Source organism: Mastomys coucha, unplaced genomic scaffold (assembly GCF_008632895.1).
Source record: "Mastomys coucha isolate ucsf_1 unplaced genomic scaffold, UCSF_Mcou_1 pScaffold23, whole genome shotgun sequence".
Classification (NCBI taxonomy): domain Eukaryota; kingdom Metazoa; phylum Chordata; class Mammalia; order Rodentia; family Muridae; genus Mastomys; species Mastomys coucha.
The window spans coordinates 9460928-9531624 of NW_022196906.1; the positions used below are offsets into that span (position 1 = coordinate 9460928).

The 70697-nt window shown below is 46.4% G+C and overlaps 2 protein-coding genes across 11 annotated transcripts in view; one reads left to right on the forward strand and one right to left on the reverse strand.

Annotated features, from left to right (window-relative positions):
• Window positions 1-1470: 1470 nt before the first annotated feature.
• Smco4 (single-pass membrane protein with coiled-coil domains 4) lies at window positions 1471-54696 on the forward strand. Of its 7 annotated transcripts, none has more exons than XM_031343952.1 (4): window positions 1471-1680; window positions 9020-9080; window positions 33970-34046; window positions 53981-54696. In XM_031343952.1, exon 4 carries the CDS (start codon window positions 54061-54063, stop codon window positions 54238-54240), a length of 180 nt encoding a protein of 59 aa, XP_031199812.1. In that variant the 5' UTR covers window positions 1471-1680; window positions 9020-9080; window positions 33970-34046; window positions 53981-54060; the 3' UTR covers window positions 54241-54696. The 7 variants fall into 7 exon arrangements, with proteins under 7 accessions (XP_031199812.1, XP_031199811.1, XP_031199817.1 ...); XM_031343954.1 differs by lacking the exon at window positions 1471-1680 and adding an exon at window positions 1948-2180; XM_031343951.1 differs by lacking the exon at window positions 9020-9080.
• Window positions 54697-68291: 13595 nt separating this feature from the next.
• Window positions 68292-70697, reverse strand: part of Deup1 (deuterosome assembly protein 1) — a 69231-nt gene continuing 66825 nt past the window's right edge. For 3 of the 4 annotated variants that reach the window (XM_031344562.1, XM_031344564.1, XM_031344561.1), the window contains exons 14-15: window positions 68986-69128; window positions 68292-68630 (exon numbers count right to left, since the gene is read on the reverse strand). In XM_031344562.1, coding sequence (XP_031200422.1) covers window positions 68543-68630; window positions 68986-69128 — 231 coding nt within the window. In that variant the 3' untranslated portion in view covers window positions 68292-68542. Of the gene's footprint in view, window positions 69129-70697 lie in introns of all 4 variants that reach the window. The other variant, XM_031344563.1, reaches the window with a different exon arrangement.

A 70697-nucleotide genomic window follows, 5' to 3' on the forward strand; every position in this document is an offset into this window, starting at 1 on the left:
TTCCAACGTTGGCTTTGCTGGTTCGGTAATTTAAGACCTGTGGTCTTAAGGTTGTGCCCAACTGGGAAAAAAAAAGCCTTCTTAGGAGCTAGAGAGATAAGAGCACTACTCTCCCGGGGGATTTGAGTTTTACTCCCAGCACCCACAAGTGGCTCACAACTTCCTATAACTGTAATTCCAGGGGATCCAGTACCTCTTGTGGCCTCCTTTTGCACACATACATACATGTAAACAAAATAAACCTTAAAAAATAGCCTTTATGTTTTATGTGTGTATCCATAAGTGCCTGAAGATACATGTACATGTGGAGATCAACTATCTCTCCTCTATGGTTTGCTGTCTTGTTTTTTCTTTTTTTTTTTTTTTGAGACAGGGTTTCCCATGGAGCCTAGAGCTCAGCCTTCTGGCTAGGCTGGCTGGCCAGGGATGTGAATGTCTCCCCTAGGATTTCACACACACACACACACACTCTCTCTCTCTCTCTCTCTCTCTCTCTCTCTCTCTCTCTCTCTCTCGACGCTATGCCCGGCTTTTATGGGGGTGCAGGGATCTGAACTTAGGTCCTAACGCTTGAGTGGTAGGTACTTCACTGACTCACCTCATTAGATTCCCCCAAAGTAGTCTTCTTACATATGTGTATTTTCATCCTGCTCTAGACCAGCAGTAATACAAATAAGCTGCCGCTATGCTAAGCGCTGTATATGGTCCCTGTATATCTTCAAACCATAACACTGGCAAGTAGGTTTTACGATCATACCAGGAAGTAGGTTTTATGACTCTTATGGATGAGTTCATTTTTGGCAAAAGGAAATTAGCTTTCCTAAGACTTCTCAACTTTTAAGTGGTTGATTTAAAACCCAAATGTGTTTGTTTGGCTAAACACATTTAGTCCTTAATAACATTTAGCTTAGGGCCTTTTGGAGCTTTAATACTGATAAGGGGCAAGGAATCCCATTTTATTTATGTCAAGCTGAACACTTGTAATTTACAATAAACAAACCCAGGCCAGAACATCTCCTTAGGGCAGAAGGTCTGTGACTGTATTTTGCTTCCTCATAAACTCCAGGCACTGGTCACTGAACAAACTTACGCCAGTGGAACCAGCTCTCTAACCTGCACCAGATATGAATGTACTCAAGGGCTACCTGAACACAGTTCTTCAAGGGTGACCACGTGGGGAAGCCAGTGCCTCTCTGGTCACAGTCTGCTTGACCCGGGCAGGCTTAGCCCCACCATGTAGCACCTAATACCCATTCTCAAGAACGGGGACCCTAAACCTTCCCTTCTCCCCTCAACAATGTTGGAGGCGCATCTGAGTGTACCTGGCCTGTTGGCAGTTGTGCGTGCACTTCGCTTCTGCAACCCAGACCTCCACCTCCCATTTACTGGTTCATTGACACAGGGTGCTTCAGGCCTGGCTGCCTCCTGGGCGTGCCCGCAACGCGTGCGTCTCCTCTTCCGGCGGGCTAGGCGGCCCGGCCTGCCGGGCGTCCGCAGGGTGCAGGGTGCCTCGTGGCCCGGCCCCGCGTTAGGGTTAGGGAGCGGGATTCGGCTTCCCGGCGGCAGAGGGCGCCTGGCGCCGCGGTCCCGCGCCCCGGAGCCGCCCGCGAGGAGCGAGCAGAGGCGAGGCGGGCGAGCGGCGGCCCCTGCCACGTACCCGGCCGTGCGCGGCGGCGGCAGGTGGGCGCGGGGGCTGCGGGGACCGCGCGGCTCCGAGCGGGGCCTCCGCGTGCGGGTGCGGGAGGCCGGGACGCCGCGGGTGGTGCGCGCTGGCGGGCCGGACGGCTCTGCGCTCCCCGCCGCGCCTTCCGGGCCGGGCCGGGAAAAGTTGGGGCGGCGCGCTGGCCTCGGGGGCCGGGCGGGAAGTGCGGCGCGGGCGGCCGAGGCCCCGCGCGGGAAGGCGGACACGCGCGGCCCGCAGAGGGGCGCGCGTTTGCAGGTGGCGGCGGGTGGCGGGGAAGCCAGCGGGGCGGCGGGGACGGGTTGGCCTCTTCCCCGCTGCGGCCCAGGGGCCCAGCCGAGAGTTGGGGGCCCCTCGTGGCGTTCGGGGTCCCCGTGGGGAAGGAGCTGAGCGTGGTTTGCTGCGTCGCGGGCTCCAGGACCGCCCCTCCCGGTGCCTCATTCACCTCACACTGCGGTGCGTTTGTCCTGGGGAAGTTGAGCGGGCCGCAGAGTGGACGGTACGTGTAGGGTGTTCCGAAGAGAGTGGGAAGGGACCGCGTGAAGCACGCACACCCACCAAGCTCTCATTCCCGGCTCGGTGCGAAACTCCGGGCCCCCTAGCGTTTAAGAGATTCTCCGGGCTGGGCTAGGAGCTGCTCAAAGCTGCACAGCACATCTAGGCATAGTGTGTGGCTAGAAGATGTGGCCTCTGATTTTCTGTCTGTCTTTCTGTCTGTCGTTGGCCACTTCCCAAACAAGGTTTCAACAGATGCCCATGCGTTTTTAGGACAACCTATCTGGTGCCCTTTGATGAACTTGATGCCCGCTCCCCAAATAAGCTTAGTATTCAAGCCACCTCCATGCCACGTTGAGTGCAGTAGAGCACAGCTGTGGGCCCAGGCCATGGGCTTCTTGAGCCCTTGGGAGAATCTAGCTGTGTCACCAGGACATGACCTTGGGTGAGCCCTATGGACCTCAGTGTTCTTATCTGTGCAATAGGAGAAAAAAGCCAGATAATTTAAAGGTGGCAGAAGGAGTTTTCCAAGGGAGCCTGGTGTGTATTCTGATTTGCGGTCTCTCATGTGCACAAATGTTTCTACTTGCCCCCAGGAAGATAATAGGATAGCTTTAAAGAAAACAGGAGCTAAAAAGATCGAATACACAAAGCAGAAAGTCGTAATTGATACTGGGTGTTCATTGGAGTGCTGTACTCATGCAGGTAGTGGGTATTGTGGGCTGCCGGTTTGTCTTTGCTATAGTGTTGCTTCTAGAGCTAAGAACATCCTGAACATGCCACCCATGGGCACGAATTTTAGCCTTCAAGCCTGGGGTGGTCGCTCAGTTGGCTTGATGGGGCCCTTCCTGAGGGGCATGTCCAGATCTCAGTATCCTTCTGTGTAAATGCATCCTTGCCACCTCTTCTGGTCCAGCTTCCGAAGGAGTGGGCTGGCTTCCCATTGCTCGTGGTATATCTGAACTAGGCTGATTTCTTCCAAGTCCAAGTCGTAAGTCCGTACTCATGAGGTACACTTGCGTGCAGCCCACTACAAATAGTTTACATAGTAGTGTATGTTGTGTCTACTCCATCTTATTCCTCCATTTCTGCCGGGGCAGCCTCTCACCCAGACTTGGGAAACAGTTTTTGGGTCCTGAGGGCAATCACACTAATTAATGCTCATTAATGATCAAGCTTCAGTGTTGTAAGGTGAGGGGAGATTTTCTTTCTTTCTGATTGATTTATTTATTTCAATGTATATGAGCACACTGTAGCTGTCTTTAGACAGATCAGAAGAGGGCATCAGATCCCATTACAGATGGTTATGAGTCACCATGTAGTTGCTGGGAATTGAACTCAAGACCTCTGGAAGAGTAGTTAGTGCTCTTAACCACTGGGCCATCTCTCCAGTCCAAGGGGGATTTTTCTTGTTTTATTATAACTGAATGTTTTTCTCTTGTTCACTTCCATTTTCAGCTTTCAGAATCCATATCAGCTTTGATTTGACCATGCCATTCTTAGTAATCCTTAAAACAATTTTGTTAGTTTCTTGGAAATGGCAGTAGATGATTATCTCTTAAGTTTAAGATAGTGGTAAAATGATACCTTAAAAACACAGGGCTTCACTAATTACGTTCAGTCCTTGAAATATTCAAAGTGTGTACACGAATGACCACAACTATGCAGAGACTGCTAGATTAACAAAAACCGTGTTTTCAGGATAGGTTCCATTTGTGCCTCTGATGCTCTGTGGGCTCTGAAGTGGGGTGGGTTTCAGCTCACTGGTGAGGAAGCTAAGCCAAGAGGCACAGTTCTGTGTCACAGCAGTGTCTCTGCACCCACAGAACCATTTGCAGTGATGGTAAAGGAATTCTTATTAGTTTACAAGGTTGTGATCTCTCAGTGAGAACATGAGGAAACACAACACGCTCGCTGACTCAGGATGTTGGGCCTTAAGCACTAGAGGACACTGGAATCAGCACTAGAGGACACTGGAATCCACCTATGAAGTGATCCTAGAAATATAGTGGGCCTGGGTGTAAGCCCTGAGCCCTTGGCTTCACCTCTGGTCTGGGTATTGCTCCTATAAAGCCTGAGCCCTGCTGCTTTCCCTCACCTGTGAACCAAAGACTGCATGAAAGCTGGCCCCCTCCTCTCTCCTTGCTCAGGCACTCCAGATAATGGGATTGATTAAGTCTTCCAGTAGGAATTGTCCTCAGGGGAGAAAGGTTTTTTTTAAAGTACATTTTTGTCCTTATGAATAATTCCTCTGGCTTATGCCTCCCTACACCAATCCCAGCACGCACACAGAACATTCCAGGGCCTTGGGCTATGGATGGATCCAAGAAGGAACTGAACAAAACCAGAAGCCAGAAAGGGCAGGTTGGAAGTTGGATGTGGTTTTAGCTGGTTTTCTTTTGCTTTTTTTTTTTTTTTTTTTGTAGATTTCTCTCCATTTTTGCACAAGGGAGAGATAATGGAGTTTGGGGGGCTTCTGGATAAGGTGAGGAGGAAGGAGGCAGGGAGGGCACAGAGGAGGCGAGGCTGGCTGACCGTACAAGGGGACTGTAGTTAGATGTGGAACTAAGGTAGATACCGGGCCACTGTCCACCTAGTGCTGGAAGCCTCCCTGCTGGGCGTTCAAGTTTTGTGCTCTAGGCAGATTGTGACTTGCCTTAGTGGCAACATCAGTGAAATTCTGTAGTCAGTTGTGTGCAGAAAAGGAAATTAAATTCCAAGAGGGTGTTTGTTGTGACGGATGCCAGGATTTTTATTAGGATCTAGTCAGTCTATAAAAGTACCTCCTAGTTCCCCAAAGATATTTTAAAAGAAACAGTTTTTAAATCATGGAAATGTCTTCATTGTGAGTCTTTGAAATGTCACCCTCCTAAATTGTGGAAACAAATGAGGTTTAAAACATCCCAGGAATTTATATTTTGACCTGTTCTTTCACTGTTATCACATTATTTTAATAATGAGTTACTTTTAGTTTCCTTTACATTTTTTAAAAGATTTATTCATTTATTTTATGTCTATCAGTACACTGTAGCTGTACAGATGGTTGTGAGCTATCATATGGTTGCTGGGATTTGAACTCAGGACCTTTGGAAGAGCAGTCAGTGTTCTTAACCGCTGAGCCATCTCTCCAGCCCCTCCTTTACATTTTGATAGCCTAGTTTCTACACTTTAGAGTTTGCCTCTGCCTTCTGTTAGTTCTTACTGATTATGCAGAACTGTGAGGAGTTAAGGAGCACAGTGTACTGAAGCAGGCTGGGGACAGCCTTAAGATGGTCACTCTATGAGCTAAACTGTCATGACAAGATACGGTCCTGACAGCAGACCTGTCGGCAGATTATGATGGCACATAATCCATAAAGCATGGTGCTTGATGGCTCACAGATACATGTATCTTGTAGATATGAAAGACTGGTCATGTTATACTGACCAGCAAGTGGAAATTAGTGGAGAAGAGACCGTTAGATAATACAGTGGGCTCAAGACATAGCCTAGGCCAAAACCATGACACTATGGCCCTGTGCTGAACAGGGTGCACAGTGAATGGGAAGACCTTGGTGTCTCTGGATGGTGGAGTTTAGAGAGGACACATTTTCTGCTCCTCACTCTCACAGCCTCGAGCTGTGGTCCTGAAGATGCTGAGAGGGACCTGCAGCAGCATGCATTGCTTCTATTGGGCTCTTGCTAGAGACAGCTGTCTGCTTTGTTGCTACTCTCTCACCTTATGTCTAGGAGCTTCTCAGAATTGAGCCTGGGCTCTCAAGCCCCACTTGGGAATACTGTTTGAGCATTCAAATGGAACTTGCTAGAAGGATAAAGCCTAGTTTAGAAGTGGTTTACATTCCAGTGATTGCTGGTCCCCAAGCAGATGTGATAGGGTTAGTCCTCAGTTCTCTGTGTGTGCCTGTGTGAGGTTGCCAGGGAAAGCAGTAATGGGGTATGTACTGTGATTAGTGGCCAACTTTAAGGACTGGAGGTTATCTTCCTCCCAAGACTGCAGCCAGCGTTGGAGAGCTTGACTAGTCTGGAGCAGATTCTGAGCCCTGGGATGGAACATGCTGTTCACAGGCCTTATGCCCCTGGTCTATGCCAGAGATGGTAGTGAACCTGCTTACGGCTGTCCATTTTCTGGATTGCATTCCTGCTTGTTCTTGTTCTGGTCAGGCAGGAGATCAGTTGACTGGGTTCTGGCTTTATCTGGACTGTTCATTTGTGAGAGAGCAGTTGGGTAACCTGTTGACCTCACCACATGGCTTCTCAGCACGTGTCGCAGTCTCTGCTGGTGGACACTGTGTGCAGGCCCACCTCACTGCTTACATTTTCTCTGAATTGGTGACCTTGCATCCTTGTACTAAGGTGTCTCTTTTTGACACCCACAGTGGTGTACAAGGACAGACAGCATCCTTGACTGGGTGGTGAGGCCCGTGCCGGAGAAGAGCCATGTCTGGCCCATGCAGACAGTAGCTATCATGCCTACCTCCTGTTTATTATGTCTGCAGCAAAGCCTCCTTGCTGGTTTTTTTTTTTTTTTTTTTTTTTGAAGTGTGTGTGTGTGTGTGTGTATTGGGGTCTGTTTGTTTTAATTATTACCAAGAATCAGAAAAGATATTTGTCAAATGTTTAAATCTACAGCAGTGTTGTAGGTCTGGCAGGCGGGAAGAATAAATACACATTTAGCCAGAATACCACTGATTGATGTCTTCCTATGCTAACACTGCTCTGTTGCATGAGGCTTCTGATTTGGATACTGATACAGTTTGGGTTTCAGGAGTAAGGGGCTCTTCCTGGGCTGCTTGCCGGTGTGGAGGGACTCCGCTGAGCAGGCTCCTCTGCCAGTCTCAGCTCTCCCACTAATGCGGGCACTGGCACACAGCACCTCAGTTGGGAAGGTAGAGTTTGTCCAGACCCCTTTGTTGGCCTGCCTGAGGAATGCCTCCTCTCTGCTGCCTCAAGGGGATTCTCTTTTGACCTTGTGTGCATATGTGTGAAGAAAGGCCCAGAACTGGTGCCTTCAGGGATGGCAGATCGAGGGTAGGAAAGGCCACAGCTCTCCTTGCATCCCTCTTACCCTGTCAATCTCAACTTGACCTGTTGTCAAGTCTCAGCTATTAGGATCTCTTTAGTTCCTCCTAGAGTGCAACGTGGAAACATACACTGACTTGGGGTGCAGGTTTGCCAGCAGGGGAATCTGTTTGGATGGTGCTGTTTACAGTGAGGCCACTTGCTTTCTTAGATGACCCAGGTGGTATGTGTGAATCTGCTCCCACACCCCCACCTTCCTATGTAGAGTGTGGAAGAGATGAGCAGCCACGTTGACACTGGCAACCCTCTCCCAGATACCTCCTCCCTATTGAGTCCTCAGCAGTAACTGGTTTTAGCAGTTGGATGAGTATCTTGAAGCCATTTGTCAGCCTATTTAGACGCATGGGCATAAGAGTTTCTTTGTTTTACGAGCCTAGATCTGATTGTGTGTACCATTCTACTACCTTTCTTGTTTTTATATTGTGAAGTTGTTTGCATACATGTAGCTCGTCTCTGTTCTTTTGTCTACAGCATATGATATAGGTGTATCAGTTTATGAATTGGTTTCCTGTTGATGGGCAGATGAACTAGCTCATGAAGTTTTCCCTTACCCATGTACATGCATTAGTGTGCCTGCATTTCTCTATGACTGGAATGATTTGTCAGACATTTACATTAATTCAGCCCTTCACAGCAGCAGTACCCATGGTGATCTTAGATGTCCTGGCTTCTACTTCAGTTTACAAGTTTGCCCGTTTTCCTACTGGCTGACATTATGCTGATAGGAAGAAGTAGATTGTGTTTTATAAGCATCCTGTCGATTACCAGTTAAGTTGTGACACCCATTGCTTAGCCTTGGATCTTAGTGGTGAGATCTTAACTTGCAGAGTGAGCCGGCCTATAGAATCCCAGAAAGACTCCTTGACTCTGCTTAGGGTGGAATATGCACTGTGTCCCCAGGGGTGGCGGTGTGGCACCTGGGAGCCAGATCTGGTTTCACATTTGTTCCATTTCTGCCAGAGGTGACAGGACACTTGGAACTTGGTGTACAGTCCCTAGGTATGTCTTGAAGTGTTCCCCTGAGGAACTGGGTTTGTGTAAGTACCAAATGAGAGTGGTCTTTCTGGAGACTGTGCACCTGAAAGCCAGATGCTGTGGTGTTCATAAAGCCTGGTGGAGAGTCTGTGTGGGCAGATGTTCTTCCATCTGTGCGGCCATCATCCCTGTTCCTGGCTTGCTATGGAGTGTTGTGACAGTTTGCCGTGTCCTGGGGTCTTTGTGAGAAACTCTGGAATCTTGACAGGTAGCCAGCATACTGAGTTGACTCCTCTGGGCTGTTCCCACAGCCTGGGCCATGGACCTTAGAGCCTTTGACTTACTGGAACTTTTTAATCTTCTGCTGCTGAGGGAGGTGTGGAGTAGGAATGGTGGGAGCAGAGGGGTGGAAAAGGGACTTGAGAGCCCAGCTCCTGCTCAGTCCTCATCAGGGGGGAGCGCTAAGTCTGTTATATCCTGGTACTAGAGCAAAGTTAGTTCTCTTTCTAGCTTCAGTTTCCTCACTGAGGATCCAGGCTTACCTAGGTCATAAGTTACAGGGTCATTGTGAGGATTCTCTGTGTTCTTTCATAGAGTTTTGACATTTACCCAGCAGGTACTCAGTGACTGAAGCCATTTCTTCAGTGTGCAGATTCCTTTCTTAGCCATGGTTTTAAATTTTAATTGTGTGTGTATGTGCGCCTGCATGGATACCACAGTGCTTGTGTGGTGGTAAGAGTAAAACTGTGTGCAGTCGGTTTTCTCTTTTCATCTTTGTATTTGTTTCAGGAATCCAACTCAGGCTGTCAGGCTTGGGTGGCAAGCACCTTTACCTCCTGAGCCATCTCAGGTAAGTGCCCAGTGAATGCTTTTAAGTGAATGACTGTACATTTGGTTGGCTCCGTGTGAAAATGTAGATAGCCTGCTGGCATTGAAAGGGCTCGGTCTGGAGATCAATGTCTGCCGAGAGAGATGGGAGGAGAGAGGGGTGCAGGTGGAAGGTGTCCGCATCTCAGCTCAGCCAGTCGCTTACCAGTAAACAAGTCCTGTGGGCACTCAGCATCCCAGGTGCAAAGGCACTTGCATTTAGAGAGACTGGGTGCTGGAAGGCCTAGAGTGAGCTCTCTTGTTTGTTTTGAATTGACCGATAGAGCCTCTGAATGCTGACGTGTCTCACTTTATACTGGCCAGACTGAGAGTGAGTATGGACTTTCCCCATCTTCTGCACACATCCACGTTTCCTGTTTCCAGATGTGGACAGTATTGGCTGTGTCATTTATTGCCTGAGGCTGTAGTGCTTAGGGTCAACTTATGCCTTGAGGTTACTGAAGTCCCGAGAGGAACAGAAGGTTGTCTGTGGTGTTGGAATTGCAGCTCATGCCTGCCTGACTATCAAGCTCACACATCTATGCTCCTAACAGCAGTACCCAGGCTGATGTACATAGGATTTCACTCTTCCCCAGTCACCCGTGTTGGTAGTGTTTGCACCACTCTGTGTGTGTGCACACATGCTGACAAGTTCTTGCAAAACCCCTAGTTTGTTTGGTGATTTAATTTTTCCCCACCTGATATCTGAGGCCTGCAGGGTGAATGTGGAGAAGGCAATACCTAAGGCCTGCATTACACCATGTAGCTAGTATCTACATGGGAACATGACAGCCCTGCTGAAGACTGAGCTTAGTGTATGAGCATGTGGTCTGGGGCCTAGGAGATCCCAGTGCTCCCTGCAACAGATGCAGGAGTCCTCGGGAGTAGGCAGAGTTTCAGTCACTGAGACTGTGACATGAGTCTGGATGACGCGTGTGACAGTGCTACATAAGGAGTCAGGTGATGCACGCCTTTAAACCCAGCACTCTGGAGGTAGAGGTGGGCAGATCTCAGAGTTCAAGGTCAGCCTGGTCCTGGTTTACAGAGTGAGTTCCAGGACAGCAAGGGCTAAACAGAGAAATCTGTCCCCCTCCCCCACCCCAAAAGCCCTAAACCTGAATGGAATCAAAGTGGCCTGCAGCAGGAGAGAGACTTGAGAGCAATGTGCAGTAGCTACCGAAGGGATTGCCCTAAATAATAGCAGAATCAAGGCCTCATCTTGGGTCTGGCTTCTCAGAAGAGCACAAATTAAAATGAGCCATAGTTAACCTGTAGAGAGCAGATTCACTTGCTTTTATTACACGCTGCATTTGACAGATAAAGACCCCAGGGGCAAGGTGCCTGTTTAAGGTCACAGTATAATGGAGAAGAGAGCCAAGCTGGATCCTGCTCCCTGGCCCACTGCAGTCATTACTGTGGCAGCCCTCCTGGAGGAAGGACATGGCTACCTGTGGGAAGTTAGTGTAGTGAATTGGATGAATGAGTTCCCAGTCCAGTTCCTGACCTGTCTGTCTCTCTGAGAACTTAGCTTCTCCGCATGGGCCCGTCTAGGCTGAAGGTAGCACCCCTCCTCCTGTTAGATTGTTATTCACCCAGCAACTTTTTACTGAGGCCCTGGTCCTGCTGAGGGCTGGCTAGGGGGATCTTGCAAGTGTGCTGGCTTCCTAGGGCTGCTGTGACACAGCTCTGAGGCAGTGGCTTAAGCAACACAAGTTTATTCTGCCTCAGTTCTCAGGCTCAGGGTATCTGCTCCGCATTCCATCTTGACCTCTTCTGTCACCTGAGGTTCTCTTTACCTCTCCCTGTGTGAGGGTCTCCAGAGGCACAGAATGGGCAGTTAGTGCAGGGTTAGCCTTGTTGTAATTGGGCTCTTCCTTAGAGCTAGAGATAGTGTGTGTGTGTCTGTGTGTGTGCTCACTGGTGCATGTATGAATGCACTTAGGTATTTTGTCTATAGGTTTTAAAAGGAAGAAGTTAGATCTCTCTTCACTGTAGATATACCGCTCTTCCTGATTCTCTCACCTCCCCACCTCCCCTCACATATGCTACATGCGTGAGGATGAGGCTTGGGTGGCATGTGTGCATGGAAAGACCTTGCAAACTGTTGTACTGTGAGTTGCATGGCCTTCCCCTCCCTCATTCTACAGGCTCTATCTTATCCATTTTAGAGTGGCAGACACTGTTCAGGTGGTCATTGCCTCAGGCAGATGTTGGAAATGCTGAGCTCAGTGTGCAAATTCAGTTCAGCATCCAGATCTTTGTAAGCTGTAAAGTCAAGATGCAGCAAGATCCAGTCAGCTCCCTTGGTTAGTGGGTCATGTTTAGCCTTGAAAATTCAGGATATTGGTGGAGACCCATGGAGAGAGGGGAACGGTCCTGTATTCTTTGTTCGTGAACTCGGGACCTTTTTACTTTGTAACTCCCGACGTTTTTATAAAAACACCAAGTTTCTGTCATTAAAAAGAAGAGACTGAGGTGGAAGTTTGAGTTGGCCTGCTTGAGGCCTGTGGGATCAGTTTGTGTGTCTGCTGAGGACATAACTCAGAGCTGAAGCGCAGGCACCGTGTCTAACTCACAAGGAATTTCCTCTTGGAGCCTCGGAAGGAAAGGGCCTGGGACTGTGTGAGGAAGGCTCCTGAGAGGTGGGCCGTGGTGGGCCTGCTTCCTTCACCCTCAGAGGGGGCTCCCCATGTTTGGAGGTTATCTGCATGGTGCTTTCTGTCCAGGCTCCTGTGGAGAACATGGTTTTAGATGGTAATTATGCATAAGTGGGGATGGAAATAGAATTGCCTGTGTCAGGAGCAGCTGCCTTTGGGGAGATCCACACTCATTCCCCAACTCCCTCTGGAGCACAGCACTCTACAGTGTCAAAGTTGTCGACTACCCATGTGTGTTGCGAAAGGGTTATTTTGGGGTGTGTTCTCCTAGCATATCCAAAGGGCTTTCATAGAACTGCTTTTTAAAACACTTTCTTTCTCTGCTAGAGGCACTCAGGAAACTGGACTTGGCGTGTCCTGTAGATGCTACAGGGCCAGTGTTGTTTTCCGTGTTATATACACAGTAAGGACCCCTGTCTCACAACCAGATAAGGATTCATTTTACCTCCGAATCGGCTCCGGATGGCTCTTGTCTCTGTCCTGAGCACTTAGTAAATAAGTAACTTTTGTTGGCCAAGATAGTATTGAGTGTGGGCTCTGATATGTTTGTGGGGCTCCAGGCTTATTGTATGCTATGAGATCAGAGATCAGAGTCCCAGATTAGGCTGTAAGACTAAACTCTGTCCTCATTCTTGCTGCTGCTTTGGGGAAGTCACTTGCTACATTGGCTTGGAGACATTGTTGGGGGCTACTGGCCAGAGCATGGTTGACTCAAAAACAGCTGCATGATGGGGACGTCACCCTGCCATGAGTGACAGTACAGAATTCGCATCCTGGAGCTCGCTGCACAACTGGCAGGCAGCTTCACCAGAGAGCCTCTCCCAAGCTTACTGCTTTTATAGTTGTCTCACCTTTAACCTGCAGGACTATGAAGGGACTACAGTGGTCCTCTTTGTTCCTTGTGCTCCTCTCTCCTGATTGGGCAAGCCCTTGGCCTCCTCTCCTCCCCTAAGAGGGAACCCTTTGAAGTAGGGCTGTTCTATTCATTGGGCGCCTGACACATTCAGACTCCCCTAAAAGTCATGGGCAGCATCTCTACTCCTCTGCTGTCTCCTGCTGTCTAGCCTCCAGAGTCCTGTTTCCTAGACAGGGAGGGAGGCCAGCTTAGGAGGACTTGGCTGAACCTCCACTCTGCCTCTGGAGGCAGGTGGCTTCTTCAGTTGCTCAGCTAGTATCTGTGTTCTCCCACAATGCACACAACTTTCTGTACCTGCCTTCAGCAGAGGCCCTTTATTCCTGGGGATTGTTTTTGTAAAACAAGTAAGAAAAAAATGGGTCATGACTACAAGAAAGTCATTTCCCCAGTTATCTCTGTGTTTTGTCTTCTTGGAAATTTTCATCTTTATTTTCTTTTTGAGACAGGGCTCATGTATGTCAGGCTGGTCTCACACCTGCTGTGTAGCTGAAGATGACCTTGATCTTCTGGTCTTCCTGCCTCCTCCTGCCAAGTGCAGGCACTTCAGGAGTGTGCTGTCATGTCATGCATGCTAGGCAGCACTCTACTAACCGACATACATCTCAAGCCCAGATAGGGCTTCTTCTGTGTACTTGTAATAAATTACTACTTACTAGAGTTCGGTAGGTACCAGACATGCCTTATAATAGCTTATGGAGTCCTACTACCAACATTTTTTTAAAAAATAATAAACCTTAACTTATTTTTGTTACTGTGATAAAGTATAAATAGCATGAAACTCACCCATTTAAACTTTTTTTGTAAACAGTCCAGCTTGGCTTTGAACTTTTGATTCTCCTGCTATTGATGCCCCAGTACTATGATAGGTGTGTACCACTACCCCCTAGCCTTTTATTTACTTCTTTTTATCTATATGTGTGTACACAGCTGCCAGATTCCCTGGAGCTAGAGCTATAGGTGGTTGTCAGCTGCCTGACTTTAGTGCTGAGAACTAAATTCAAGTCCTCTGGAAGAGCAGGGAGTGCTCTTAGGCACTGAGCCATCTCTCCAGCTCCCTACTCCTGACTTTTCAAAATTTTCATGTATACAGTTCAGGGCCATTAAGTATCTCTGCTGTGAGTTCCTTCCCTGAACTTGTCATTTTATTCTTGAGAAAGCTCAGACTTGAGCAGGGTTATTGGTTCAGGTTAGAGGGAGTTCCAGAGGCCATACTTGAATGCAGCACTGATGACTACTTCCTGGGTCCTCCAGTCTGTGGCTGTGGAGTCCCCAAGGCCTATGCTTGCCCAGCACTGACTGTAGTACAAAGCCATTCACTTGTGTGTGTTTCTCTTGAGGCTTCCAGCATTGGGGTAGTGTGTTCAGGGCTGTGTTGGTCAGCCTGGCTTTGTGGTGTTGAAGTTGGTGATCACGGTGTTTCTGTTGCTGCTAATAAGGTAGAAATGTATAGGCTGACTACAGGATTCTGTTTGCAGAATGATGTAGCAGGTGGAGGGGCCTGAGGCATCAGGTGACTGCCATTTAGAGATTTGAACCTAGTAAGTCTGGGTGATTCAGAGAGCGAACATTGAACTTGGTATCTGTGCCTTAGTCCTCATGCTTGGTCTCATTTCTTCTCTCCCAACTTTATCTTTAGTTTTAGATAACTATCTCAAAATCTCCTTATAGCCCAGGGTGGTCAGGAGATGAGGAGGATGCTGAATGGGAAGGGTACTCTGCCCAGAGAGAGAGGCGGAGGATGTTAGATCAGAAGGATTGGGAAAGGTGCCCCAGCTTCGTTTGCTCTGCTTTGTCTCTGGCAGGCTCCTTCCACCCTTGCTTAGCTAGAGAGGTGTAGCGCGTTCCTCTGTGTACCCGCATTGTATACCTTGTGCTTAGTGCTCTGGGTTTTACTGCTGTTTACTTTGGTAAGTTACTCAGACCCACTCTGCAAGACTCACCTTCCTCTGTTGACTCAAATTGTCATTGAGATCCCCTTGCAGCCTTGTATGCTTGACAATACTAGTATATAGTATCTTACACTGGCTACTGTTTCTGTCTTGTTTCAAGCCCAATCTCCCTTGGTTCTCTAACCCCCTTTGAGGGAGTGTCTGGGAGCTGTGCTCTGTTGCTCTCTCTCTCTCTCTCTCTCTCTCTCTCTCTCTCTCTCTCTCTCTCTCTCTCTCTCTCTCTCTCTCTCCCTCCCTCTCTTTCTCCTCCCTCCTCCCTCCCCATGTGTCCATGTGTTCACCTTGGTAGACTCTCTGTGTGCAAGACACTGAAGAACAACCGGAGAGAAGACAGAATAGCTCTCATAGCAGCCCTTGTTTTGTGTGTGAAGTCCTAGTTAGGAGGGGAGAGCATCAGAGCAGGCACTGCAGAAGAATGATGACTCTTGGTCAACATCGATGAAATGTTTGCTGGAGGTCAAAGGGCAAAGAGGAATTGACAGCCTCTGCCCCTCTGCTTCTCAGCAGCTCCCCACTTCAGCAGTTTGTCGCTGGGTGCCTGTCTCAGCACCTCGAGTTGACTTTTGAGTCATCTCTGCTGTCTGCTTTATGTGACACAGGGGACAGCCTCTGCACGAGCTCTGCTGAAGTCACCTCATCTCACTGTCCACTGGTTTCTGTTTTGAGACTGCTTTGCTCCTGGAAGACTAAGTAGGTCATGGATACCTGTTTTGAGCTGAGTGTGGCTATGCTCCATGGATGTTTACTTTCCAGAGAAAATCCAGTTGTCTTCATTTGCCCAGGAGACTGGGCACTCTGGTTGGTTTCTGGGTATATTTATAGAGAGTGAAGATGCTGGAGTAGGAGACACTGTGACCCTCCAGGCCTTCTGGGGGAGCCACAGCGAGAAGCCTTGGAACCCTTCAGGAAGTGGGGTGGCGGGTGGGGTCTTTCTCCTCTACTTTCCTGAGTTTTCTGAGAATCGGTTATCCTCATGGATTTCCTCATGCACTAACTGTGTGAAATCTTCTCTGGAGAAATCAAGTTTATTTTTGTAGGGATTTACTTTGCCAAGTCAGTAGCTGTAAGCTGTTTATTGTTGATTTGCTATGTGCTGAGCTTGTCCTGTGTCCTCCCTCACAGAACCTTCCCAGCCACCTTGGAAGGCGAGGGTTTGCTTTCTCTTTTCCATGGAGGAACGACTGGGGATCAAAGTGGAGCAGTCATTTGCTTACATTCCTGTGTAGAAACAGTGGAGCCAAGAACACCCACACAGGCCTGGTAGTCAGAGCCTAGCCTTTTTTTTTTTTTCTTTTGCATAACAGTTTTGAGCTTGGAAGACTGGTATCCTGTGTGGGATGAGTACTCCGCTGAGGCTTTGCGGCCTGTTTTGACCTTCCTTGAAAGAAAGGTGGCTCTGAGTCCTGGGGACCTGCCGACAGGGCACAGGAGGTACTGCTAGTTGGAGTTAGTGTGAGGCTCTGACTCCCTGTCACGATTCATTGACTTTCCTCTCGCTCTGGTATTTTTCCTGGTACCCTTCTGTGAGGCTCCCGAGTGCAGCGGTGAGGGTTAGGACCCTGCACTGTTCGGATGGCAATGTCATTGCTTCCCACTAGCCCACTGTGTGCTCCAGCTATTACCAAAGCTGTCCCCCACTTCCGTCTCTCCTGCCTTCTTGCAGGTTTGAGGAGCAAATCTGAGTTTGGAGGTGGTCATAGGCTTAATCTTTTTCTCTAGCTTTGTCCCCAAAGCTGGTTGCAAAATCCTGAAAGGAACATGGCTGTTCCATGTTGATTGTGTTCTGGGTTGATGGGCTTATTAGAACCTGGAGGCAGTCTGCCCAGGTATTGGTTTGGCCAGCATTCCTCAGAGCCTCTACCATCTGTCCCCAGTTTACAGATGCATTTCTTGGTAACTCGGAATTTAAACAGCCTGCTTTCTTTATGCTGTGGTTTCTTCTCAAAGAATTTTTAGGTTCAGCACACAGCAAGTCAGCCATGAGCAGTTACTACTAACTTGAAACAGAAGCAAAGTAGCAGTTATTTAAAAAGGTTTCTCCTAAGTTTTTCCTAAAAAAAAAAAAAAAAAATCTGAAGAGATGTTTGTTTCAACCCGACTTGTGTTGTCTGTGAGAAGCTGCCTGGGATTTGTCGGTGCCAGCAAGAGTCTCCATCAGGAGCAGCACCTCTCCTGCCCTCCACAGCATTTCCTGGCTTTGTGAACAGGGGCTGGCTACATACCTTTACTGTATCCATATCCTATAAATTTCCAATAATAACGTGCATAAGAAGCAATGATTAGATACAAATGAGACTACGTGAATCATAGGACTCAGCAAATGGGTTGCTATTTGTCTGTAGTTTTCCACTAACTTAGAAAAGTCACTAATCTTTCTATACTAGCTGAGACCTGAGACCCTCTCCTTTCCCTAAGGTGAGTGGGAATAATCTACTGTAGACTATTACCAGGAGATGTCTTCAGAGAAACCTGATTTCAGGACCAGCCATAGGATGATAGGAAACTATGGGAGTCATATATATGGTTGAATGAAGGGACAAGGGAGAAATAGATGGATGATTTTTTATTTTAAACTTTTTATTTTATTTATATGGGTGTTTTGCCTGCATGTATCTGTGCATCATGTGTGCAGAAGCCAGGAAAGGGCTTCAGATCCCCTAGAACTGGGTTATAGACTAAGCCAACAAGTGTGTGTGTTAGGACTTAAACCCAGGGACTCCAGAAGTACAGCCATTGCTGAGCCATCTTACCGGCCTCAGTTTATTTATTCTTTGACACAGATTCTTACTTTGTAGCCCAGGTTGGCCTGGAACTCATGATGATCCTCCTGTCTCAGTCTCTCGAGTGCTAGGATTACAGACCCGATTACATGCCAGGCAAAACATCATTTTACAAATAGTCTTTTAAACATGCATGCTGGTTACCTGCACTTTGAACACTGCCATTTACTAAGTAATCATGAGATCACTTTAAAAGCTTTGACCTCCTTTCCAACTCCTCCCACACAGCTAGTAGATTTATTCTTACATTTCCTACCATCTAGTGAGAACTTCCCCCAGCCCACTCACCTTCCTTTCTTCTTTATTGTTCATAAATGTTAGTGTAGACAAGTACAGGGAGCCAAGAAACCAACCCACTGTGTTTAGTCTTCGAGGCTCCAGGACTGTATACATTTACCATGTGGTCTTGCAAGGTTACTCTTCTTAATTCAAGGAGCTTGCAATCCAGAGAGTGCAGAGACCTTAGGTTCTGATCATGCCCACAAGCCGAGAGTCATACTGGGATTCTTCAATCAGAGACTGGGCTTTGTTGGCATGGTGGTGGTGGCATTGGAGTCTTAATTCATTGTGAAGGAGACCATCTGCAAGCTTAGTCTTCTGTCAAGAGGATTGCAGTAGGATGAAGGACTATATGTCTCAGTATAAGACAGTCCCTCTTTTGACTCCTAAACTTCTGTTACCCACCTGTGCCTAACAGCTTCCCAGCATCTGGGAAAACTTTTTATAGCTGAAAGAACAGCCAGAGGAATGTGCAGGTCAGTCTACAGAATGGCGTTTCCACAAGGGACCAGAAAGAGAGTCTTGCCTTAGCTTTAAGAATAAAAAAAAAAAAAAATCAGAAAAATGGTGGGATCTGGAACTACCACCTCAAGTATGTGGATTTGGACTTCAGATAGGGCATAGCACATGTGAAGAGGTGGATTATCTGAACTCTCCTTGTATCCCCTAACCAGGGAAGATTGTACAGATGTCACAGAGGAGATTGGGGAGTCACACCATACTCACGTTGCCACAGGATACACCTGGTTTTGTGAGGGCCCATTCATCTTTCCCTCAAATCATTTCTTCTTTAGGTCATCTGCATTATCCCCCTGCACTCTGGTCCTTCCACATGATGCTCCATGTGGGAGAATCTGCCTACTGTGAGTTTATTTTATTGATCCATTTATTGATGCTTCAGAGGGCAGTCTGCTACAATGTTGAATGTGTGACTGTTAAAAGCTTGGGCTGTGTAGCTTGAGAAACTTGGGTATGAATTCTTATGTGACTTCAGATAACCCCTCCATCTTGAACTTGGGTCTGAAAGTGAGGCCTACCTCAGAGATACTGGAGATGAAATGAGATGGCTCAAGCCAAAAGCCTTTGGCACAGTGCCTATCATCCATACATACCACTTGCTGCCCTTGGTTTTGTATTTAGTATTAAGAAAAATAGTGTGAGGCAATTTGAATTTTAGAGTGCAGCTGCAGCCATGCCCCTGTAGGAGGCTCCTTCCAGAACTTTGGAACTGAACTTGAAGCTTAATCTGTGGTTTGATGGTGACCATGGAAGGGAAGGCTGTTGCAGTAGAGCAGGTGTGTGCTGAGGAAATGGCCTGGTTTTCAACTTTAGAGAACACAGAACATGAGGTGTAGATGGGGAGGTGGGGCTGTGCTGGAATTCAGCCCCATGAAGCTGCACGGGGCAGCTGCTGCCTTTTATTTTCTAAGACAGTGTTACAGATGCTGGGGAACCTGGGGGCTTTGTATCTAGCCCAATGATAGTTTTAGTGGACTGTCTGGGGGCTGGTAAAGACAGGGTTCTGAGATCATTCTCGGGGCCTTAACAGCCCTGCACTGCACCAGGGCCATGGCTGACCACTCACACATACTCCCACGAGCCTGTTGAAGGAGTATGTGCTGGGACTTTCCATTCAACCCTTGTTTTCAAGCCTGAATCTGCTTTCTTCTGTAGTTTAGGTGTGAGTGCCATGAACTCTTCCTCCCAAAGTTAAAGTGCTGTGTGTGTGTGTATGTGTGTGTGTGTGTGTGTGTGTGTGTGTGTGTGTGTGTGTACTTGAGGAGGTAACAATGGTACATGCTGAGAATTAGCCAATGATAGGCAGTTTCTCCCTTGAAGTTTAGTTGAAATAGTATGGTCATCTGCATTTCCCATGCTGGGAAGCAATATAGTGTCCCTACAGTGTAGCTTAGTGGTTAAGCTTGCAAACTTTCAGACAGTCTAAGACTCTGAACTCCGTTCCATGATTTGAGTGAGTACTTTATTGTCTTTTCCCATTTTTGTGTGAGTGTGTATGTGTGTGTGTGTGTGTGTGTGTGCGCGCGCACACGTGCATATGAGTTTTCATAAATATGGAAGCCTGAGATTGATGTTGGGAGTCAATCATTCCTGATCATCTTGAACCTTATTCATTGAGGCAGGTCCCTCTGATATGGCTGGTCTTGCTGGCTAGCTTGCATACTACCATACTCACCTGGCATTTACATGGGCTCTGGGGATCCTAACTCTGGTCCCATTTGGTGGCAAGAGATTTAACCACTGAGTCATCTCCCCAGTCCCCTGTCAGGTCTCCTGTCACTTCAGATTGTGGTGGTTAGATAAAAACCAGCATTCCTCTGGAACTTGTAAAGAGGGTTCCCCTCTACCAAAGGAACCATTTCCCTTTTCATTGTCAGAGGGGACAAATGTCTATCTGTAGAGGTGACCAAAAGTGTGTGGGCCGTAGGTTCACTTAGAAGCTGTGACATATTTCGAAGTCCTTGCTGACATCCTGGCTCTTCTCAGCTCTTCTAACTCCTCATTCCTAAACTTTTCTAGCTCATGTGCTTCCCTCCCAGCTCCTATTCTCCTTATGGCACTGCTAGTTTGGCAGTGTGCCCTCCTGGTCCTTTGTCTTCATCTGTGTCCCACCCCTCTCCTCTGCTCCTGCTTCTCTGCTGGCCAGGCCCAGGCTGCTGGCCACGTTCAGTCTTCTGCTCTCTCTCCCTGGGTTAGGGTTAGGGTTAGGGTTAGGGTTAGGGTTAGGGTTAGGGTTAGGGTTAGGGTTAGGGTTAGGGTTAGGCCCAGGCTGCTGGCCACGTTCAGTCTGCTGCTCTCTCTCCCTGCTCGGGACTCTTCCAGATGCCTCTGGCTGTTGTCTCCCTTGCATCTACAATAACCTTCCCCCCAACATGACATGGAGTGGTCATGTCTTCAATTTATACACTTTTTTTAGCACCGTTTCTATGAAACAAGGGTGTTGTCCATCGGCTGTGGGTACCTGCTTTTCACTGCCAGTGTCTTGCTTCCTTTGAGGTTGAGTGGCTTGGTGCTGGCTACAGCACTGTGGGGCCCCCTCGCTAGAAAGGACTTGTAGCTACTCTGCCACATGTTGGCCCTCATCACCCTTCCTTTTTCTTGCCTCAATTTAAATCCCCAGTGCTTTTCTCTTTTCCTGGCTTCTGGAGGGAGACACCTCTTGTGTCTCTTTTCGCTAGCATGTTCTGATGCTTGGCTTGCCTTATGTGTTTGTGTCAAGTCTCATCTTGGTGGAGTTTCACACCTAGTGGAGGTTACAAATGAAGGTGATCCCGTTGTCTTGCTGTTGGCTTTTACATCTTGCCTTTTTCCTCCTATGCTTCCTTGGAGGATCCTGATTAGGATTTTGTGATCTACAGTCTTTTGCTCTCTTCTTTGGTTGTGCCTGGGCCTCCATTGGTATTTCAGGCTGATCTCCTGCTCTGCTGGACCAGAATTCACAATGAATTAATTGAGTTGTTTTTATCCTGCTTACTGCCTCACTGAACACCTGCATGGTGGATCCTGCCAACTCCCCTGCCTGCTACCTGCTTGGCCAGCTGTCCCTTCCATGTTAGTTTCTTGCTTATATCAGAAATGTCAGTCTTGTCTTTTGAAGTCACTCGACTGTGTTGTTTTTAATTTAAAGGCGCACTACATGCTCTTTTGGTAACATCCCTATGTTCCCACCACACTGTCAGCTTTATAATCACTGGTGACCACAACCCTTGTGAAAGCTGCTGAGGGATGGAGAATGCAGGTGTAAGTGTGCTCCACGTGGGTCCCCAGTCTTACTTGTCTTTCCCGTGGCCTCCTTTTGACCCTGCCTTACTTAATCTGCTGTTGCTGCTTCAGGCGTGACCTCTGAAGAGATACTGCAGATGTGGCTTTAAAGACTGAAGGTGCATCTTGATCAATGTTTGGGGTACATATTATTCCACAGGCAGATGTGGTTTTACCAAGAACAAGAATGTACACAAGGAATGAACACAACCCAACCACAGATGTTGTTCTTGTCAGTAGCCTGTGCTGTCCCTTGCTGCTTTTCCTCAGTTGAAATGTTCCAGAGCCCGCTTTGTAGCTTTGTGGTTCCTGTATTAGTTCTATTTTTAATTTTTTTCAGAAGCATCCTGTGGTGGTTTAAACGGGAATGGCTCTCGTATCCTCATTTGTTTGGTTTCTTGGTCCCCAGTTAGTGGAATTCTTGGGGGAAGGATTAGAAAGTGTGGCATTGTTGGAGTGTGTGGCCTTCTTGGAGGAGGTGTGTCACTGAGGGTGTGCTTTGAGGTTTCAAAAGACCAAGCTAGGCCCAGTCTCATCCTCTCTCTGAGTTTGGATCAGGATGTACAGTCTCAGCAGCTGCTCCAGCACCATGCCTGCCTGCTGCCATGCTCCCACCATGATAATGATGGACTAACCCTCTGAAACTGTAAGCAAGTCCCCAATTAAATGCTTCCTTTTATACGTTTTCTTGGCCATGGTGTCTCTTCACAGCAACAGAGAACAGTAACTGAGATACCTCCATACTTTCTTCCATAATGGCTGTACTGGGCTACACTCCTACTAGCAGTGAATGGACTTCTTGTCTTGCCTCAATTGAAAAAAATTCAGAGAGCTAGCTGTACATGTGTTCATGGAGGTGAGATTTTACAGTGGCCTCACAAGGATTGCTCTGGGGTGAGGCTCTTCACTCTGGCTGCAGGGAGGAAGTATGGAGTTGGTTGGCAGGCTGGGGTCCTGACTCCTCCCTCTTTGCCATAGGCAGACTAGTCTGGGGAGTGCTCTTTGTCTTCTGGGCAAGTTTAAGGAAGTCCTAAAATGAGTGTCCCATTAGGATTGTCGGGAGAGAATGGATGGGAATTGCTGGGCGTGCTGCAAGTGCTTACCAGACGGCTGTCTTTATCTCCTGTTATGGGGAGAGAAGCAAAAGCTAGAGACCTGGGGTAGGCATTAGCCATCCACCATGGTTTAGGTTAGTCCTTGGAGAAAAAGGTAAAAAGTGTTCAGTTTCCTAGACTTCTAGAAGTCTCCATAGTCATGTGACTGTCTGTGAAGGACTGTCTGTAAGACATTGTACCAGGCACACATCACTCCAGAGTGATGAAGTCAGACGAAAAGCCAGACGGGTAATATCAGTTAAGGGAGCAGGGAGTCAGGCATGGAGGCACACACCTGTCACCTGGGAGACAGAGACGTAGGCAGGAGCATTCAGAGTTCAAGGTTGGCCTGGTTCTATAGTTTAAAAAGGAGGGGAAAACCCAAGAAAGGAAGAGGAGAGGCCAAGTGCCTTGCTTGGTCTCTCTTCCCAAGGAGCTCAGATCTTACAGCCTGCCCACCACACTTAGACAGGCAGATCCACACACCTATCCCCTCACCACCCACACGCGCATGTGCACGCGCGTGTACACACACACACACACACACACACACACACACACACACACACGCACGCACGCACGCACGCACACACACACGCACACGCACACACGCACACAGACACATTCACCCATATTAACCCCTCTCCTACCCCTACTGTCTCATTCTTACAGATCCTGCGGCTTATTAAGGCCTAAAGAGGGTCCCCCTGGTCAGTGGTGAGGGGAGGGTGTGAAGGTGGGAGGGCTGGGCAAAGACATAGTTTTGCTTTCTCTGTTGTTTGTTCACACCAGTGGAGTGGACTGTCGGGTTCTGGGATATTGTTCGCAGCTGAGTTCACTGAGCCTCTCTTTTCTCATCTTGTTTTTGCCAAATGTCCCAGCTGCTGTCGTGTGGAAGGCTGAATGTTTACCATCAGTGCTTTATGGTTACTGTCTACTTGTTGGATCTGGTAAAGAAAGGCTTCAGTGGGGAGCAAGGTTTATCAGGGACAGTACAGGTTTCACTATTTCTTCTCTCTCAGCTACATCCTTTCTTTGCCCCAGCTGAACAGAATTTGTTCCTCTGTGACTTACACACACAAGAGTTGTAGACAGTAAACATTGTGACCTTTAGTGACTCCCTGAACTTGCCTTTCTCATAGTGACTATAACAGGAGATGAGGGGGCATTTCAACTTCCACAATTGTTTTATTAACTGCCTGGCACTAAGGAATCCACTGACCTGAATATCATTAATTTTCTAAACAAATTGTGCTGTGAGCACAGTTAATCTTTCAAGTTGTAATCCCGGAGTTGCTTGACCTGACCTGTGTATTTGTAGGAAGTGAATGAGTAGCTCTTGATAAATTATGGCCTTTTGTGAGCCTAAAGAGGGCTTTTTCTGAGTTAATTATGTCCTTTGGAGCAGAGAATGCCATTTCTAAGTCAGACAGGGTGTTCTCCTGTCTCTGTAACAAGGATAATGGTGCTAAGATTTCAGAATAATTGCATGTGGATTTGTCTTTGGAGTTAAGTGGGTTCAGTTTGAGTGCTGGCATGACTGCATACTCAACTGCATTGTTTTGAGTGTCATTGTGTCTCTGGCACAGTGGGAGTGGCTGAGGATGACAGGAACTGACGTAGGTCCTTAGCTCTGCGGCAGTGCTTGACGGTTGTAACCCCTACTGTAAAAATGGTGGCTTCAGGAACAACACAAGGATGTGACTGTAGAAAATGTGCATCTGAATGTGATATTTAGGACCCAATCAATCAGTTTCTGTGAGAGTTAGCCTCTTGCTGCTAGATGCCACTCTGTGCAGGTGACAGTGGTGTGGGACAAGTACCATCTTCCTCTGATCCACAGGCTGAACTCGCTCCTCCTTCTTGGATCCCCAACTAATGGTACACTACTCAGACACTTGAGAGGGTCTTTCTGTTCCTTGTCCCTCACTGGTACTCACCAAGTCCTGGGGACCCTGCTGCTCTTATTCACCCCTGGCTTCAAGCCAGCATCTCAAAACTTAGGTCATTTCATCTGTTACTAGATTCTGAAATTAGTTTTTCAAAGATACAGGAAGGAAGAGGTGGGATGGGAAGCGTTGGAGGTTCTGCACATAGCAAGGCTGATTTAGATGATGAGACTCACGTGTAACAGTGGTTTTGTAAACTAGGGCTGCCGCTGCCGAGGGCTTTGTGAGCACTGACTTACCCATCCCCAGCAGCAGCACAGAAGATGGGGTGGTTAGGGTTATCAGTGTTAGACAGTTGGTGAAATCATCTTAGGACCTTAAAGCTGGCCCAGGGTCACAGGCAATGCCACCGTTCCAGAGCAGGCTGTGTGTGCTTGTGAGTGTGTCCTATGTGGATGTTGCCATTAAATACAGGTTGGAATGGCTCTGTGTGGCAGAGCCCTGTACTTCCATCCACACTTTCGAAAAGTACTGATTGAGCAGTGCCTTTCCTCAGGGGATCTCTAAAGAGCCCATTCCCTTCAAAGAGTATGAAGTCTGTAGTGACAAGGCCCCGTGCCTCTGGTCTCTACCTGCTTCCTAGACCCTCTCTGCTGACTATCTTTCTTACCCACTGGTTTTTTGCACCTAGATAAGCCATGCTTTGAAAGACCTTGGGGTCTTTGCATTGGTACTGATGACCTTGGGCCTCTTTATGACTTGCCACCATTACAAGTTGGCTTAGAACAGCAATAAAGAAAGTTTCCTGTTCACTTACTGTCTGTCTGAAGGCACTGGGACAAAAGCATGCCCAAGGAAATACAAGAAATATTCCAGAGCTGAAGAAGAGGGAAGAGTCGAATTGATCATTTCTGTTAAAACATTCTTTAATCATCTTCCTGCCTGGCTTTTCCAGGATCCATTTAATTGGCTATCTTTATATTGTTGACTTGGTCAAAGTCTTTTGGGTTTTATCCATTTGTTTACAGGCCTCTCAACATGTACCCTAACTGAATGCTGAGGTGCTGATGATCCACATCCATTGGGCATGCTTTCCACTCTGCTGGGGTCTGGGGAAAGTCTTAGACCTTAGATCAAGAGAACAGTTCAGATCTGGAGAGGTGGCTCAGTTGGTAAAGTGTTTCCTATATGGTCATGAGGACTTGTGTTTGAATTCTAGTACCAACATAAAAAAAGGCAGATCACTGTGGTACGCTCTGGATAAGACATAGGAAGCCATGTATCAGAAAACAAGGTGTAGCTTGACTGAGGAAGAGACGAGAGATTCACCCCTGGCCTCTCCATACACATGTATGTACACACACACACACACACACACACACACACAAGAGCAAGTGAGCAGTTGAGCAGTCATCTGCTCCATAAGCCAGTGGGTAGCCAGTGGGTAGCCAGTGGGTAGTAATGGCTGGCAGCTCACATCTAGGTGATCCTGACATGGGAGTAAATAGGGCATGAATGGTGCCTGGCATTAGCAATCCTGTTGTCCAGGAAGCCAGTTGTTTCTTTAACCTTTTCTGTCATGGGTTTCTTGTTGGGCAGAGTGCCTTTGTGATGCAGGCTGCCGGGCACCAGAAAGGCCATGTAGACTCAGGCCTTGGTCAAGGGCAGCTCTCATCCATTGGGCATGTATGATCCTGGCCAAACCCACTCAAATTCCTTCTCTGTATCTAAGATTTTAGTGAATTTTGAAATCTTGACAGCTGGCCTTGGGGAGCCCTCTGGCCTTCAATAGGTGTTGATTGGAAAACCCTAGATCCTGCTTTGTCCCTGAAGTAGAAGTTGCAGTGATAATCTCAAGCTTGTTTCCCTGCGCCACCCTGCTATGACATCCCCGACCACCCTCCTATGAGAGGTGATGGATCCCTCTCATAGGATCCCTCATTGTGAGAAGAGGAAACTGAGGCCCAGTAAGCTTGAACAAGTTGCCATTGTGTTCCATCAGTAGCCTTTAAAGGCGAATTAGCAGATAGCTGTGTGAGCTGCCTCAGAGAGTTTATCCCATGTACTCTAGGTTGGAATAAACAGATATTTCCCAGGGGACATTCTTGCTCAGGAGGTCAGCCAGACCTGGCTCTGTGGAGCAATCCTTCATTCTGAAAATGTTCCCTCTCTGTTCCTCCTCTCCCTTCTCCAGCAGTGGGGTACAGTGTATGGAGAGTGGCTGCAGCCCACAGTCAAGCTCTGTCACAGAGGCCAGTGTTCTCTCCTTACTGCCCTTCCCATTTGTTTCCTTTGGTTAGGTCTGTTTGTCTTCTATGCACATACTGTCTACCCACCATCTTCTGTCTGGCATTGTTTTGGAAGCAGCGTCACCCGGAAGCCAAGGCTAGCCTCCAGCTCTCAGCGTCACCCGGAAGCCAAGGCTAGCCTCCGGCTCTCAGCGTCACCGGAAGCCAAGGCTAGCCCCCAGCTCTCAGTGGTCCCACTGCCTCCTGAGAGCTGGGACTGTAGCACTGGTCTTTCTTGTCCACTTTACTGCTCCTCACTGGCTCCTGTAATTTTGTTCCGCAGACATGCCTGAAATGCATCTTGATTTGGGCATCTTGAGAGATTTAAAGCCCTGCATTTTGTTGCCACGATTTCTTTTACTTTGCAGGATTTTATTTGGATACAAGTCTGTTTTGCAAGACCTGGCTTTTCTTATTTCTTCCATCATTAAACTTTAATATTTCCCCATTTCTGCTCTTTTATAGAAATTTGTATTTCATTTTTTTTAGGGTGTAATAACGGGCCTTCGGTGCCCTGCAGTTTGACTTCCTGTCAGCTCTGTTCTTAGAATCATACATCTGTGGGGCACAGCACGCTTTTGTTTCCTTCTCTAAGGCAGATCTGCCAGTGGCAGTTGTGGGAGTTAGCATGCCTCTGTTGCTCTCCTCTTGGAAGATCAGTTGTGAGTGCCCAGGAGTGTCTGTCAGACTCTCTTCTTCCATTCCCTGACCTTCATAGCACTGGACTAGGGTTTGGTTTTAGGACTCTTCCACCTAAGTCTCAAAAATTGCTGAGATTTTCTTGAACTCTGTGTGTGTGTGAGAGAGAGAGAGAGAGAGAGAGAGAGAGAGAGAGAGAGAGAGAGAGAGAGAGAGAGAGGAGAATATAGGGCAGGGGTCTGTGTATTGATAGTGCCTACATGCAGAAGTCTGAGGATAACCTTGGCTATTGGTCTTCAGGTTCCTGCTAACCTTTACTTTAAGATTGTCTGACTCGGCCATGCCAATCAGGCCAGCCCACCAGAATCTCTCACTGAACCTGCAGCTCACCAGTTCCAGCTAGTTTAGCTAGCTAGCTTGCCAGTCTTTCCTTTCTAAGTGCTGGGATCTCAGGATCATGGCTGCCAAGCTTCATGTAGGCTTTTGGGATGGAAACTCCTATTCTTGTGCTTGTGTGGCAAGTGTTTTATTCACCAAGGTGTCTCTCCAGCCTGGTTTCACATTCCTAATAAAATAACTGTTTCCAGCACAGAACATTTAGTAAGAAGAGTGGCACTGTTTACTTAACTGGAAGCTACTGTGGTCTCGAGGCTTCTGTGCCCATCCTGTCTCAGGATCACCTGGTGATCTTTTGTTGTGTGACGCTTCATCTCTGTTCGAACCTGATACTGAAGAGAGAACCAGCTGAAGAATTATCCCCATCAGATAACACTGTGGGCATGTCTGTGGAGAATTGCCTTGATTAATGAGTGATGTGGGAGGGCCCAGTCCATTGTGGGCAGCACCATGCCCAGGCAAGTGGGCCTGGGCTGCATAAGAAAGTAAGATGTCATCCTCCTCCTCTTGCTCCACCATCACATTGTCTTCTTTATGGTAAGGGCTGAATAGCTGGGTTTTGAACAAATGAAACACTTAGCATGGTATTTCAGGGTTCCAGGGATTTGCCCTTTTTTTTGATACCACTGGGTGTTAAGCATGGAAGGACTTGGGAATGCTCAAATGGGTTTTTAGTTCACGTATGTCTGTGTTTTTTGTTTTGTAAAATTCTAGTGGAGCAAGGAAGCTGTGGAATGGAACATATCTCAAGCTATGTATGCAAGGAAACTGTGAAACTTGTTTTTATGGCATGGCTCATAGGATTAGGGGCTTTAGGATGTTCTTCGGGTAATAATCATGGACCGTGGATTTTCCTGCACCTGGAGTCACAGGTAGTTGTGAACCCGATATGGGTGCTGGGAACTGGAACTCTGGCGGAAGTCTTTCCAGCTCTGGCCTTCCCTTTTTACCAGATGGTAAAATTGACTGCTGGTGGTCCCTGCTTGACCCCATATCTTGAGACACCTCGTAAGTACTAATACACCGTGAGGTGGAGGGGTGAGTTGGAGATACCAACTCACACTGGCCAGTCACTGAGACTGCAGGTGTGTCTGGAGATAGCTTTGTAGGGAGGTGTACCACACTAAATATGTTGTTCTCCCCTACCCTGCCTTTAAAGCTCCGGCTTGCCCATAGGCTCCTCTGGATACTGCTGCTGCATTCTTGTGATCCAGATAAGGATGTCAACTGTATTCCAGGCTGAGCCAACCTCCAGGGCAGCATGTTGAATTTGTCTTTTTGGCATGTGAGACATTATAGGTGATCTACTCATTGGCTGGCCAATCAAACAATTCATAATTGTGCTTAGGAAAACCCAGACTGTAGGGTACTCCACTGCCCCTCTGAAATCATATAACGTGTGTGGTGTGTTCTGTAAACCTGGTCTGGCCTCAGTCAGGAGGGAACCAGTAACTCTTGGTTTCCCCTTCTTGTGAGGAGATGCAGATCAGAAAGACACATCTTCCTGTCTGTTTTGGTCCAGTGCTGCCTACACGTGGGAGGAAAAGAACAAGCAGTGAAGCTGGCCCTGCTGTTGGGACTGCACACCTGATAGCAGGAGCCTTGTGACAGAGTAGCCTTGGACTCGGGTGGATAAGGAGATTAGGGTGGCATTTAGTGTTTCCTTCTGTGACCTTATCTAGGGAGAAATTAAACACTTACATTACATTTACTGGTGCTTTCTGTTCTTGGCATGTGGCCGCAGACTTTGGCTGACCTAGCTCTGTGAATGAGTCTCTACCCCACGCCACAGGTCTGGTGAGATGGAGGGAAGGCCTATGCCATCCTCTGCTGCCTTATGTTTCCAAAGTCTGAAACTTCCTCTGTTATAGTTTGTTTCCATTAGAGTCCCCATCATTAGGTTTTGAGAAACTGAGGGCTGGCGGTTCACACAGCATGGCGGGCCTCAGCTGCAGATTTTTTTCAGGTGGTGGCCTGAGATTAAATTAAGATGATAATTAGGGAATTTTGGACCTCTTGATTTTTAGCCTTTGTGACTGAGTTAGATTTGCAGAAATATCATGAATTGCTAATTTTTTTTTTTTTTTTTTTGGTTTTTCGAGACAGGGTTTCTCTGTATAGCCCTGGAGCTCACTTTGTAGACCAGTCTGGCCTCGAACTCAGAAATTCACCTGCCTCTGCCTCCCAAGTGCTGGGATTAAAGGCGTGCGCCACCACCGTCCAGCTATGAATTGCTAATTTAAAAACCTTTCTTTTCTTTGTAAAAATAACTCAGGCTAGTTATAGAAATTGAAAAAGTATAAGAAAGCATAATGCTAAATATGTTTCTACTCAGGGATAATCACTAAAAACATTTTATATTTGCATGTATTTTGTATGCATAATTAAGGTCATTGTGCGTAAATTTTGATTTCTGTTTTCTCTCTTGCGTTGGTTGCAACACACTATAGGGGTTTGCATGGGTTTCTTGTAACTGCTGCACCTGCACCGTCTTCCCACCTGTCAGAGTGGCCCTAAACAGCATCATGGCTAGAGACCTGAGTGCTGAATCAAGGTGCAAGCAGGACTCATCCCTCAGCTGCCTGTAGGGTTATTTGCTGGTCCCTTGTTCTGTTAGCCATGGCATTCAAGGCTTATTCAGATTATTGCTTTTTTGTTTGTTTGTTTGTTTGTTTGTTTGCAGTATTGGGATTTGAACCCACCCAGGCTTCAGGCATGCTAGACACTCACTCTTTCTGAGCTGTGTCTCCAGACTACATTTTTTTTTTTTTAAACTGTGTTTCTAATATTGAGAAAGGCTCTCACTAAGTAACACAGACTAGGTTTACTTCCACTCCTGGGCCTTTGCTGGCCTTGAGTCTGTGCTGGCTTGATCTCAAGGTTATTGATAATATCTGCAGAGTGCTTGTTCACATAAGGTTCCATTCACAGCTTTCAGGATAGGGCCTGCCATCTCTAGGGCTCTTGTTTAGATCTGTTAGAAGGGCTCTGAGGCTGGACTATGTGGGCTCAAATCCCAGAGCCCTCTCACACATGCCGGATTACCTTGAGCAAGAACCTTGATTCTCTGCCAGTCATTTTCTATCAAGAGGTTGAAATGAAACACCTGCATGCCTGAGTTGGTATAACCTTTGATGGGGTGAGGGTGTGTGTGTGTGTGTGTGTGTGTGTGTGTGTATTACACTACTTTACATGCTTAGTGTAATGCCTAGCTCAATTAAGGATTAGTTGTTATTGCAGTTTTTATTAAAAATTCTGCATAACATGATTTTTTTATTTTAATAGCTTAATATTTTTTATGAGTCAACCACATTTATTTATCCAGTAATTTCCTTTTGTTGGCAAGAAGTCTTTCTGTGTTTTACTTCATGCATAAGGCTACTGTGGATATCCTTGACTGTCTAGTTTTGTTCTGTTTCAGTTCTGTTTTCTACTGTAGAATTTGGGAAATGGGAGTTGTGGCTTCAAAGGGCATATGCAGCTTTTTAGCTTTTTAATCAGCGTGGTTATCGGCCTTCCAGAAGGCTCACACCTGCTGAGTTCCTGTGTCAGCCAAGAGATGAGAGAGCCCGTGGTTCTATCAGCTGTGGAGCACCAGCCTTTCCTAGTTGAAAATTTAGACACTCCTGGTTCTTCGGAAGTTGTCTGCAGTTTGGGCTGAGGTGTGAGTTTGCAAAGGGGCCAGTGGCCTTCTGTTCTGCTATGTCTCTGAGTTCCGTTTCCATTCATTTCAAGGCCTGAAGCTTCCAGAGAGCTCATGAAGTCAGTGAGGATGAGTGTTTTAGAGAGCACATGCTAACAGTAGGATGACTGCAGTCTATAGTTTTGTTCTTGTTTTCAGACTTGGACATTTAAAATGTCCAAAATTCTGCTTGGTGGTACTCGAACAGAGAACCAGTAGGCTTAGCTTTGTGGCTAAAGCCATGTGAGGTCCCAAGGGAAGGTGAGAGGGCAGCTGTGGAAACCAAGAGCCAGCTGCCTACCTCCTTTCCTTTTCTGCAGTGAGGGCTGTAGCCTGGGCCACCCACATCCTGACTTCTGGGTCATCGAGGAAGAGTGCGGCTCTGAGCATGATTCCAGGGCCCACATGAGAGGCCCATTTGCTCCAGTGCTACTCAGGCTATGGAAAGTGGGTGGGCTTATTCTCCCCAGTTGTGATTAATATGAATGTACAGTAAATCCAGTAACTTGCCTGAGAGGAATTCAGTAATAAGCAAGCCACTTGGGGGCTGAATGGGAGTCTTTGCCAACATGAAGACCTTGGGGTAGACCCAACTCACAGACTCAGGATGATTAGGAGAAAGCAGTGAGAAGAGGGGAGCAGAGGTGCCAAGGAATGCCTCTGTCCATTGGCGCTGGCCCAGAGGAAGAACCTCTGTACGGAATGTGTGTATGCTGCCTGCTTGGTTTCAGACTTTCTTGCCTCAGCACTGAGAATAAACCTCTGCTGTTTGGAACTCCTTGTTTGGTGGCAGCTTGCTTCAAAGCTCATATGCCAGTCTGTGTTCTATACAACAAAACAACTTCTCTGATCAAGTGCCAGCCTGGTGGCAAGAAAGCTTCGAACCACTCTGTGCTTGCTTTGTTACACTGCCACATGGAGTTGGTGGCAGGTGGCACTGGTTTGAGCATTATTTGTTCCAGGCGTAAGTCTTGTCATCCTCTTTGTTTTTTGGCTGGGAAACTGAGGCCTGGACAGAAGCAGTGGCAGCGCAGACTCTTTGCTGCTTGGGATAAGTAGGCGAGGGTCAGCTTACTCTTGCAGGCCAGCTGCTGTCCCTGTCACCTACTCCTCCAGCATCTGCTCATGAATATCTGAAATCCTCGGGCCACTAAGCTGTTCCCCAGGCAGAGTAGCTGGGCACATGGTAGCCAGTAAGCCAGCTTTGGTAGACAGTGGACCCGCTGAGGCTGAAGGCCATTCAGGCCTCTTCATTCAGATTTCCAGCCCACTCTTCTGACTTGGCAGTTTTGGCCATGACTTCTTTTTGGAGCCGATATAAACTATGTGTTTTCTGAATGGTTATTGTCTTAGAACAGTGAGGTCTCTCCAGTTCTTATATTGCCCGGTGGATGTTTGTGGCTGACAGAAGGGTCGATTGCCTTTTCTTTTCTAGTCTTGCTTCCTAATTCTGCCTTCAGTATATTAATCTCAGAGCCTTAGCAGTCTGCTCTACAATACGTGGGAGTTTGGGTTCTTGAAGTTCACGTGACTCCAGATTCACCAGCGCTACAACTAAAGGGGAAGTATGGCAAGTGGCCAAAAGTCTGGGATGTTCTTATGTGTGTATTTGTGCATGTATTTGTACATATGTATATATGTATGTGTGTGTATATATGTGCATGCATATGTATATGCATAGCTGTGTGTATATATTCAATAAAATGGAAAATATATAAAGTAGTGTTGTTTACCATCAGGTCAGTGAATTCACGTTAGACCATCCATCCTGCATGAGCTGCCAAAAGACTGATGGCCACATCAGTAAGCCAGGCTATACCAGAAACAGAATTAGCCATAGCCGAACTATAACCCTAGTGACAAATCAAATTTTATTCCTTAAGACAGAACATTGATAAGGCAGGAAAAGCCGTGCAGTAAGTCAAGGTTTAGCTTTGATTTGGGGTATCTGTTTGCTTCCATTACTCAGTTACTCTTCTGGGGTTCTCCTGATCCATGTTTGCAGTGGAACCCTTCTGTTGGTGTTTTACAGGCCCCGCCCTTATTATGCCCCGTCTTCCCTGAAGTGGGGGGGGGAGGGGGAGGGGCATACTAATCTCTAAGGTTTTAGAAACCATTTGCTCTCTGGGGCTCTGCACTCTGGGGCTTTTTCCTTGAGTACCCTTGAGACAGTGGTATGAGTCCCAAGCCATTCTCCCCTCTTTTCTTTATTTCAGAAGCTCCTGTTAACTCACTGTCTGCTTCCTCTTCCTTTCCGGACCTGGCCTAGGGTCTCTTATTTTACAATAGTAACCTTTGGTTACAGGAAACAGGAATGTTCTCACGCCAGTTTAAGTTGGCAGAGGATTGCCAAGGAGTCTCAGGAATGCAGGGAACAAACTCAGCAATCTGCTGGGAGTGTTGGTAGGAGGCCCCAGCTCGTGCCGTGTCTCTGCCATAAGGCAGCTCAAGGATGAGGGGCAGGCTGGGTAGCTCACTCATCTCCAGACATCTCTTACACTTTCACTTCTAATTTCCCAACAGGAATAACTCAGGTCACGCTGATTGGAAATCAGTTGACTGACATCAGTGAAGCTGTGGTTCCTGAGTTTAAAGAAAAGGTAAAAACTCTACTCATTCTTGGGGGTGGGGGGTTGGCAAACATGCCCCCTCTCTGCTGGGCCTCTTCTTGTTCATCAAAGACCTTCCTCAAATGTCTGCCTAGGGGGTTGTTTTGAATTAAGGTAACACAGGAGGGGGTCAGAGGTGAGGTTTTAAACTCACTGGTTGTGCCAGGCACTCTTGTCCATGTGAGCCTCTAGGCAGCTCACTAAACAACTGCATGTAACTGTCTCCCTAACAAAACATTGGACTTTAAACTAGCCAGGTGGTTCCTTTTCTCAAACTGTTTCTGCTCCTGCTACTTATTCCAGAGAAGCTTCTGATGCAGCCAGTCATCTTCGCGGTTGCCCTTCCTTGGTGACCACAGCCATAGCAGTCGCTTGGGTCTAGAATACCTACCTGTTTGTTTGCAGGTGACTGTACACACAGCATCCATTTTCCTTCTCCCAGCAGTCTTGGGAGACAGGCAGGCAGATGGTAGCCTTTCATTGTGAGTGAGCTCTAGGCTTGCTCTGAGTCAATGTAGAGATAGTCTGTTTTCTCAGTTCCTTGTAGGGTGCCTGGGTCAAGTTCTGGAGTCCTACCCTTTCCAACCTCAGGTTCCTCTCAGGGAGTTTTGCCCTTCTGCATACCCTGCTGCTTCTCTACTGCCAGTCTGGCACCTTTCTCCATAGCCAGAATCCTCCTTATCCCTTCCAATCAGCATTTGAAAGTGGCCTCTCCACTTGGGGCTTATTTAAGCTAGAAGTAAAGTTGTTTCTATGAGTGCTGCATGGGCACACGTCATAAGTCAACTAGAAGACAGTGTCTAATCAACTTGATCCTGCTGCATCTGATGATGTTTTCTTTTTCCTTTTTAAAATAATTGCAAATGATACTGTCAATCAAGGTGGCACTGCACACTGAATTTGCCATGTGGCATTGTTTAGTTAAATGGAATTTCTAAAAAAAGAAAATCAACTTTTAATTAGAAAGCAGATTGTCAACTGACGTTTGATTTGTCCTTTGATGGGGAAGTTGGAAAACAGATGCCACAGCACGAGGCCAGGTTGTGGTCCAGAAGGAGGCCGATTAGCTTGCAAGCAGGATGCAGTTTCAATGAACCATTGTTTCCTGAAATAGGCCGACCTTTCCGGTCTCTTCTCTCCTAAGGCCTTCCTCTGTTATAGGCTAACCTTTCTGGTCTCTTCTCTCTAAAGGCCTATCTCTGTTTTTGATACCAGTTGTCCATAAGACTGAGCAGGAGTCCTCTAAACAGGGCTGTAAGTACTCTGACGGTGTAAACTGTATGGCCCATGACTGATAACCAGCACTCTTTTACTGGGAATGTTTGCATTGAGAAGTCACCCAGCCTGCCATGATGCTGTAACTGAGAATGTATCAGGCTGTGTACTTCCATTTGTAGCATTTTAAAAAGTTTTCACTTTGTGTTTCCACTATATGTTGTGCTGTCACATGAGGCTTTTTCATATAAGTGAGTATGTGACCCTCCCCCACGTCGTTCCGCCCTTCCCTGTGACCCCTCTTACCCATCACTCCTTTCTTCCCCTAAGCAGTTTTACTTCACTTTCATGCCATATACACATACATCACTTTATGTATCTCCATGAAATCTAGCAGGCACAAATGAGAACAAACTGAAATTTGTCTTTCTCAGACTTTTTTAAGCATAAATTTGCTTAATATGATTATCTCTGGTGATATCTATTTCCTTGCAGTTGACATAATTTTGTCTTTTATGGCTGAAAAAATTCCATTATCAATCAGTTTTTTTTTTCTATCCATTTCTCTCGTTGTTAGATACCTATAGGTTTTTGTTTTCTAAGCCTTAAAGGTCTAGTACCTGTGATGCTGAGGCTGCCTCAGAGGCAGCCTGTGCTTCTAGTTGACTTGGCCTCGTTGGTTGCACCCCACCTCAAGCTGGCACAGTGGCAGGGACAATTAAGTCACTGTCAGAGGAAAGGACCAGAGAAAGGTGGCAGTACTGAGACTACTTCAGGGTGCCCATCATTGCCCGGGACTCCATTTTGGCTCTGTCACCTCTTCTGTTTCCTGTTCAGCAGTTAGCAAATGTGGATATAACAGATCTCTTCTCTTCCCTCCATCTCAGTCAGGCACACAATAGTTACCTTGTTTTTCTTTTCAAACCAAGACTTAGAGGGTCTTGATCTGGTTACCTTCTCTCCTTTTCTTCCTTCTAATTCTGGAGACCTCAGTGTGTCTAAGTTGGTTCAAACTCACTTACCGCCTTCCCATATTCAAACCAGCTTCCTGTTTGCCTAGCTGACTACCAAGACCTGTCAGCTGGCAGCCTGACACCCTCTGTCTCTGTTTGCCTAGCTGACTACCAAGACCTGTCAGCTGGCAGCCTGACTCCCCTCTGTCTCTGTTCTGCTCTTCCCTTTGGCCTGAGAATTAAGTAACAGTACGTCCATTGTCCTTGTCCCCCTCTCCTTCAGCTTGTCAGTGGCATTCTCTCTCTCTCTTTTTTTTTTTTTTTTTTTTTTTTTTTTTTTTTTTAGTTTTTCGAGACAGGGTTTCTCTGTATAGCCCAGGCTGTCCTGGAACTCACTCTGTAGACCACACTAACCTCAAACTCTGAAATCCTCCTACCTCTGCCTCCTAAGTGCTGGGATTAAAGGCATGCGCCACCGCTGCCCGGCCAGTGTCATCCTCTTGTACTTGGATTGTATCTCTAAATCTGTGAAAAAGACGGTGTGGACTGAAGATTACTGTGACTGATTTCCAAATGCAGTAAGATAACTGTCAGGCTCTCAAGGATGTACTGTATGGGATAGCTATTGTTCTGGGACCTGGATCAGGGGGTGGTTTGTTCCCAACAACCCCAGAACTTCACTTCCTGGAACTCAGAGGTGAATCATTATTTCATTTGGAACCTTCCTCAGTTCACAAGCAATACATAGTGAAATAATATCCTGTCACTTTTTCTATCTCCGAGTGGTCCTTTTCCCCAAAATTTTGGCATAAGACTGTTCAGTAGTGTTGTAACTCAAGAATTCATCAACGATTCTAAGCTGGTGATAGAAAAGCCGGATACCTTCTAGAGGAGGAAGAAAAGCAGAGCTAGCATGTGCAGGCTCCAGCTAAACACATTCTGTCCCCAGCATGGCTCTTTATATCTTGACCTTGACCTTTCTCTGTGAGTGTTTACACTTGCCGCCACATCTCTGAAAAGCACCCCTCCCCCTTCTTGATCAAACACCCCATCTTCACAGGCTTCCTCTTCAAAGTAATGAACAGAAATAGTAAAATTCCAGCTGTAGTTTTGGTGGCCTGTAATGAACACAGCTGTTATATGATCTTAAATTTGAAATATGACTGGTGAATCACAGCAAAAATGACCACAAGATGCTGTACAAGGAAATCTACAGATGTCGCAGGTATTGCGGTTGAGTTTATGACTAGGATCCCTAAGAGCTCAGAGATGAACCTCTTCTTCACCTTTAGAGTAGAAAGTCATGTGACCTTTATGGTGGGTCTTAGAGGAGACCCAAGTGTGTTAGACAGTAGGAGGGATAGGTCTGTCAAGATGGCAAGGCAGGTAGTTGTGGAGGCATGTGAGTGGAGCCTGAGCTCTCGAAGGCGGATAAGAGCTAGACTATGGAGGGCCTTACTTGGGGACAGGGTTATATAGGAGTCTGGCTTCTTTAATTCTGTTGGTAGAGGAACACTGTTGTAGAATTTATGCAAGTGAGTTAGTTCTGGGTTAGGTTTCTCTTTGGAATGTGACTGCCTTTCTAAGACCCTCTAAAAGGCAGCAGTGCATCCCATCGAGTGTCTTTTTTTTTTTTTTAAGTATAGAATAGAGTTTATTTAGGGCATGGGAAGGGGAGTTAAGAGGGTAGTAGAGGCAGTGAAAGGCAGAGAGAGAGAGAGAGAAGAGAAAAGAGAGAGGAGGGAGGAGAAAAGAGTAGAGGCCAGCCTTGAGCATGTGGAGAGAAGAGGGGAAGGGAAGTCGGGAAAGAACAAGAGAGGAGCAGGAGCCCAAGAGCCCATCTTGTGTCCTTTAGTCTATTATTTATTTTATTGTGTGTGTTTGTATTGGGGCAGGGATGTGCTGTGGCCTCCTATGGAGGTCAGAACAGTGAGGGAGTTGCTTCTCTCCCAGCATGCAGTTTGCAGGGATCAAATGCAGGTTGTCAGGCTTGGTGGAAAGCACTTCTGTCTGTGGAGCCATTACTCCTCTCTCAATCTGTTGTCATGGATGTAAGACTCAGAATTCTAGGGTTCCCATTGTGAGATTCCAGTTTGGTGACTTAGCTAGGAAGATGACACACAGGTAAAATGCAGTGGTCCAGTGGGTGCTCACATGCAACACTGCTAGCCAGGGCTGCTGGGCTGGGATATTCTGGTGTCTGGTTTCCTCAGATCTTAAAAGCTGTACTCTACTGACGCTGTGTCAGCAAAATCTCTTAACAGTTTCTAACTGCTGGGAATCTAGACGTTTAACAATCAGTTATTGCTCGCTTGTTTTCTCATTATTAGTCTGACAGGTTGGTTTTTGACCCTGCATATCGAGTAATGCATATTTATGCAAGTAATATTTTCATGCTGAAAAAATTTCCAGTGACTTTACTTTCAAACAGGAATGAGGTTTAGATGAGTCATCCGTACCTTCTGCTGAAGACATTCACATCTCCTATATCTGCTGCTATAGTGATTTTGAAGTTTGTCATATGTCTTTGCTGGTAAGGGGAAGTGAGGGGGATGGGCAGGTATGGCTTGCTTTACCCTGCCCATATGAGCAGGGTTTCAGAAGGGTTCAGGTATGCTTTCATACCTTAGGCTTGAGAGAGTAGTGAGTTTAGGAGAATTCACAAGTTAGGCACCTGTTTTGGCAACCTTCAGGATCAAAGACAGGCCAGAATTCAAGGCTGTGGGATAGAGAAGAGAGAGCACATGAGAAGCTCTATCAGGAGGAGGGGGTGAGGAGTAGCAAGGATAGAGTTTCTGTGTCTGGGGTGGCACAGAGGGGAGGTCAGGGCATGTCCATGCTTTCTGCTCCAGCAGTATTAACAAGAGGAACAGGCTGGCACCAGTCAGATGGGAAGGCTTGAAGTAGCAGGTGTTCTCCCACTATTGCAGACAGACATGAGAAGGTGGATGAGCTGCTCCAAGGCCAGGTCCACACTCAGCACATATAGGACCTTGAAGGTACATCAACACTGTATAGTATTGGCCGTGGGAGTCTGGAGGCCGATTGGTTGATTGCTAAGATGGCCCTTGGCTCTATTGAGATTCTGACATTTGGAATTCGAGGGAGTGGGAGGCAGGTCTGAGCTGCATTGAAAGTCAGTGGGGACTACAGCTTTCCCTTATGTGGGGAGCAGTGAGTTCAGGTTCTAGGTTTAGTATTGTAGGTGCCTGATCAGCCCTCTGATGAGTCAGTTATTCAGCAGCAGTGGGTGGTAGTGGCAGGCCAGGGACCATACAAGCTTTCCCTATCCTATCTTCGGCTGTTGGCATATCCTTATTGATAGTGACAACACAGATGTCTGAATGGATAGAGGCCATGGCTAACCTGGAATGTAGGGTAGCCTGAGATGGTGGGAAGCCCACCTTGTATGATCTAAAGTTCTTTTGTTCTGTACAGTCTGCTCAAACTATCCACCCTCCATGTTCAGTTTAGTAAATCAGCTTAAAGTTTAAACCAAAAGAGGGTGTCTAAATTCAAGGCCAAATATGTATCAATTTGTTAATGACAAATGAACTTTAGTAGTTCAAGGTCATTTTCTGATCGGGCCATTTTCCTTCTCTCATCCCAAGACCCACACTTAGGAAATCCCTGTGAACATGCACCACTTGGTAAATGTTTATTACACCCAGTTCACTTTTGCAGAATATTTGATTTTTTTCAGGAGCCTGGGGCTACAGTGTAGCCAGATAATAGGCCTCAAGATGTCACCAGTTGGCTTTGGTAGTGTTTTGATTCAATCTCTCCAGTGCTGTGACCACATTGTCAGCCCCTCTGCGCTGACTGCCATGACCATCTTTCTGAGCATGACACATTTCAGGCTACTCCTCAGGACCTCCTCTTCCTTGTCCCTGCCGGATACCCTCCTTTTACCCTCCTTTGTAATTAGAGAGGCAGTCCTGCATCACTGCCTGCTCCAGCCCCCTCCTGCTCCATCTCTGTTCATGGCTTGCTCCTTCCTCACTGCACGATACTCTTTACACAGCACACAGTTATTTGTTACTTTCTTCCTATTCCACCACCAGGATCAGACATCTCACACACCAAGGCTGCCTTGTATGCTGAATAGGGTTTCCTATTCCTAGTGTTTTCTAGGAATACTGTTTCCTAGACCTGTCTGTCAGTCATCACGGTCACCACAGTAGATCAGCACTGGGCTGAGGGATGCTGCTGAGAAGTATGTGTGAACCTGCACATGACAAATGTCTGTTGAATACATGAAGTGGGAAGTGAGTTCTCCTCCATCTTCGTCTCCAGGTCCAGCCCTGAAGGTGGGCTGAGCCCCAGTTTCTTTAGCGAGAAGGACCCACATATAGTTTTGGGGACAGGCAGTTGCTATTCTTTTTAAAAAACTGCAGGCAGGCCAGGCAATGGCGGCACATACCTTTAATCCCAGCACTTGGGAGGCAGAGGCGGGTGGATTTCTGAGTTCGAGGCCAGCCTGGTCTACAGAGTGAGTTCCAGGACAGCCAGGGCTACACAGAGAAACCCTGTCTCAACAAAACAAAAAACAAAAAACAAAACACTTGCAGGCAGCCCCTTGTTCCCCTTTCCTTTTTTTTTTTTTTAAATGTATCTGCATCATCTGGCTCTATGATTTACTTACTATACTTTAGCTTAGAGGCTTTTCATTTTAGAGGTTCTACAGACACTGGTGCTTGTGGTGTTTTGGTTGTTAATGAAGTCTGTGCCTATAAGAACACAAGGGCTGTAGTCATGTCTAAGAAGGAGAGGGGAGTGTGCCCAAATCTTGTTGCAGGGACAGGCTGGCAAGTTCTAGTCAAATGACATTTTCTTGTTTGGGGTACAACATAATGCATCGGCCACAGGTGAGACAGAGCCACAGGGTGATGTGCCATGTCCTCTCAAGGATCATGTTTCCATCTGTGGGAAATGATGGAGAGATGGCTCAGTGGTTAAGAGCACTGACTGCTCTTCCAATGGTCCTGAGTTCAAATCCCAGGAACCACATGGTGGCTCACAATCATCTGTAATGGGATCTGACACCCTCTTCTGGTATGTTTGAAGACAGCTACAGTGTACTTAGATACAATAATAAATAAATAAATAAAAATAAATAAAAAAAAAGAAAAAAAGAATGTTAAACATGGGTAGTTGTCGGGTGAGAATGTAACAAGCTTATTAGTGAAGAGCAGGCTGGGGAACCAGATTGCTGAGGTTTGACACTGACACATTACCTACTTACGTTCTGGGTTCAGGCCAATCTAGAACCTCAGTATTGGCTTCTCTTCTCTGGGCTGAGGGCCTAATGACCAGGGAGAGCTGGAGGCCTGAGGATGTTGTCAGGGGCCAGTGAGAGCCACAAAAGGCATCATCATGATCTGTGACAATATGTACAACAAGGCTAATGTCGCAGAGGGCTTCCTGACAGCTGAAAGTGACGGACCAGATGAAATGAAGTTTTATTATTAGGCTGGTTGTGCCCCAAACCTGGCCTTTAAAAGGAGATGATCACCCCATTCTGCCTATTTCAGATGGAGAAATTAGAGAACTGATTTAAACTAAATATATGTCGTTGACTGGTCTGCACCTATTAGTGACTTCTCCCCTGAACCTTGCCTTAATCCTAAACAGATTTATCATTAGCCAAGAGATGATTTGGTCTTGCTTGGCGTGCCTGCTATCTTAAAGTGTCTAACTGAGTAACAGATGAAGTTGAGGACGCCTGTGGGTTTGGATAGGGCTTGTCATTAAGGAGTGGCACTGTTTGGAAAAGCTGGTCCTTCACACATGTGCTATCCTTTCCATCTCAGAGGAAGCTGTTATCAGGTAGAGGATGCTCCAGAGCAGAGGGGAGTGGCGGCAACTGTGGGAGTTGTCTCTTTGACCCAATTGCAGAATTCCTTCTGCAGTCTGCAGTCCATCTTCCTGCCTCCTCTGGCCTCTCCTAGAGATAGAAAGCTCCCTGCCTCAAAGCTAGTCCAGCCTAGCTCCCTGTAACTTCTGCTTATTGGTTCAGGGTCTGTCTTTCAGGGCCACAACTCAACATTCAGCTCAGCCCTTGTTGATACACAGAGCTTTGGATAGTGGAAGGGGTGTAAGAGACCAGTCAGTCTGTGCTCAGGAGGTCCCCTTCAATACCCACATACCTCTGAGCCAAGATTATTTTCTCATAAACAGGAGAGACGTGCAATTATAAGTTAGTCTGGGAAATATGGCAATAACTCAAACTCAAAAGGAGGGCTGTGGCTTAGTGGGCATGGCTGAATGAGAATTTAACAGTGTATTCTCTTGGGTAGCAGTTGGCTTACCTTGTTTTGAGATGCATGGCCTGTGACAAGCTGGACCCTGCTGCATCACACCTCAGTCCTCTAGCAATTCCATGTCCCACCTGAACAGGTGTTCTGTGGTTTTCTGCCCTTTCTCTCCCTGCCTGCTGGGCTGCTGTTTTCTCCCCATGTTACTTTTTCATGCATGTTTGTTTTGTCAGTACTTCCCGTCATGAGAACTGATTGATGGGTACTTGTATTATACTCAGTGCAGTGGGTGTTGTTTTCATACTTAGCTCCCTGGGGGCAGCAACTCACCCCACTTTTCAGGTGAGAAGCCTGGGACAGAGAGAGCTCAAGTGAGCTGCTCATAGTTACAGGACTGCCCAGAGCCCTCACTCCGTGACTGTCTGCTGAGGGCTCCTTCCTCCTTCCTGCTTGCCCTGTCCCCTCTCATGGCTGTCAGAGGCTTTCTTTGATGATCCGGATCAGTGGGCAGCCCTTCCCCAATACTGTCTTCACTTGGTGTTCTGGACGCTCGCTCTGCTCTCACTCATTTTCCTGATCTTTTTTTTTCTCTTGCTGGTTCCTTTCAGCTCCCCAAGGTCCATGCATTGGCTAGCAGCAGAGTGTGGTTCTCAGATCCTGTTTTGGCTTGTGCATTCTCATCAGCTTTTTCAGACCATATCCCATCTCCCATAGCTCCTGAATCCAGACTAACTTCTCCTTGAACAAGGCTGAGCCTTGTTCAGCTACCTATCAGGGTCTTGATGTGCTCTAATGCGGTCTCAGAGTTGACTTGTGTTCAGGTATCTGTTTCCCTGTATCCCCACACTCCAGTGTCTTCTCCAACAAGGTCTGTTGTTCAGATCAGTCTTTAGTCTGTTTCTGTCTTTGTTTGTTTTTTTTTTTTGAGACAGGGTTTCTCTGTGTAGCCCTGGCTGTCCTAGAACTTACTCTGTAGACCAGGCTGGCCTCAAACTCAGAAATCCGCCTGCTTCTGCCTCCCAAGTGCTGGGATTAAAGGTGTACACCACCACCGCCCAGCTTGTTTCTGTCTTTCTCACCACGTTCCCCATCTATCAGTCTCTCCAGGTGCGCCCAGCATGTGACTACATGTATCCCTCCTCTGGACCAAGTCACCACACCATGCATGAAGGATTCATTAGTTTCACCACTGAGCCCTTGCTTCAGTCTTTGCCTCTGGGGAATTTTCCCACAGAGTTATTGTAAAATGTTGGCAGATGGCTTGTGGGTCTTCATCTTGCTCTTGGACAGTTCCACTTTCTGATCTTTCAGCCATGATACTTGAGTAAAATAAAATAAAATAAGAAGGAAAGGACCATGACTGTTTCTAAGTGTGGCGGAGGAGGAAATTTATTATAGATTTGTGGGAGAGTATAGCCAGAGGCAGGGACATCTGGGAGAGTCTGGAGTGGACATGACCCAGAGCCTGTGAGGAGAGGGGGAGGGATGAGAGAGGGGAGAGCCGGGAAACCAGGCACAGCAGCCAGGAGCCTGAAGGCACAAAGAGAACCAGTAGCCAAAATGGTTGGATTATATAGGGATTATATATTATCCTCTGGGCTGGAGAAGTTTAGGGTAAGGGCCAGGTATGCCAGCCAGGAGGGTGGCCCAGAAACAGGTAGGGACTGAGGGAGTGCAGGGAGAAGTGGCCAGATCCACTTTGATATGTTAAATAGGCACCTCATTTAATTGTCCAGGGTTTGAAACCTGACAATACTCTCCCTTCCTCTGCAGTCTCACTAGTCTCTGGGTCATGCTAAGGTATGCCAGACATGCCCACCAGGGGCTGACTCTGCTCTGCTATCCACCTAGAAGGTTATCCCAGAAATCTTAGAAGGCTATTCCTTAACCTTCTTCCAGACTCTGCTCCAGGGTCGCTTTCTCCTGAAGCCCTATCCACCATTCACCAGAAAGTTAGCAGCCTCTTGGAGGCTCGTGTCTATCTCACATTCCCGGTGAGTGAAGACAGTGAGTGCCCTAAGTAGGGCAACATTTCTTCCTGCTTAGCTCACAGCTGGGAACCCAGTCCTTGCCCCAGTGTATAGTATAACTTAAGAAATAGTTGAATGAGAGCTATTTTTATCCCTAATTTACAATGGAATAATTGAAGGTCTAAGAGGCCAATGGTCTACAGGGTCACTGTCCCTAGAATTACTGGGATAGGACTGAGACCCTGCCATGCCCTTGATTGCTTCTGTGTGTGCTATCTGTTCTTGTTAACTAAGGCCAGGCGCCATGCTGAGAGCAGCTGTGAGGAGGAAATGAATAATGCGCAGGAAAGCAGTTTGCAGACCTCAGCTGCTAAGAAACGTTGTTACCCACCTAAGTTATTGAGAATCCTGGGATTTCCTGTCGGCCCCCAGTTCTATTTGCCTTCTTGGATTTCTTCTTAGACATGCCTGATCCTGGTTTGACAAATTGTGTGTTTTCTTGATTCTTCTGCCGTCACTGTTAAGTTCTGTAGTTCCTATCCTCTCAGTCTGGTTGTGCTTGCCAGACCTCTGGCCTGTCAGCCTAGAGGACAGAGGAGCCTACACTTGTGTGGCTCTCATTGTTTGTTCTTGTGTATGTTCCTGGGAGAGCACTTATGTTAGCAGCAGGTGCTCAGCGGGAGTCAGGTTCCCCGTCTTTCTCTGTCTCCCTAGTAGCCTGCATGTCCCTTTCCCCTACTGTGACAGAGTGGAGCAAAGTGATCTCCGTAGGAGAAAAAGGCTCTGGAGACTGTCTTCTCTGGTGTAAGAAGTGGGGTCTACACGGAGAACAGGCAGGCTTTCTGCTCTGGGCCTGGATACTGACTCTCCATGTGTTAAGTCGTCATATATAATTACCACAATCCTCAACAACTTAATGTAGACCCTAAGCCAGGCCAGTCTGTGCTTGGTGGCCGCCTTCATGCTGTTAGTCCTGGGCAAGTGTAGTGATGGGCAGAGAAAGCTGCACTGATCAAGAGGCTCTTCGGAGCTGCCTAGCCCTTGCACTCATTCTGACTGAATGCAGCCCATCTCTTTGCCTCATACAACTGTGCAGTCTAGGCACCAACACAAAAAGCTGGGGTTTTCAGTGAATTAAGTAACATTTCTTTCATAGCCAAAGTTTGGAAAAGGCTTTCTTTCTAGCACATTATTTTAGACATAAGGGCAAGCCTGAGTTGAGATGGACTCTGTCAGTAGCAAATAAGATAGACTGGAGGTCTCACACTCTTCTGCAGCCTCAGATTTTAAAGCTGACTGAGCAGGAAATGTTATCCACAGCATTATGTAGATGAGGGTTGGCTCTGGCCATTTGCAAGCAGATGTATGGAACAGCACCTGAGCCATAGGGGCTAGGCTCACTGTGGGCCTGGGGCCTGCAGCTCCTGGCCTCAGTTTCTGTTTTCATGGTATAGTTTCATGCATAATAGAGCCCTAGGAGGGGATGTGCCTGGGAAGCAGTAGCTACTGCTCTTGGTTGTGGGTGATTGGTGGCTCCATGGAGGAACAGAGAGGATTGGCTGCTTTAAATCAGATCCGAGTTCAGATCCTCAGTCAGTTATCTCCTCATTAACTATTTCATCCATGTTTATTGTGGATTTCCACTGGAGTTGACTTTGTACTTGTTCCTTATAGTCTTTGAACTTGGAAAACTCATTGTACTTATCTGACTGCCTTTCATCATCAAAATAGTAAAAATGGCAATCCTGCAGGTACAAAACAAGTGCTTGAAAGCGGTGCACAGTTCATCCCAGCAGCTCTTCCCACTCTCACGGTTTGTGGAAGGACTGCTTCAGTTCGGCTTTGATCCTCCATTCAGCACGCATCCGCTGAGTGTCTGTTACACACAAGGCTCCCTGCCATCTCGGACAGGGGGGTGGTTATGTTACCACCAGGATACATTTGCAGTCCCTGAAGTCAAGGGTTGTGGGGGGGGGCTGAGCGAGAGTTGACCAAGGGTGGGAGGAGCTGTAGCAGCTGACAGTACCTGGAAGAGGGTGCTCAGGGGGAAGCACTGGATTAATTGTGGGTATAGGTGCTCCAGTGTGTCAGTGGCCAAGTGTCATACTGCTCCGAGGGGGCTTGGGAGAGCCAATGGCACTGGGCTGTGAGAGGCATGGGAGTCCTGACATGTGGGTGGAGCCTGTGTCGCCGATGCTTTCAGGAGGACAGAGCCTCGGACTCCTTATAGCACCGTTCAAGCAGAGCAGTATCTATGGTGAGTGTTATTCAAGCTACTGAGGAAATGAAAATGTTCCCAAGAGACAACTTGAGGCAGAAAACCGGTGAAGTTAAGTTTATCTAAGCCTAACTATCCAAAATATCATTTCAACATGTAACCAGTATATAAACTTTTTAGTGAGGTATTTTACATTCCTCATTTTGGTATTAATATATCAAAATGTAGTCTATATTAAACACAGCTTGTTTTGGAGATCAGCCACAAGGTTTTATAAGTTAAGTCTCTGTGGGTGTGTACACACACACACACACACTCACAGTTGAGTACAGACATCTGTGGAAGCCGAAGAGGGCATCACATTCCCTGGAACGGGGATTGCAGGGCTAGAGCTGCCCTATGTGCATACTGTAAATGGAACTCAGTCTCTGCAAGAGCATTGCTCACTCTTAAGTACCTTGGGCCAACCGCCCAGTCCCTTGGCAGCGTTTTAAATGCTCAGCCTTCAGTACTAGGCAGAGCTGAGTTTAGCAGGTCTGGATGAAGGGAGTTGGGAGTAACCTTTGTTCTCCTTACCTGCTCTTGCTAGCAGGAACCAGCCTTTGAACACATCTGCCTAGCAGCTGATTTCTTATAAAGGGAAAGAGAACCAGGAGTCTGTCTCACATAGTTATGCAGTAAATCCTAAAACAAAACAAAGCAGCAGATGTGTTCAGGATTTCCAGCCTCTTATACAAAGACAGTAAGCTTTTGTGTGCTCCCCACTGGGCTCTGCTTTGGCCCGTTGAGTACACTGGGCACTACAGGTAAGAGGTTGACTTTGGTGTTTCAATAACTCAACAAAGCAGTCTCCCTTTGCTACCTGATCTACAGAGGAAAGTCAGGCCATGAAACATTCAGTGCCTCCCCTGGGGTCTTGTAACTGCATGTGGCCGAGCTGAGGCTCAGCCCTGCTTCCAGCCAGGCTCTTATTTCCAGCTGTTTCCCTACTAGGATTCAGTGCCATATACATTATGATCACTAAAGTGGGGGAAAAGGAGGTCATTTTAGAACATTACATACGTACACAATATCTATATATGTATATATATCTATATGTGTGTGTTCATCGGTGTGCACATGTGTGGGAGAATAACATTATAATCATAACCATAGCTGGTCCTCATCTCCCCCATACACCCACCCCTACCTCTAGTCTCCTCCCACTGGCCACTTGGAAGGTTCCAGAGTTGGCCAGTTGCCATAGGCTTCCATTGGTGGGGGTGGGACGTAGCCTGTGAAGTCACTTTAGAATCAGGAAGAACTCGATGTTTGTGATGATGTTTCTGGTTCCTTGGTTAGGGGAGCTAGAGGCTTTGGTGACCAACTGGTGGTGTCGGCTTCCTTCTATCTTAGCGGGGTATGTCAGGTATGCATATGGTGATCTCCAGACTGGAAAAAAGGTCCATCAAAGAATGTAACAGTGCTTATGTATAGGGAACTCTATTGGGGGAGCAGTTATAAGTAAGAACACGGGCTGGGCATAGCTGCTGGGGAAAGCCTGATGAAATGGCCAGCTTAGCCTCTTTTTTTTCTCTCTGCAAGGGACTAGTGAATCCATCATCTGTGGGCCCAAAGACAGCTGAGGGTGTGTGTGGTGTGACCAGAGGGTGGTGGTGTTCTATAGTCTTGGGTTGGCAGTGGATTATGCTGCTTCCTCCTTGAGTAAGCTGGAGTTCTGGAGGAATACTTAAATTCCAACTCTATTCCATTTTCAGTGCAGAGAACATCAGAGCCCACTTGTGGGGAAAGAGTCATTTATCACCATGGAAACAGCTATCAGGAACCTAAGAACACAGAACTTGGTAGTGCTGGGTCCTCCCAGGGTTGAAGGCTGCCTCTCTGTTCCTGATTGCCACCACATCCTGGTCCCTGCTGTTGTCACACAGGACACTGAGTAGCTTCTGTAGTTCCTTCCTATGTGTGCCTCAAGGGAACAGCTACTCATTTCTGTGCAGAAGCTTATCCAGCCACAGTGGCTCCTCATGCTTCTCAGATTCTAGAATTGCAGGCCAGTTGGCTCAGCTGCTTTTTGAAGAAAGCTATCCATTTCCAAAGTCCTGGTGATATCCACATCACCAGGTACAGCTTTGGCCCAGAAGAACATCTGAGTCAGTGTCTCATACTTGAGGTCCGAGTATGCTCACAGAGCAGTGCCCACCATTTCTCCCTGTTGGCTCTTTTTCCTTTTACTATAATTATTTCAAGCCTTGCTTACCTTTGACCAGCTTCCTAATCAGCTAACTTTCCTTACTCCCAAAACAAACAAACAAACGAACAAACAAACTAAACAAACTTTTGTTTCTTTCCAGTTCAATCTTCCCCCACTCAGGTGGACAGAACCATCCCTCCCCTATCTTTTTCAGTTTGGACCTTGTACCCCATGTCACCTCCTGGCAGAACCATACTTCCTGTGTCTCCTCCAGTGCTGACCCACACCTCCTGTGTCCCCTCCTGTGCAGAACCCCTGTCCTGTGTCTGCCGCTGTGTAGACCAGGCCCTCTTGTGTTCCCAGGGTGGGCCCAGGCTCCTGTTCCCCTTCATCAGCTTCTTCGCTGTGCTCTTTCCGTTGCTAGTATGTTTTCAGTTCTGCTCTTCCTCATACCCTCTGCTAGACCCTCAAACTGGCTGACACTTTCTGGTTGCCCTCCTCCTTAAATAAAATCAGGAAACCCTTTCTGGACATACAGTCTTCCAGCAGAAATCCAGACCAGCTCTCTATACTTTGCTTTCCAAAATGTATGCTATCTTTCTTTACAGTTTGGGAGAATATGAAGGTGTTCATGCCAGCATGAAAATCAGCTGTGTCTTGAGTGTGTTTAGCCAATTTTTTTTTTTCATGGCAAAATTCTCTCAAGGAAGCAGCATACTCAGTTACATTCTGAAGCATGCTCTTACAAGACAAGAAATTGTTTGGGACATTGGCAGCTGCATGCATTTGTTGGTCACAACTGGTCTCATGCCCTGTTGAAGTCCCTCCCACGGCAGCCTCAGTGCAGCTAGTATGGCTCTTGTCATCTTAGCAGTGACCTTGGCTTTCCTAGGCCCCATGATGAACATTCGCTTCGGTTTCCCTCTTCTCCATGTCTCCTGACCCACAGATTCCGAGTCGCAGGTGTGTAAGCAGGCTCAGTCATCTGTCAGCCTTGCTGTGGTGACCTCCCTAGTCCCACTAAAGATCTGCAGACTCAGCTCTCAGCTATCTCCTGGATATTTCCATGGCAGCATGAGTTTGACACATGGGCAGGTGTGAACCGAGTTAATGTCTCCCCAGTACCAGGCCTTCCTCTTGTCCTCATGGTGTTTCTCATGATGGTATCACTAGATAGCTAGTGGCCCATCCAGTGTCTCCAGACCTTGGATTCCTTTTCATTGTCGCTGCCAAGTCCTCACTGGCCACATGTGATCTGCCAGTAAGGCCTACCCATTGGACTTCTGGCAAGCAGCTCCAACCTCTTCATCATGTTGACTGCCCCATGTCTAAGACTCCAACATTTACTATACCATTCCACTTTTGCTTCTCCCAGGACACACTGCTCACTGTGCCTCTCTGGCATGCTGGGTTATTTTATTTTATTTTGCCAACTTGGCACAACTAGGGTCAGTCTTGGAAGAGAAAACCTCAATTGAGAAAATGTCTCCATGAGATTGGCCTGTAGGAGGATGGGGCATGTTCTTGATCAATGATTGTTGTGGAAGGGCCCATCCCATTGTGGGTGATGGTATCCCTGCACAGACAGTCCCTGAATTACATTAAAAAAAGCAAGCTGTAAGAGCAATCCAGTAAGCAGCATTCTTCTACAGTCTATGCGTCAGTTTCTGCTTCTGCCCCTGCCTGACTTCTGCAGTGATAGATAATGGTCAGGACATTTAAGTCATAAGCCCTATCCTCTCTAAGTTGCTTTTGGTCCTGGTGTTCACCACGGCAGCAGCAGCAAACTAGAACACTGTGTCAAGCCATCAGGAGCCTTTGCTGCTCTTGGAATGAAGCCTCCACCTCACTAAGACCCTGGGAAGAGCCCCACCCACTCCTTACTCCAAGCTCCCGGAGTCGCTTGGCCCTTCCTGCTTCAGGCTCCTCTTTTGCCCCTTCCCTGTGCTCTTCTCAGCTGTTGTCTTGGCTAGTTCCTTTACACACAGGGTTTTCCTTTCAGTTATGATTTCAGAGTTGCTCTCTCTATCTGGCCACACTACAGGTGCACCAGAGCCATCCATAACCTGGTAAGATGCCCAGAATTTGGACTGTATGTCCTGAGAATGCAGACTGAGCTGATGCCATCCCTGGGGTCTCAGCCTCAGGGAACTTCTCAGTATGTCTGAAAAGTGTTAAGAGCTGGTCATGGAGGCTAGTGTCTTTGATTATTAGATACACATATGTGGGGAGTACCAGCAGCAGTTGAAGGATCAGGATGGGAAGTCAGGCACTGTACTGTTATAGTGGCTACTTAATACAGGGACTCAGGGTGCTGTTGGCCAGCCTGAGGGAACTCTGTGTGTGGGAACAGCTGTGGGGCTGGCCTAGACAGCCTTACAGTGAAGTGGCCACAGTCCGGTACTACTCCTGCTCTTTCAGGAAGAGAATGGACCGGGGTGCTGTCCCTCACGTAGTCACAGGTCATTGGGTACTGTCTACAGACTGGGTGACTGCTGGAGGATATTTTTCCTCTGTAGCCCATGGTGTTCTCTCAATGGTAGAGAAACTAAAGCCTATTACAGAACAGTACAGTTCAGATCTAATTACTCCAGCCTGGGGTTCACTGAGCCTTGTTTGCCCTCGAGCACAGCCACTGAGAATCCCAGATAGTAGATAAGGCTTAGGAAAGTTCAACCTGCCCTGCCTGAGTTGGGAGTAGATGTGTTGTAGAGACGTCTCAGCCAGCCAGTGCCACCCTTGACCCAGCGGGCAAGCAGAGCCTTCCCTGGACCATGCACTTTCCCCTTTAGATCCCCTTGGTTCTGATTGTTCAGATGGTGGTGTCAGGGCCTGAGAAAGTAACCTGACAGCTGCACTTCTGAGCTGTGAACACGCATGGTATCAGAAAATCAAGTCTGTAATGTCTTGGCTTCCTGAGCTTCATGCCTTCCTTCCAAGCAGCAGTGATGAGTGGTTCTACTCCAGAATCCGCCAGTAACAGATGCCCTACGTAGTTAATCCACATGAGAAGGACTCACAGCTTGACGGTCTGTTAGACCTCTTGATGGACACCAAAACAAGAGAGGGAGAGGGAGAGAGAGGGGAGTGCCTGCTAGTGACCTAAGCTCTGCCTCTTAAAGCTTCCAGCATCTTAGGCTGGATACTAGGCTTGTCACAGCTGGGCCCCTAAGAAGACTCTAGTGGCTGTTGTCAGTACCTGCTATAGATGGACTTGCTGAAAAGTGAGGGGAGCAAACTATTACTTGGTTGTGGCTGACGTTATGTAATCTGCACAGTAATGCTAGTTACCTCACACAGTATGAAGCTGCCTGATTGGATGAAGCACGATTTCAGGTTTCCTAAGAGATTATGATACATTACAACGAAAAAGAACTTAGCCTCTGCCACCTAACCATGTCCCTGTGGTGTGAATGTCTGCTTCCTTGTTAAGATGATGTTAAGATGACAGAGGCCACACACAGCTCCAGATAGCACAGAGTACATAGTCTCTGAAGTGAAAGCCTTTTCAGAGGAGCGCCTGGGAACAGCTCTTCCTAACCTCGTTTGTTCCCTGTGGTGGCGGTTTGGCCATCATCTTGGTATTATATCCCTGCCTAATATCTGGCTCTGACTCCTTGCCCATGTTTGGAGATCGCTTTGCTTGCTGAGAGTTGGAAGTTGGACTGTGGACCTACTGAACCTGAGCACGGGCTGAATAGTGTGGAGTTGGTCCTCGGATTTGACATTCTATTTGCTTCTAGCGTCATGTGGAAAAACATAGTGGCACTATGGCTGATGGAGAAGACACAGACTGTGGTTCCTGTGCCCTGGAAACTGGCTCTGAGCAAGGACTATGGCACCATGCCACCCCTTATGCTGTCCATCTTCTGAGCTCACCCTCTTGTTTTGAGGAGTCTGAAGTGTCAAAAGTTCTGGGCGAAGTTTTCAATTTGAACCAGCCAAAGTATATTTTTGTTGCTTAAAACTAAGAAGCTGAGTTCTATAGAGAGATTATGCTATAGTTATTTATGAGTGTTATTCATTTTTAGTATCTCCAGGAGTCTCAGAATTTAACACAAGACAGAAATCAGTTGAGGGATGGTGAGACCATGGACTCATCCAATCTCCCTTCATTGTGGATCTGACCAGACCACACAGTGTGGTCTCTAGAAGACAGAATCAGCCCCCACTTGTAGCCTAAGCTTTGGAAGGTGCCCAGCACTAGCAGGGAGTCAGGAGAGTTTAGATGTTGTCTTCCATGACCTCTACTGTTACTTTACCCCTAACTTACAAATTGCAAATATCATATGCAGACTAATTTTGCTTGAACTATCCATGTGTGTGTGTGTGTGCACTTGTGTATATTGGTGTGGTGTGTATGTGGTGTATGCATGTGAGTGAACAGGTATACATTCTCATGTGGACAGATTAGGTAAGTGACACTTCCTGGGGTGGTGTGTGTCTCATCTCAGATAAGGAGCCAACGACAGACAAAAACATTGATAGCATCGAAGACCAGCTTAGTGATTTACTAAGTTCAGGGTCAGTTACAGGAACAAACAGCAATGGTGCGAAGGAAGCTGCTTCATGGAAATCCCACTCACTCTCCAGCATGGGCGATGCCTACAAACCGCAGCTCTGGAGCGTTCTGTACAACTTACAGGCAGACCTGCCTATTAGCGCCCCTTCAGGCATCTGGTCTGGCTCTCCTCACAAGTCCTTACTGCTTATGTAACTTTGGGGAGGGAGCAGCCTTATCCATCTGGTCAATTTCTGGGATGTCCTGACAAGGTTTTTATGAATCTCCTCTTTGAACTTCCTGAGTCTTGAAAGGAGCTTCCGTCCAGGATGGCATGTTTGCTACACAAAAGGAGGCCAGAGAGGGTGTAGGGTGTCTTCATCTGTTGCTGTCTCTTACTGATTTGGGGCTCACTGTTGACTTGGCTGCCTGTCTCTGCTCCCCAGTGCTGGGGTTATGGGCATGCTCAGGCATGCCTGGCCTAGTATGTGGGTGCTGGGGATTTGAGCACAAGCCCTCATGTATGCAGCATTACTTACACACTGAGCCTCTCCCAGCCTTGAGGTTCCTTTTATTTCCCTTGTTCCATTCTTTCCTGATCACAGTTGTTTTCCTTGCAGAGGTCTCCTGCCTGGACAGAGGAGTGTGACCTTTCCTCAAGCCCTCTCTGGACATATCTTCCCAACATCCTCTAACAAAGATGCGTCAGCTCAAAGGGAAGCCAAAGAAAGAGACCTCCAAGGATAAGAAGGAGCGGAAGCAGGCCATGCAGGAGGCCCGGCAGCAGATCACCACTGTGGTGCTGCCTACCTTGGCTGTGGTGGTGCTCCTCATTGTAGTGTTTGTGTACGTGGCCACGCGCCCTGCCGTCACTGAGTGAGCACCTCCATTCCGCTTTCCTCTGCAGAGATGTCCACAATGCCAAGCTCTGTGCGGGAGTGCCCTGTCTCCTCTGATCTTTGACTTGATCAATATTTCTCTACTCTTTGGGGGGGGAGGGAATAGGGAACATTTTATCAGTGAATGTGCCATTTACCTGATGGTCCACTTCATGTGCCTTTCAGACTTCAAAGCAGTGTGTGTGTGTGTGCTCCCGCGTGTATGTGTGGCCCCCTTTTTCTTGAAATCAATGCATAGCTGCACCTGGGGAGAGCATCTCTGGGTGATGCTGTTGGGATCAGAGCTGCCCTCCCATCCAGCAGCATGCTTCCCTGCCCCACTTCACAACTTTCTAAGGGGACAGCCTTTCTTCTCTGTGCTTGATGGGGTTTGAAATATGTTGACCCAAAGTGAAATATTTATTTTTTGAATAAAGGAGATAATAGTCTTAAACTGAGTGTTTCTCTTGGTTTTGTGTCCCTTGTCCCAGCCTTGCCCCTTGTCTACCCCCATCTCCCTGACTGCTCCCGCCTCTCTCTCCATTTGCTGCTATTCTATACTTACAGAAAATGATGTGTTTTGACTGAATAAGTCTAGAGAGGGACAAAGTGCTAGTTGACCTCTTCTTGCAAAGTCAGAGTTCTCTTAGGATTATGACCACACAGGCTTCCTTGCTGGTTAGCCTTTTCTGCTGGAAATGCAATGGAAACAAATGGAAATTGCAAATGGAAACACCACAGTCCACGTGGTAAAAGGTCAGGCTAGTTTTTGTTTGCAGTTGATGGATGCAGGCTTTTTTTTTTTCCTGGTGGGTTTTAAATGAAAATTGGTGGAGCCTCATTTTATTCCAGCAGGGCTTCCCAGTTCCTGGTGCCTGATGGAGCTGCCTCCTTGAAATCAGGTTCCTGGTAACTGTCACATGGGTACCCCTCTGCTCTGTCCTGCTGATTACAGAGAGGTTTGCAAGGACAGAAGGGTTTTCCAAATACAGTGATGGTCACATGACTTGCTGACAGCATAGATGTTACCGGGTATTGGAGACTATTGGAGAGAGCCTTTCCTGGAGTGAAAATGAAAGACTCCAGCTGATGTCTGCAGATGCTGAGTTGGGTGAGCCGGGTTGGTGCAACCTCCTGCTGAGTATCAATGGCCCTGTATAGAGATTTACTAACAACCTTGTCATTTAGGGTTAACAAAGTGTGTTCTGCTTTGAGCCTGTTCCTGATAGGTTTAGCCTCTTTCATGGAACTGTAGTTTATAGAGGTGACAGAATATATTTTTACCTGGATCTGTATCTTCAGTAACTTAGCCATTGTCTCTTAAGAATCCACACAAACCCACAGTGTACCATGGAAGATGAGAAGGTTACTACAAAGGGGCTTTTCTAGAGGAGATGGTGGCCAGTGGCCAAAGGACTACTGTACCAGACGGCATGCGAGTAGGCTTCCCTCAGCGATGTTTTTCCAATCCAGGTGAGTGGCAGGCTTATGTGGATTAATCCTCGAGGGAACAATGATACGTATTTGTTCTTCAGCAGAAAGAAGCTTCCTGCTTGCTTTCTGGTGAAGAACAGTGACTATGAACTTCCTTGTAGTCATGTCTCCACTCTGGCCCAGATATCTGACTCACATCACATTTAGGGGGCAATCAGTCCTCAAGTTTCAGTTCCCAATTTTACAAAATACATTTTGAGGAAAGGGCCCATGCTAATGAGCTTCAAGCTGCTGCTCTCTACTCCCTAGTAAAGGAGGTGAACCTGGGAGGACCTGCTCCGGAGGCCACAGTCTCCATAAGTGTGTTATGTCAATAGCTCTTCTCAACTCCGCACTGCCCAAGTGTATTGGAACAGACCCCGCCTGGGGAGGTCCTTGCAGCATCTTAGATGCTGTTAGTAGATGAATCCAGCATCCACTACAGGGTACCTAACAGGTATACTCACAAGCCTTTGTCCAGGTGAAGAGGAGCCTTGCTCAAGAGACATGGAGAAAGATGTCTGTTAGTGGGCTCCTTATGTAAACGTGGGGGTTCTTTGGTCTTCCAGATTTTGAATTATCTAAAAGTATGGGTTTGGGCCAGCAAAGATATTTGCAGATCCCACCTCTTAGGCTTTTAATGCTAAGCAGGCTCAGGCTCCCAAACCTGACCTGTGCGGAGCCACATCAATCATTTTACTGTTGAGATGGTAACAGGGTAAATTGAAATACAAAACCAACAGTACCTTATCCAGTACAACCAGGGAGCTCAATAAATGGCCATTTCTGCCTTTGTTAGTGTATGAAGACCCTCACAAAGCACACAATGGAGTCCTGTTCCCCAGGCTTTTCTTAGCAGCTTAGATCCCAGGATATACATGTGATGGGATTTTAAATCCTGTTTGATTCGTTCTTTTCTTCTTGTTCTGTGGAAGGACACATGGGTTTGAACTGGCTCCCAGAGTCAGTGACTAGGCATGCTCAGGGAAGGTGGCTGGAAGTGGACTTTTGAGAATAATATGATCTTGTGAGTGACTCCCTGGCCTGCATGAAATGTTGTTTTGCTGTGGATCTGCTCAGTGGAAGTTTACCAGTTCTCAGGGTAAATTGTGCTCACTCATGTGGCTGCACTTGGTAATTCTAAATTATCCCCAGTGACTCAGTGGTTTCATGAAGAAATCGAATTATTTATTAGGAGTGTCAGAGTCATGCTGATGTTTCTGCAGTGGGATATGGGACTCTTGGTGCTCAGTCCTTATTACTAAGCATGTTCCAGAAGAGAAATCAGGATGGAAATAAGAATAGGAACCATAAATCGTGTCATTTGATTTTTTTTGTTTGTTTTGTTTTGTCTTTAAATCAATGCTTCTCTGTGTGTTTGTTTACCTATTTTCTTGGCTAAGCAAAATCACCATGTCCCATCAATCAGGACAGTTGCTGGTGTGTGAAACTAAGTGTGAAGACTTCAGACCCAGCCTTTTCTCAGTGTACACTGGCAAGATACCTGTTTGAGTACACCTGGCTATAGATTCTCAGATCATCTCTGGCAACTCCCAGCAGTTCTCTTAGGAATAAAATGTCATGTGGAGCTCAGAGAACCAGGCGCCCTGAAGGCAGAAGCTTCCAGGGCACCTTAGTGGCCTGGCCACCTGTTCCATGCTGTGTGACTGTGGCGGTTACTTACAAGCCCGCACTGAGAGAGCAAGGCTCAGTTTGATGAGTTTGAGGCTGCCTCCTCTTAATTTCTCCCTGGCTAGTTCAAAGAGTGGACAGCGTGTTCCGCTCTCTGCTTCCTGAGACAGCCAGACTCACTTGTACATTAGAGATGCTGACACTTGTCTTGGGTTGTTGGCAAGATTAAACAGATGGCTCTCCCCGATCCCCCAGAGGATCTTATATCATCATTTACTTGCTAGAGGAGAAAAAAAAGGAAGCGTTTTGGTTATGTCTACCATCATGTGTTTGTGCATCCTCTGCAGCTGTCTCTTGATGCCATCTCTTGTGGCAAGTCTGATATTACCAGGAATGTGGTTTCTGTCTGCAGGAGCCGTTCTGATTCTGTGTTCTCTATGGTATTTGCCACAGACCACTGTACAAGCATCAGATATGAGATAGAGTATCTTTAGATTAAGGAAGAATGTGAGAGCTGCCTTCTCAATCCTTCCCGAATGTCTGCAGTAAGAGTAGAGATGTGCAGGGTGTTTGTAGGTGACTGTCCCTGTCCTCATGTTTCTGATATTAGGAAGAACAGTGTGCTGGACTGGCTTGCCCACCTTCTCAGCTGGACCCTGCTTTCTTCTGATGAGTCTATTGTCCGTATCTTGCCTTCCACAGTAAACTTTGACATTAGTACATATCAGGTGCTGGCCTGAGAGATTTCTCTGCCTGCCAGTTCTTTGGGAAAGAACAGTCTTTTCAAAAAGCTTTTACTCACTTTAGCTGCTAAATCATAATCACTGTGGATCCCAAAGAGCTCCTGAGTGCTTGGTAAAAATGGCAGGACTCTGGCTAAGCCTCTCTACTTCTTTTGGCATTTTCCTTCCCACTGTTTCATGAAAGTTGTCTTTGAACTTTTCCAGCAAGAAAATTTTCAACTTTTGAATATTCCTTTTCCAGTATGGGTCACCTGGCTATTTCAGAAGGTGTTAAGTTTCTGGGATCAGACCTGGCTCTTACCATTGTCAGCTGGTTCAGAATGGAATAAATTAAGAAAGCCTGCCATGGAATTCTCCTCCATTTTGAAACACATCTACTTCCAGCTTTGTCACTCGCTGCTTGAATGCCCAGCTGGCATGTTTCAGTCTCTGCACTTGGAATCAGCAGACCTTAAACTGCCTGCTTCACAGAGTCCTCCCAGACTAGAGTTCCAAAGACATAGTCACATCTACAAAGACATATAGAAAGCAGAAATGTACAACAAACGGAGAATGAGAAGATGGGAAGGGATGAGGCAGGCATACAGAAACAAAAACCATGGCAACAGTTGTAACAGTGATGAAATAAGAAAAGGTGGATAGATGTGTCATGAGGGACGGAAGGTGGCAGACAAGAGGCAGGCAGCAAAAGCATGATGTGTTTGGAGATAGGCGGGTTGATAACCTGGCCTCAAGTGTGTGTGAGGTGAGTGATGACTGATGAAGATCAGAAAATAGAAATAGTAAGTTTGATCTGGTAGATAAGTAGACATGACGAAGCAATATTTCCTGAACAGGAAATGTACAATCTTAAGAACACACCTGGAAACATTAATGCAAATTGGCTTAGTTTCCAAGTTGGCTTCAAAAGTTTCAGCAAGCGCTGAGCAAGACAAACACAGGAAACCACACAGAGTTACCTCCATCAGTTCATTGCAAACCAAAAATTGTGATGGGTGTGGAAAGCAGATTGGCATGGTCAAGAGCTCCGTGGCTTTTTCCTGGCTGAGCTCTTTGGTATCAGGTGCTCACAGTGTGGTAGCTTGTGTTGGCTATGAATCTTGGCTTTGACTACTTACCAGTGAGAATACAATGCAGTTCCCATTTTTTCTGTGGTGTGCATTCTGGTAAGTGATGGCTAACAGATGACAGTAATATAGGAGCCTTTGTGAATTGGTGGGGGGGGGGTGTTGGAGACTATTTTTTGTTTTGTTTTGTTTTGTTTTTGTTTTTTTTTGAGACAAGGTTTCTCTGTATAGCCCTAGGCTGTCCTGGAACTCACTCTGTAGACCAGGCTGGTCTTGAACTCAGAAATCCTCCAGTCTCTGCCTCCCAAGTGCTGGGATTAAAGGCGTGCACCACCACCGCCCGGCGGAGACTATTTTCTTATGAACATTTTATTGAGAAACTATAAGATTATGAAGTTCAAGCATCCAAGGAAGAAATAGCGTAAATACAGCAAAAGAATTTTCATTGGGATTTCAAATCACCTGTTCCGTGGTCATGTTTCTGAAAATATGGCTTTAGAAAAGCTGGGACAAGTTGGAAGTGGGAGGAGAAAGTAGAGAGGGCATAATAAGCCTTTCTTACATTAGGATTTTGCATTATTTAAAGCTTACATTATATACTGAATGGTAGCTACCGAAAGACAAATAGAAATGTAAACCACTAATGGGATGTGTGAGGAAGTGAGGGGTCATGTTCACAGTGTGCATGTGCAGGCTGGGTCAGTAGAGAGGGGAGAAACATGGTTACCAAATGAAGCTACAAGGAACCAAAGGAGCTGCATGACTGATTTGGACAAGGAGGGTTTAATTTTTTCCTTTTCCTTAGAATAAGGACCTCAGAGTTACAATGGACAAATTGAGGTTACAGAAATCACATGCACAGACCAGGAAACAATGAAGAGCCTAAAAAACAAAATGAGAGAAAAATTTGCAAATTTTACCTCTGATAATGGGTTAATCTCCCAAGTATGTAGGGAACACAACTCAAAAGTGGAACTGATGAATCAATTAGAAAGAAGGCGAAGGGTCTGAGCAGAAAGCCCCCGTAAGCCCCCATTAAATAAAGGCCTCACGGAAGCTCACCGAGTATGGTGAAAGAGATAGACAGCACCACTTGGGAAATGTGGTTGTAACTGTGGGGAATGATGCGGGGTTGTGTGTACCCCTTACCTAGTTCCCCACAAGATAATAGGCCCCGCATCTGTTAGAGCAGGATATTGTCCAAAGTACTTAGGATGGCTGTTGGACAGGTTATAGGAAATATGCAGCCATTTTGCTGGGAATGTAAATGAGCTAGGCTGGTGGCAGGGAGCCCAAGCAATCTTTCTGTCTCCTCTGCACAGTGGTGTGGCCGTTGGCCACACTTAGCTCTTCACATGAGTGCTAAGCGTCTGACTTTGGTCCTCACGCTTATATAGCAGGCACTGTCAGCCATCCAGCCATCTTTCCAATATCTAAATACAGTCTTTGTAAATGACTTAAAACCTTTGTCTGCTTCATTATGGTCAAAATGACTGGATGGGAAGGCTGGGAGGCGAGATGAATTCACAGTGCAAATATTAAACCACAGTGTGATTACAAGGAGCTAGAAGACTCCAAATCTTATTTACAGGAGCATGGGTGAGCAGTCAGTTACAGGAACCTGAGCGACTTATCAGTGGCTGCAGCCCAGAAGAAACGTCTCTCTGAAAGGCCTCCCCAATCCCTCACTGTCCGTAAGGGAACAGCAGTGAGTGTGATCCCGAGTGAGTCTCAGCGGGTAATCACAGTTGCTGAGTAATCAAGAGGGCGGTGGCATGCCACACCCAGGGGATAGATTTCTTCAGCAGTATTGTTTAGTGAACACGGTCTTTCTTGTTTGTACAGAGCTCTACAGAATAAGCCACAGCCCGTGGAGCAAATCCAGTTTGCCACCTGTTTGAACAGATGGGGACTGAGAATAGTTAATTTTTATTTTGAGATAGCTATAAATTCACATGGAGCTGTGGGGAATGATGCGGGGTTGTGTGTACCCCTTACCTAGTTCCCCACAAGATTAACTTCCTCACACCTATCCCAAGTGTCTGCTAGCCTGCCACCATGCCACCAAGGTGGTTTGCAGGTCTCCACAGGGCTTCCCACCCCACTCTGTTCCTGATAGCCATCACATTACCTCTTTTCCCTGTTTTCACTCTTCTTTTAAAATCTGATTATTTGAATATTTTTTGAAATATTCTTGAAGATTTATTTTATTATTTTACGTATATTAGTGTTTTGCCTGCACGTATGTATGTGTGCCACATGCTTACCTGGTGCCTGCGGAAGTCAGAAATGGACATCAGATTCCCTGGACTACAGTTATAGTCGTGAGCCACCATGGGTGTGCTGGGAATTGAACTTGGGTTCTCTGCAAGAGCAGCCTGAGCCTGCTGAGCCACCTGTCTGCCTTGTTTGAGGATTTTCAACAATGCTCAGCCCCGCCCGCTCCCCTTGCCCCCCACCCCCAGCCCTGCTCATTTGCCACCCCTGGATTTTCCTTGGTGAAGTGGGGTCTAACTAGATTGTTGGCTGCTTTGCTGTCGGCTTTGGAGAGGTCCCTCTACACTGTAGACACTCGTTCTCGTCAGCTATGGGATTCACACAGGCTTCCCAGTAGGTTTCCTTCTCGTCCTCCTAACAAGGCCTTTGGCTGAGCAAATGTTTTTGGTTTTGGTTGTTTCCTATTTACCAGTTTGCCTTTTTATGCATCTTGATTTTTCTATCTCATCTCAGACCTTGCCTAGCTGCAAATCCCACAGTTTTTATCCTAGGATTTTTTTTCTAAAAAAAAGATTTATGGCTTCACATTTATGTTATGATCTGTGTTTGTATGTGTGTGTGATATGTGCATGTGTATTTATGTGTTCATGTCTGGAGGTCAAAGGTCAATGTTGAATATTTTTCTCTATCTCTTTCTATGTAATTTGGGGAAACAGTCTCTCCCAGAACTTGAAGATTACTGATTGTTTAGGTTGGCTGGCTGGTGGCTTTTGGCTTCTGCTCATTTCCATGCAGATATCAGGCACATGCCACAATGCCTGGTTTTTACATGGATCTGAATTCAGGTCTCCGTACTTTCATGGCAAACACAATACTACCTGAGCCATTCCCCTAGCCCCCAGTTGTTGCTTTTTTGATAGGGTCTCACAGAGTAGTTCAGGATGACTTTGATCAAACTTCTCAGAATCTTGGCCTGAGTATTTCAAGTGCTAGGATTATACACTTGTGCCATCACACCTGACACAACCTATTTCGCACAATTATTAATTTTATTATTTATTAATTTTGAAAAGTTAATTTGACCATAAGGTGCACATTTTCCCTTTTGACATCCAGTCCTTCCGGTATTTGTTGAAAGGCTGTCCCTCCTCTGAATTCAGAATGCTTGGGCAAATGTGTGTGGGGATATCCCTAGGGTCCTTTCAGTACCTTTGATGGTCCCTCTCAACTGTTAACTTGAGATCTAGAATCACCCAGGAGAAGGGCCTCTGGGCATTGTCTAGATTAGGTTGATGGAGGCAGGGAAACCTGCCTGCCTCCTGTGGGTGAGCTCCCTCCCTAGGTGAGATCCTAGACTATATAAAAAAAGAAGGAAAGCTAAACACAAGTATCCATCACTGCTTTGTGACTGAGGATGCAATGTGAGCAGTTGTCTGAGCTCCTGATGCTGTGCCTTCCCCACCATGGTGGACGTGGACTAAAACAACCTTTTCTCCGGTAAGTTGCTTCTATTGGGCATGTTATCACAGCAACAGGAAAAGCAGCTAACACGAGCCCCCAGTCCGAGCTGCTCTGCTTTGCAGGCAGGCACAGTGGCTCTCCTGCGGTCTCTATCATGATGTCAAGCACTGTTCGTGAGACTGCCGCTCTCTCTCCACTTTCAGCACAGAATTCCGTCATGTGCATACAATATCATTTGTCTTTATTGTAGGTAGACTTGTGCTTGAGGATTTTGCTCAGCTGCAGGATAAGGTGTCAACATGTGTGACAGGTGTAGCTAAGCTTCCATGGTTGGAAGGTTAAGCGTATCACCTGCACCTTCAACTCAGGCTATTTTAAATTTACAGTGGGTCAGGATATAATCCTACTGTGTCTCACAAGTTGAGAGACAACTGCATATCGTCTTGAAACTAGATAGATTCACTTCTCTTTTGTGACTTCATAGTTTTCAATTTTTAAAAATCCTATAATTTCTTTACCTTTCTATCTAATCTTTTGGATGATCTTGCTTCTCATGCTGGGATTTTGAGAGCAATTGTGTTAGGATATATTATCAATGTGGGGAAAATTGAGCCCTTTGCTGAATCCTTTTCTGTGCTGCCTCCAATCCATAATGTGGCTTCTGTTGCTCTTCTTGTTAAAAAAAAACTTGATTTCTGTGATCTTAGCTTTCAACAGCTTTATTGAATTCAAGTTCTATATATATTGGTTCGGATTCTAGTAGGCCTTTCACTGATGTGATCACAAGAGGAATATTTTTCTGTTAACATACACATTCATTATTGCTATATACAGGAGCAATTAAATTTTTTGTAGTCATCTTGTATCCTGAAGGCTTACCCTGATGACTTATTAGTACTAATAATTTTAAGAATAAATACCTTGTGATTTCCTATTAGGGAATTGTACAATCTCAGATAGGAAGGCTTTAAAAAAAAAAAGATTTATTTATTTATTATGTATCAGTACACTGTAGCTATCTTCAGACACACCAGAAGAGGGTGTCAGATCTCATTACAGATGGTTGTAAGCCAACATGTGGTTGCTGGGATTTGAACTCATGACCTCTGGAAGAGCAGTCAGTGCTCTTAACTGCTGAGCCATTTCTCCAGCCTCTATTTTTTTTTCTTTCTGTCTGTCACTCTCCCCTCTTTCATGACTTTTAAAAAAATAATCCACTGGGTTTGATTAGAGTTGTTCCCCTGTACATTAACATGGGTTACTTACTGTAATGGGGAACTGATCAGTGGCTACATTCTTCCCCACAGGGGCCATTAACTGACACTAGTATGTTACCTAGGAATGGGACCTTGCACACCTCTCCCCTACCAGGCTATAGTATTGCTGGGCCCAGTTTGGTACAGGTCTCACTTGTATAGATAGCCATAGATAGCCACTGTGAGTTGATAAATACACCAGCCACATCATACCAAGAAGCCATTGTTTCACAGAACGCTTTCTTTCTAGCACAACTTTTGTGGTGTCCCCAGCCTTCAGAGGGATGGTAGTATGTCCCGTGTCAGGATGAGCACTCAACAGTTACTCGACGTCAGCACTTTGGTCAGTTCTAAGTGTTTCTGTTAACTGCTGCCCACACAGAAAGAGGTTTCTGTGACTTGGAGCACTGATCTATAGGTATAAACTAGCAGTTCTCAACCCATGGGCCGCTACTTTTTACAGATCAAACAATTCTTTCACTGTGGTCGCCAAAGACCATCTGCATATCAGATTTATATTATAATTCATAGCAGTAGCCAAATTACAGTTATGAAATAGCAAAGAAAATAATTTTATGGTTGAGGGAGGTCATACCATATCATGAGGAACTGTATTAAGGGGTTGTAGCGTTAGGAAGGTTGAGAACCACTGGTATCAACATATATATTTTAGAAGGCAATTTGACAACGTGTCCATTTAGCAAAACAACAACTGTAGGCTCCTCTCTAGAGCCTAGAGCCATCTTAAGCCATGAGCTTTAGGCCAGGTTTATGGTACCAGGAATGAACTGAGCAGGGTCTAAGTCCACTTATACCATTGTTGGTTACCTTTTTAACAGTTGTGCCACTGTTGGACTAGTGGGCATGTCTTGTCTGTTGTCAGCACTGCAGCACGGAGTCCACTGCTGAGTAAGGCCATTGATGACTTTTCTCTTCTTACAGTCTACACAGCACCTGCTAGCATGGTGGAAGCTGGCCCACAGGGATGAAATTTTAAGGTCAGTTCTAGCCTGATTGATTCTGGTCTTGCAACCCAAGTATGTGACATCTTCAGGCCTTACCACCTAGTTCACAGGAATAATGGCCATAGCCTATATTGTTTTGAGGCCCTCTGGGGCCTCCCTGAGCAGCAGACCCTAGGGAGGACCCCACACCTGACAATGGGGTTTTCACCTAATAAATAACCAACGGATTCTAGGAGCAGTGACATTCACCCATGTAGGGTAGCTCATGTTGGCTTCTTCCTTCTTCCTTTTTTTTTTTTTTTGTAAGTCAACTTTATTGATTTATCTTTCAGAGACAGCTCTCTGACTTTTCTCTACATTCTCCACTTTGCTTTCTAGGTCTCTTTGTTCCTAAGAGTTTGGCAGCTTTCTTTTTTCTTTTTCTTTCTTATTTCTTATCTTTTTTCTTTTTTTCTTTTTTGGCTTTATCCTCCTAGATTCTGGGGAGATTGGAGTCTTTTCCCACTTGCTAATATATGCATTTAGTTACTAAATTTCCCTCTTAGCACTGCTTAAGCCTGCTTTGAAGAAGTCCTTACCACTGAGCCAAGGTGTATGTCCTGACTCGAAGGGTGGATAGCTTATCAAAGCCTTAGCTGTCTGTGATCTTTCACTGGATTAGTCTTCTTTTCTTTTCCTGGAAAGAGGGGGATTTTTGCTGAGCCTAGTTGGTTTCATACTTTGACAGCTTTTCTAGCTCTAGTTCACAAATATGGGAGGGCATTGGGTTGCTGGGGCCGCCCCAACAGTGTATCACAGACTGGTGGCTCAGATAGCTGGACTACACTGTCTCATGGGTCTGGAGGCTGAAAAGTCTGGAATCAAGGTGTTGACTGGGTTCCTACTGCATGCTGTGAAGAAGAATCTGGGGTCGGGCCTCCTTCCTAGCAGCCTGTGGTTTGTTCTCAATCTTCGGCAATCCTCGGCTGATAGAAACACAACCTTGATCTCTGCCTTCACCTTCTCTAACAGTCTGCCAATGCGCATCTGTGCCTCTAGAGCTGTGAACAGCAAACTCTTGTTTACAAGTTATCTGAGCTAAGGTATTTTGCTACAGTGGCATAAATAGACTAAGACAGCAGGTCATCACACTTGAAAAAAAAACACAAGTTGACTGGATGAGTGAGAAGCTTAATTTTTTTTAAAAAAAGAATTATCTATTGTCTACATGTGCATACAGGGTTGCCCACGCCACAGCTTGCCTGTGGAGGTCGGAGGACACCTTCATGGAGTCTGTTCTCTCCATCCACCCTTCTGTGGTGCCAGGAACTAAGTTCTGGTTGTCAGACTTGTGCAGAAAATACTCTAACTGCTGAGCCATCATGCCAGACCTATTAATTATTTTATTACATTTTTTCATCTTGCCAAGAAAAAATAACAACAAACTGAAAACTGAAAAAAGGTGGAGTGCTGAAGGGGAAACTTAAAGCAAGTTTCATGAATTGATAAACCCATGCATGGAGGCAACTGGTCTTTAAGACACTCTTTCCTGTACTTCTGCTGAAGTCTAAGAATGCTGTATCCTAGAGATCTTGATTTCAGCCGACAAGGTTCATCTATGAAGTCTCCCTGAGGAGACTCAAGTGGTCCAGGGCTTAGAAAATAGTGAATTCTAATCATTTCTATTTGGTTTTGGGATGTTTGTACAAGATGCAAATGAGATCAGATGGGTTTGGGGTGCGTTGGCCATAGGCTCCATCGCTAAACAAACACTTTCTTCCCATCTTCTAAGGGTAATACTTACAAGCTTTTTTTTTTTTTTTTTTTTTTTTTTGTCTATTTGCTTGGGGTTTTGTTAAAAAAAAAGTATGTGTGTATGTATGCATTTATTTTATTTATTTACATGAGTACTCTGTTTACATGTATGCATACATGACATAATAGGGCATCATCAGCCACCACATGGTTTCTGGGAATTGATCTCAGGACCTTTGGAAGATCAGTCAGTGCTCTTAACCACTGAGCTATCTCTCCAGCCCTAGAGTTTTGGCCATTTTTATTTTTGTGGTGTAGTACAATATTGCTGTAGTTGATTAATCCATTAATCCACTCTAATCTCCCTGGCAGCCAACTCCTTCCTTGCTACCCACCCCAATGCTCTGGATTCTCAAATGAAAGACCCCCATCCCAACATGGTGCCTTCTTCCTCTTCCCGTGTTTCTTGCCTGGGAATCCTGAAAGTCTGCCCCCCTGCCCTCTGCTCCCACCCCCAACCCCACCTCAGCCATTAGCCACTGGCAACTTTATTTACCAATCAAAGTCCAGCTGGAGGCAGGACCCTCAGCTTCCTACTACAGACATGGGAATTCCCATGTAATTTTGGGAACCCAATTAACATAATACAAGCAATAAACCAAATCCACAACAGTGCAGGATCAACCTCAAGGCTTAAAGCAGTGTTTTATTTTCATTGTGCCCAGGCTAGAAGCTAGTCCATAACATAAAGGTACCACAAATCCTATGGTTTTCCTCACAAGGGACTTTTGTGGGCACGTTAAAGGCATGGAATGCCTTCTGATGTTTTGAATATATCTTTATTTCCCATCTGCCTGGTTACAGGAAGTGCTATTATAATGCGATCCAAGAGTCAGAAATCCAGGTGTTGCTTCTATCTTGCTTACTATAGGATAATTTTATTTTTTACTGGTTTTCAAGAGCATGCATGTGAATGTGTGTTTACCTGTGGGTGCATACAGAGACCAGAGGGTGATGTCAGGTGTCCTGCGCTGTTATTCTTCACATTTCTTCCTTGAGACAGGGTCTCTCATTGAAATTGGAGCTAGGTTGGCAGCCAGCAAGCCCCAGTGATTTTCCTGTCTCTGCCCACATAGCATGAGACTTACAGGTATGTATGGCCATGTCCTGTCTCTTCACATGGTTACCTGGATCTGAACTCAGGTCGTCATGATTGAGCAGCAAGTCCTCTTTCTCACTGAGGCACCATGCTGACCCCTAACATACTAGTTTTGTTGATATCAAATGCATATGTTTAAATGATGCTGGTATGTGGTGTGTGTGTGTGTGTGTGTGTGTGTGTGTGTTGTGGTGTGGGCATACCTACATACTATAGCATGTGTTTCTGTGTCTCCATCTTTAAAGAACAGGTTATTATCCTTATCATCCTTGCATATTTGTAATGTCAATTTCATTGTCCATTTTCTTGCTATTGCTTCTGTAGAAACTGGGCACTCACAAAGCAATTGAATTTTGCATTCCTTTATTGTATTACAAACAGTGGTGATTACAAAGGAGATGGAGGTAATGGGATGCTGTGCGTTTGCTGTGTCTCAGTGGCAGCATGACTCTCTGGCACAGTGACTTTTACTGTGCACACTGCACATTCAGAGTCCATGGTGTTAAGGCAGAATACTACAAAAGTGGACGTAAAAGCAGCAAAGACATATCCGTTTGCTTCGGAAACAAATCTTAGGTGTCTACATAGTCCTTCACTTTACAAATCCTTGGGTTTTGTGCCCAGCACAGAGTCGCTGCATTCAGTTTCCTCACATTTGGAGTTGAGCATGTCCCTTTCTTGCTGCCTGTTATGCAGGAAATGGGACCTTAGCATACATGATTAAAGTCAGAAAGAATTCAGTTATAATCCCAAACCATTCCTTAGACAGGAAAGAAACCCTCTGGGGCTATTCATGTTTATGATATCCTAACAGAACAATTAGTATGTGAAATGCAGATGCAGAAGCAGCTTTATGGAACAAAATCCTATTTTCTAGCTGCCTTATAGCAGTGATTTACTTGTGGAGACTAACCCACAGTCTCTGTTCTATGAGTCTGCTTTGCAGTGTTTCTCAGAAGCTTTTCTTTTTCTCATGGAGAGGAAGCAAACAGAAAAGGTGCAAAGCTCATATGTGTCTATTCTGCTTGAGTTTGGTATACTTGTTAAGCGTGAACTCGGTGTGTCTCTGTAGCTCATCGATGTGTGTGTTGAGCAGCTTCTCAAGCTCCTTGGCCCGCCTTTCTTCTTCCATCAGGAAGTGCTGTGCAGCTAGGGAAGCCCGAAAGGATATATCTGGAGGAGACTGAAGAGAAAAGAGGTAAGTGAGGCTAGACCAGTGCAGAGCCTTTACAGACGTAGGCATGTGCTTCTTTGACAATCAACTCTGCAGCGTAATGAAATACCGAGTTTTGGACATAGTCCCTGCTAATAAAACTCTCAAGGATTTAAGACATCTCAGCGCCAACCCATAAAAGAGTTCTAGAAAGGAAAACTGCAGTGACCAGCTACAAATCCAGGGTGGATGTAAGTACCAGAGATCCCAAGCAGAACACACTTTGTTGACTCACAAGCCAGTAATCCAGAACACAGGCAAGTCCCAAATCTGAAGTGAAGATGTAGCAGATCGCATAAAGATGGCTCATGAGGAAGCAGAAATCAGGATAGGTTTGATGAGGGGGCTGAACGCCTAGGAGAGTTAGGTAGGGAGGAGGCTGGTTGAGTAGATCCTGGTGGAGGTGCCTTCCCGTGTGTGTGTGTGTGTGTGTGTGTGTGTGTGTGTGTGTGTGTGTGTGTGTGTGTATGGGACTGATGCTTCAGTCCTCCTTCATGAGTCAGGCTTAGAGGAAGAAATCTGAGTGATGTCCAGTGTACCTGGTGGGGAGGTATGGGGACATTTCACAGCTTGTGATATGATTAGTGTATATTTAAACAAGAGGGAAAATGTTATGGAATAAAGGACAATATTAGTTTTACTTTAAAAATAGAAAGTTTTTTAAAATTATATTTAATTTTAGTTCTTTTATCTATCATTTTTTCCTCTTTACTAGTCTTTGAGATAGTGTTTCACATAGCTCAGGCTTGCCATGTAGATGAGGATGACTTTGAATTCCTAATCATACTATTTTTAACTGCAATGGTGCTAGCTAGTTTCCAGGTATGCACCAATGCTCTAGGCTGCCTTTGTTATCTTTTACTTTTGTTTGTTAGGAAGAATGAAGCTTTATGGTAGTGAACGTGGTTAGAAGTTCAGTTCATCAATACATTAAAAACTTGTGATCATAGTAGGTGATGGCAGAGTCCTGAGGCCTTATCCAAGTATTAAATCTCAACTGTTATCTCTGCACTGGGTGCAGCCTCTCTACCCGAATCTGAGGAAATAGCCTGGAGCATGCAGTGTCTGCAAACACAGGGCAAATACACTCTGTCCAGGGCAAAGAGGATCAGAAACAGCCATCCATCATATGGGTTAGATACTGGTGACACATTCCCACCCTGGGCTAATTATGTGTCACAGTGAATTCCATAGGCCCTTGTTCATCTGGACACTCAAAAGACCATTCCTGTGGAATAACATCAGGTTAGTGAGGCCCATGAATTCAAGGCTTAAAAATATGCATATACTCTAGAGGGTGAAACAAAGTCCCACACAAGACCCAGGGGCTTGACTTGTTGTTAGGTTGTGTGGGGCAGGCAGGGGTATCCATGAAGAGTACAAGTTAACATGCACGGAAGTTCTGTGTTCTTGGATAGAATGGCCTGATGCTATTACTGGGCAGCACGAAACAGAGGAGGTGGGAGTTCCATAGTGGGTTCAGGATAGGTCAGAAATCCTGCTACTGAGGTGAGGTGAGTGGTAAATCCTGTTCTAGAA

Coding starts and splice junctions, on each gene's coding strand:
- Smco4 (XM_031343952.1), top strand. CDS start 54,061: ATGCGTCAGCTCAAAGGGAAGCCAAAGAAAGAGACCTCCAAGGATAAG.